The sequence below is a fragment of the Rosa chinensis genome, chromosome 5 (genome assembly GCF_002994745.2).
Source record: "Rosa chinensis cultivar Old Blush chromosome 5, RchiOBHm-V2, whole genome shotgun sequence".
Lineage (NCBI taxonomy): Eukaryota > Viridiplantae > Streptophyta > Magnoliopsida > Rosales > Rosaceae > Rosa > Rosa chinensis.
This window is the reverse complement of record NC_037092.1, coordinates 27,713,714-27,774,661: the sequence shown is the minus strand read 5'-3', so window position 1 is coordinate 27,774,661 and position 60,948 is coordinate 27,713,714. Positions and strand designations below refer to the sequence as shown.

Below are 60,948 nucleotides of genomic sequence, written 5' to 3'. Positions count from 1 at the left end.
CGCATTATTGTACTTAGCTCAATGCACAAGACTAGACATCTCATTTGCAGTAAACTTATTAGCTAGACATAGCTCTGCGCCAACACGCCGCCATTGGATTAGTGTAAAGACAATCTTTCGATACTTAAAAGGTACGATTGATATGAGCTTGTTTTATCCCTATAGAGAGAAGATGATTAACAGAAGAATGAGATCGGACCTCATTAACCAAAATGGCGCCGTCCAAAGTATATGGCCACCGGCACTGCTGCCATCCATGGTGGCCGACGTCCTCCTCCTCCCCTCCATCAAAATGACTGTGATGTTTTGATCAGTTTTGCTGAGGCAGGGTACCTCTCTGACCCTCATAAAGGTCGCTTCCAAGCTGGTTATGTCTTTACCATGTGAAGCACCACGATAGCTTGGAGGTCCACAAAACAGACCCTTGTTGCTATTTCCTCGAATCATGCAGAAATTATTGCTCTACATGAAGCTATGCGTGAATGCATATGGCTAAGGTCTGTAATTAGACATATTTGAGGAACTTGTGGTTAGAAGTCTACCACAGATGAACCTACATGCATTATGAGGATAATGCAACTTGTATTGAACAAATGAAGTTAGGTTTCATCAAGGGCGACAACACCAAGCATATATCGCCTAAGTTCTTTTATAATCAGCAACAACAATCACTCCTAAAGATTGAAGTGAATCAAATCCGATTAAAGGATAATGTAGCGGACTTATTTACTAAATCGTTACCTAAATCCACATTCGAGAAACATGTAAAGAGCATCGGATTGAGAAAGTTATCCGAACTCCCATGATTGTAGTAATCAGGGGGAGATGTTGACATCAGGGGGGAGGTATGATGTCTACATGTTTTTTCTTGAAGAGTGAAGGACGTGTTGTACTTTTTTTCTCCTCCTCGAGGTTGTTTTTGTCCCACAAGGTTTTTATTACTCGAGCAAGGTTTTTAACGAGGCAACGATCAAAGCATCATCACTAAGTTTGAGCGGCACAAGGAGGAGTGTTGAAGAATGTTGACTTTAGTATGCCTTGTCAAATTAGGATTAGTTATGTAGTTGTAATAGGAGAGATTTCCTACTCCAAGTTAGAATAATAATCCTTGTACTCCAAGATTATGTACTTTATAATCCCTATATATAGGGCTCTTATTATCAATGAATACATACAACTATTCTCTCAATTCTCCCTACAATCTCTCTGCATTCCAATTTCCTTTTAGAGTTTCTGACATGTTGAGTATCATATCATAAGAAAATGGATGTGGATATATGTTGGTCTTGCCTCTAGCAAACTTCTTTCTCGGGCACAACTTTTTGACATTGTCCATTTTAGTGTACTCATATTTCTGGCCTGGAATAAGAACTCTATTATTGCCAGGAATTCCAAACGCCAGTGGTCCTACTTCTATGTAAGGCCCGTGAATCCGTGATGTCCAACTGTCCGCTCAAAGTGACTTTAATTTTGATGCCAATAATTTTCTACACAAATTTAATTTAATGTGTAATTGGTCAGAAAACAAAATATGACCAATTAGAAAGATAAATTAAATTGATGCTCGTTTAGACATAAGCACAATATCATCCTAAAAATCGATAGTTATATAATAATAAAGTTTAATATAAATTTCTCAGTCTAATTCAGCATGCATTTTTCATTTCGTATTTCTTTGTTGTACTGAACTACTCATTGAGTTTTGTGGATATATTATGATCAGGAGTTTTTGACACTAGGTTAACACTAGGATATATGTGCAAAGATATAAAACTTTAAACTTGATTAAGGGCTGATCTTCCTGAGAAACGTAGTACTAAGAAGGGGACAATAAGACCAATACCATTATGGCATGGATATGGTTATAACTTATTGCATACGGCATCGAATTCGGTATAGTATTTTGGTGACATTTCGTAAGTACATATAGAGGGCCCTGAAATAATTAAAGGCACCGGAGACTCAAAAATAAGGAAACTTCTCAGAACAAGATACTGGGATTGATCAAAGAAAAATATCAACCTCTCTTGCTCTGCTTGTCAAAGTGGACTACACTCGGTCAAAGTCTTGTAATTTTGTTTTCTTTCTTGGTTCCTATTCTCTTGTTCAGAATTGCTATTGGAACTCTACTTCTGAATCTATGCACCCTGTTTAGTGCTGAAAAACAAGAAATTAATTTGCAATTAATTAAAACTTTTGTTTTTCTGTATGCTAAGAATAATAAATAGAAAAACTGATGACAAGAAGTTCTGATAATGAACAAATTAGAATATCAATGAGGACAGTTGATCAGTACTATGCAATTTTCGAAAGCTGATTGACCATATATGAAATGTAAACTATTTGATCCTGGCAAGAAATAGGACACTTGAGAGCCAATTAAGTTTCAGCAAAGTAAATAAACTGGACCTAAAACCTATATTAATAATTGAGGTTGACTAAAATTACGTCTTTGCCACCCCCCAACCCCTAAGTTGGTCCAAATGAAAAGCTAATAGCGACGTCGAGAAGAAACTGGCACATGGAGATTTTTCCAAGTCAATGAAGACTTGTGATCAGAACAGACAAAAAGTAAATTAATAAACTTTAGTATATGATACCTTAACAACTAAGGGCCGTGACCACTTACTCAATTTTAGTTCAAAAATTACCCACTTACTACACCAAAAGTTTTTTAACCCCATTTACCCAATCTAACTGTGTTTGACAGTATTGCCCTAATTTTAATTAACAAATTACACTCATATCTCTCTCTCCTCCCCCTCATCGATCTCTCTCTCTCTCTCTCTCTCTCTCTAAGCCACCACGCCCACCACGCCCACCGTAGATGTCGGCCTCCACCGCCGCCGCTCTGTCCCACCAGAGGATGACGCCATCCAACTCCACGATCCCAACCCCTCTGGGCTTCGCCAGTTTTGTTAGTCAGATGTCCGGGAAACTCTCCACGTCGGAATCTAGTCTGGGCTTCGCCGGTTTTGTTTGTCAGATGTTCGGGAATCTCCGAAGCTCCATGCTGGAATCGGGTCTGGGCTTCGCTTTCAGGTCTTGGACGATGTCAAAACTGTGGTCTATTGGGGGGCAATAGACATATTGTTGCCCCCAATAATTTCTTAACTGTGGTTAATTAATCACTGAAATTAGAGTTTTGATAAGTCTTATGTTGTTTTGAGTTTATTAAAGTACAATAATCTGTCAATGACAGAAACTGGTGATTTTTGGGGTGGTCTATTGGGAGGTAATAGATAGATTATTGCCCTGCAATAATGTCTTAACTGTGGTTCATTTATTACAGGTCATTTCAACAAAATGCTGCTAGATTCATTAACCAACATAATTAGGTTTATTGGGGGGTCATAAAAAGTTTATTGCCCCCCAATAATTTTTTTATAGATGGTTAGAAGTAACTCAGTTTGGTTTTGAATTAGTTTACAAAAGTACAGGTATTCAAATTCAATACTTGGTGAATTTAAGTCCACAACGAATTGACTTTTTTTTACACTCTCCACTTCACTTGAACTGCTTCACCCTAGGCCTCTCGGGTGGCCTCTTAGCAAGAATAAATGCACCTAACAACAAAAGGATCACTCATATTCATGCAAAAAATAACAAAACAAATATATTATTGCCCCGCAATAAACAGATTATTGCCGCCCAATAATATATCAGAAATAACAAAACACATTAGAAGCAGTCTTTAAAACAAAGGAAAACATCACTGAACACAATTATAGAGACTTTATAACAATTAAGACACATTATTGCCCCCCAATAGGAAGATTATTGGCCCCCAATAATCTCGACTCCGGTTGACGATTTTGCCCACAATTCCAGTCGTTTTGCAACAATTCTGGTTGACCGTTTGCCTTCACACTGATTTGACTCCGATTGCAGCCCGGGACCGGAAATACAATCAAGTTGCGATTTCTGTGATGATCAGTCGCCGGCGAGAGAGACAGAAGCAAATCGAAGACGTACCCGATTCTACTGGCGGTTGTCGATTCCTTCAGAAGTTCCAACCCGACCTCGCCGAGCTTCTTAGCGACGAGGACCGTTAGCTTGGCGTCGAGCCTGGCCGCGGAGATCACGACGACGAGTTTCAGCGCAGCGATGGCGAGAGCCAGCGTCGTGGGCGACCTGCTGGAGGGATGGAGAGAGAGAGAGAGAGAGAGAGAGAGAGAGAGAGAGAGAGAGAGAGAGAGAGAGAGAGAGAGAGAGTTCTCTCTCTAAGTGAGAAAGAAGGAGAGGGCAAAAAAGTCCCAAAAAATAAATAAAAAGAATAACAAAAGAATTAATTGGGTATTAGGAAATAATCCCTTAGAGTGTTTTGGGTAAATGAGGTTAAAAAACTGTTAGTGAAGCAAGTGGGCAATTTGGTGTCTAAAATTGGGTAAATGATCATTTCCCCAACTAACACAAGGGTCAAGATAACAAGAAAATATTACAAATATATGCGTTCACCCTTTCTATGCATAATTTTTAATTCTTCCTGTCATTTTTGAGTGTTATCTTCACTAATCATACTTATTTTGTTAAGTAATGACAGTCGCGGTTACGCCCTAACCAAACCGTTGAAAGGTCAATCAGTCAATGTGTTCAGTAGGAAGGATAAGAGCCTCTAATTTGTTTAACGACGATCGACAAATGGATAATTGCGGTTTTGGTAAAAACTTGTGATACAGTTAAACACTGATCAGATTGGTTTTTCAACTAAACTATCAAATTCTTTCTGGATAGGGGTAGACTAGGTACTAGTGGGTGATGGTTGACTAGGCACTTGAGACTATGTTTAGTCCATAAGAGCATCACGACATTTCAAAATTGCATTGCTTTTTGATCTTGCACATCTTCTCCCCTTCACAAGAAATTATGACTATCTTCAGAAAGCCAAAGCTGGTCATATTCTTCTTCTGTGTTTTCACCACCTTTTCTTTGAACTCAATCTCATCCTTTGCTCTACCTAAGAAAATCGCTTATGCTGATAATTGTGCTTCAGTTGTTCCCGAGTCAACCCTGAAAGCGGACAGCAGAGATCATCGCCATGAGTATCTCCATACAGGTTACTACTACACTGGTGGTGACACTGGCAATGGTGATCTTAGTGATCCATATGGTTATTATTATCAGCTCCAAAACTCAGTTGAATTCCACGTCTGGAGTTTCGAAGAAACTGCTGTACAAGGCTTGTTCAAGCTCCGAGCAAATCTTCAATTTCCAAAGACCAGAACATATTACTACGTGGGAAACTCCACAAGTAGTAGTAGCTCCAGGTCTCGATCAATTCATGCACATCCAAGGTGGTCACTCAACTTTAGACTCCACGGGTTCTGGTCAGAATCTTCTGGGAAGCTTTGTATGGTTGGATATGGTAGTTACTCGAAGAAAGGTACTTCACTCAGTTACCCTGCTATCCTTAAGCTCTATAATCTCATCAATTCCAGTAGTATTACAAGTTTGATTACTGGAACCATAGAGTCTTTGATCCCGAGTTCTGATATTGTCAAGGATCCAAGATATTTTGATCCAACCTCTATTTTGATGCTTCCTCGGATGAACTACCAGTACACTTTGGTTTCAACTAACTCTATTGAAGACACCTCTTTTGGTGACACTGATGATCATGATCCCTCGAGTTCTTTGAAATTAGAGAACTTTTGTTCACAACTCTCAACAGTAGTACTAAAGAATGAGTTTGATCTCAAATATTCAAGCAAATGTGTTTCTGCAAGGAATTGTACTCCACTTGCTGGGGTAGATCCTTTGCCTCGACTCGTGTCGTTTAAGGATATTGATTGTAGGGAGAGAAATAGAAGATTGAGAGTTCTGGTGGAGTTCGCAGACAGCAGCAACATGTGGTTTCAAAGGCCTTTCAATCCCAACACAACTCTGGTTGCGGAAGGCTCATGGGATGCAAAGAAAAATCAACTGGAATTTGTTGCTTGTCATTTCTTAGAGGCAGCAACAGATTCTTTCAATAATTCTCATGTGGGTGACTGTTCAACAAGATTGAGCTTGAGATTTCCTGCAACATGGACAATCGGAAACACTAGTACCGTTGTGGGGCATATTTGGAGCAACAAATCCAAGACGGAGTCTGGTTACTTCGAAAAGATCAGATTCGAAACTTGTCAGCGTGAGGCCGGAAGGGTTGTAGTTCCAGGCACCAAATATGAGTATACAAAACTTGACCAAGTAAACAAGTTGTGCTCAAGAAAGAAGACTGCTGCTAATGGTCACAAAACCAATGTGTACCCAAGTCCAATTTCTTATGAGATGAGATTCCGTATGTCAGCTAGAAGATCTAAGGGATATTTAGATGCATGGGGAAGTTCTGAACCTGTCTCTGTCGGCGATAAGATCTACGAGGAGCTTCCTTCTTCAACGCAATATAGTGGTTCAGCTGCAATCGATGAAGATGAAAATTACTCTCTAGGGATAATTTCCAGCTACAACAACAGCAACCCGTCCAATATTAGCTACAGAATCAGCATTCAATTGCTGGGGCGATCTGCTGGAAAGTTGGGCAACACAACGCATATGACGGAAATGCACATCTCTGCTGAAGGGATATATGATACAGAAGGAAGCCTGTGCATGGTAGGCTGCCGAAATGTTGGCTTAAACAGTGATCACCAGACCACAGAAGATTCTGTAGATTGTGAGATCCTTGTCAATTTCCAGTTCCCTCCAGACAATCAACACAGTGAAAATAAAGGTTATATCAAGGTGAGGATTGAAAGCACACGAAAAGAGTCTGATCCTCTTCATTTCGAGCGATTGGATTTGTCATCAGTTGCTGGTTACATGAGTGAAGCAGAACGATCCATCTGGAGGATGGACATGGAGATCATCTTGGTTCTTGTATCTACCACACTCGCATGTGTATTTGTGGCATTACAACAGTTTCATGTGAAAAAACATCCTGATGTGCTTCCCTCGATTTCCATCCTGATGCTACTGATTCTAACCGTTGGCTACATGATACCTCTTATGCTAAACTTTGATGCTATGTTCACTGACAAGACCAACCGCCAATATGTGCCACTGGGAAGTGGTGGATGGCTTGCAGTTCATGAGGTAATTGTAAGGGTTATAACAATGGTAGCTTTCTTGTTGCAATTCCGTCTTCTGCAGCAGACATGGTCGGCAAGATCAGCAAATGGGAAGCAAAAGGAGCTTTGGGATGTGGAGAAGAAGGTTTTACCGCTGTATCCAATTGGGTATTTAGTTGCTTGGGCAGTGATTCCCATTTCTATGGACTTGAAATCTTATGCTGGTTTGGTCTTGGACGGTTATCTGTTGCCTCAAATTCTACTCAACGTGGTCTGCAAATCAAAGGAAAGGGCTCTGTCTGTTTCATTCTATATTGGAACAACTTTGGTTCGAGTGCTGCCACATGCTTATGACCTTTACAGGACTCACAGCTCTGTTCATCAACAACTTGATGAGTCATACATTTATGCCAGTCCTGCTGGAGATTTCTACTCTACTTCGTGGGATGTAATTATTCCTATTGGAGGTCTACTGTTTTCTCTGATCATTTTCTTGCAGCAGAAATTTGGAGGTCGTTGCTTTCTTCCTCAGAAGTTGAGAGAGCTGGGTTCATATGAGAAAGTCCCTTCCGTTATTGAAGCCGAATTGCCAACCTAATCTAGTGCAGCAGCACTCCATTTCTGGTATCATGGATTCATGGTCAGTGGAAGCTCAATCATAGTCCATGTAGACCATAGAGTATAGATAGAATTGGACAACTTTCATATCTTCTGCCCTTTGTTTCCTTTCCTACTTTAAACGCTTAGGCTTTTGGTATTGAATACAAAAAAATGTAAGTTTTATGCTTTTTAGTTTATGTATGCACTTGCACTTTTCTCTTGCATGAGACACTTTAGTTTTGAAAGTTTACATGCAATATCAAACTATTGTCATGCATCAAAGTCGGTCGAAACTATTACGAGGCAATGCACGACTAATCGGGAAGGCACTTATTTGATTGATCGATCAAGTTTTATTCTAAGCTTGATGCACTTGGCTATAAAGCCAATCACTGTATATAAAGTGAAGAACAAAAATCCAAATTCCAGTTAATGTAAACTCACAAAGAGTCGATCAAACAAGAAAACGAACCTGGAAATTTGATTTGACAGTTCGACAGATTTGGAAGGGCAGATCAGAGCTCAACAATGCCCATGTCACCACTAGTGTAGTATAACCTGTCTGCCAATGGACAAAGTGGTTCGGGAACCAATGAAATGCAATGGTGAGCATGAGGGACTTGAATAGCTGCAGCATAGAATGAAACAGAATCATTCAAACACAGGGTGGTTGAAACAAACAAGAATATTAGATGCCTTTGCTTCCTGCAGATTATCATTAACTTCTCTGTGCATGGGTAATGGAAGACTTAAAGATGCACAACAACTAGAAGAACAAAAAACAATGTACTTAGACAGTGTCTGCGAGTGCACCTACTTCCTATGCAAGACCTGTGATCTCCACTCAAGTTAACTTTAATTTTAATGCCTAACAATTTACTACACAATTCTAACTTCTAAGCATTGTGTTTTGTTGAGTCCTTGAAAATTAACAATTCAATATGTAATGGTCAGAAACAGCAACAATTTAGAAATATAATTAACTTGAATTTTACAAAAAAGGATGTCGTTTAGACATAGCCACATTATCATCCCAAAAATATAGTTATATTACCAAGGAACTCATACGATAATGAAACTGGATATAAATCCATCAGTTCATCTTATTCGGCCTGCTTTTTTCATTTCGTATATATTAGGATATGGAGTTTGATACTAGGACACAAGAAACACTAAAATATGAGCAATGATATGACAACTTTAAACTTGACTAAGGGATCTGCTTCCTGAGAAAGATAGTATTAAGATGGAGATCGACAGGAAGACCAATACCATTATGGACATGGGTTATGGCATCAGCTTTGGTGACTTCTTGCATTTACATTTAGAGGCAGCGAAAGCGAAATAATTAAAGGCACCGGAGTTGCCAATGTTATAGACTTTGATATGGACCCAAAAACAAGGAAACTTCTCAGAACAAGTTTATGGGATTGATCGACAAGGAAAATATCAACAACATCTGTTGCTCTGCTCATCCAATTGGACTAGAATGAGTCAAAGTCTTGTCATTTTGTTTTTGTTTCTTACTTTTATCCTCTTGTTTAGAAATCAGAAGTGCCATTGGACTCTACCTTTTAATATATGCACTCTGTTTACTGCTCAGAAACAAGAAAATTTGCAAGGAAAACAACTTTTTTCTATATGCCAAGACAAAATAAAAGGATGATAAGAAGTTATGCTAATGAACATGTTTCAGAGTTTGAACAAATGATAACCACTGCAAGTGGTTTAGTGGTTCTTGCCTAGTTGGGTGTTCTCCCTAACCTAGCTTCGAACCCCGAAGCTGTCAAAGTGGCCAGATACTGTGCTGCAATGCATAGTTGGAGCATTTCACATGCGCCAAAGGGGTTTATCTTGGGCCTAGGAAGCCTTTGAGTTCCCCTTGACAAAGTAAAAAAAAAAAAAAAGAGTTTGAACAAATGATATGATGTGATCGTCACCAGTCTCTTATCAGAATTTCAATTTAGTCCAATAACTAGACCGAAGTATATGTCTGAATGTGTAATTTTAAGTGACGGTACATAATATGTTCAACTATTTGACAGTCGGCAAACATTCTATCTCACCAAAGGAAAACTTGGTTCTCAAATCTCAGCAAAGTAAACAAAATAGTAAAATTGCATCATATGAATTGGGACTTGGGGGAATGCACAAGAATTTTATTTTTGGGGTTGCTAGTGTTGGTTAACATTGACTAACCCCTAAGTCGGTCCAAATGAAAGCTAATAGCGACGTATTGTCATGCCAACATTTTCCAAGTCGATGATGACTTGGGATAAGACCATAAATGTTCAAACCAACAAAAGGGCCAAAATATGAGAAAGTATCATAATATTATTTTAGGGAATCGATATTTGAGAGAGAATTTGTTGTGCTTTCATTGATAATAGGGGTCTCTTTCTATAGAGGATTACAAGCATAGAGGTAGAGTTGTACATGGAAACATAATCGTACAATGATTGGATATCTACTAATATCTCTAAGAATATCTCTAACATATCTACTAATTCTGGATTTACTTGAACACTCCCCCTTGTGTCGCCCAAACGTAGTGCTCCTCTCGTTGTCTCATTAAAAACCTTGCCAAGTAACAAAAACTCAGTGGGACAAAAATAACCTCGGTCGAAGGGGAAGAAAAGCACAACACACCCTTCACGTTTCGAGATCAACATGTAGACATCTCTCTCTGATGTCTGTGTCTCCCCCTGATGACTACGATCATGGAAGTTTGGATAACTTTCTCAAACCAATGCTTGCAACATGTTTCTCGAACGTGGATTTAGGTAGTGACTTGGTAAACAAGTCTGCCACATTGTCCTCAGATCGAACCTGATTTACTTTGATCTTAAGGAACTTCTATTGTTGCTTATTGTAGAAGAATTGAGGCGATATGTTCTTGGTGTTGTCACCTTTGATGTAGGCTTGCTTCACTTGTTCAATGCAAGTAGCATTATCCTCATAAATGTTGGTAGGCTCATCTGTGGTAGACTTCAAACCACAATTGCTTCGAACATGCGTAACTATGGATCTAAGCCATATACATTCAGGAACTGCTTCATGAAGAGCAATAATATGTGCATGGTTCGAAGAAGTAGCGACTAGGGTCTGTTAGTAGACCTCTAAGATATCGCAGTCTTATCTATGGTGAACACATAACCAGTTTGGGAACGACCTTTATGTGGGCCAGAGAAATACCCAGCATCAGCAAAACCTTCCAAAACACTAATGTAGTTTTGGAATAGGGAGAGGGAACGCAGACCACCATTGGTGGCGTCCCTAACATATGATGGGTTAGAATCCATTGTCTCTCTGTAGGGATAGAACAAGCCTATATCAATCGTACCACTTAAGTATCGAAAGATATCTTTAACACTAGTCCAATGGCGTTGTGTTGGCACAAAGCTATGTCTAGCTAACAGTTCACGAAAAATGAGATGTCCGGTCTTGTGCATTGGGCTAAGTACAATAATGCGCCTATTGCACTTAGGTAAGACACTTCTGCCTCTAGCACATCCTCATCGACACCTTTTGGACGGAATGGATCCTTCTTTGGATCAAGACTACGGACGACCATTGGGGTGCTTGAAGGCTTAACTTTGTCAGTATTGAAATGCCTGAGCATCTTTTGGGTATAAGCTAATTGATGAATCAAGATACCATTTTCAAGTTGCTCAAGTTCCAAACCAAGGAAAAACAGTGTTCTCCCAAGATCTTTAATTACCCATATTTTCAAGAAAAAGCACATCCATCCTCACTCCGGTAGTCTGGTAGCCATACAATAGATAAGGTATCATGCCTCAAAATTATTTATGGGAACCGTGGAGTGACCCCTATACCCCTTTCTGATTTTCTGCAAGAAAGAAGAATAACACAAAAAGAAATATCATCATCATCACTGAGGTTGTGATTGCTTTTGTCACTATGCTTCTCGATGGCATACGCATTTTCTCAAGAGTCAAGCAGCTAAGGGTAAAATGTGACTGTAAGTTGGATTGTCTCTGGTGTTTGGAGAATGTACGAATTTGTCTAGTATGGTGTTTTCAAACGATTTTTTTTTCCATCTAAGTTGTACGTACCTTTTAAGATGATATTTCTGAAGAAATTAGCCTCGTGGAATCGTTACAATATGACTTTGAAGCTATAAGATCGGCAACGGATGACTTTTCTGATGAAAATAAGCTTGGACAAGGTAGATTTGGAGTTGTTTACAAGGTAATAAAAACAGAGCTTTACTTTTTCAATTGCAATTGTATATGCTTTTGCTAATTTGTTAACCTTTGAAGTGGTAACAACTATTTTTTGTTGTGGTACTGTATATGATAACCCAAATAATTGTTTTCTTTAATTTTTTTTTTTTTGGTAATTTAATAAACTTACTTTCATGGTAGACTACATAACGGACGATATATAGCTGTGAAAAGACTCTCTAAGAGTTCTGAACAGGGTGATCGTGAATTTAAAAATGAAGTCACGTTAGTTGCTCAACTTCAACACCGGAACTTAGTGAGGCTCTTAGGCTTTTGCTTGAAAGGAGAAGAAAGGCTCCTCATTTACGAATATATACCTAATAAAAGTCTTAATCACTTCATTTTTGGTATGTTATCCTCTACATCCTTAGTATATGTATTTCATAGTTATAATTTCATCTAAACTTTATATATGGTAGATAAAAGTAAGGTACACAACAATTAACACATATACACATTACATATGTTCTAACCAAATTGTTTTCAGACCCAACCAATCATGGACATTTGGATTGGGAAACACGTTACAAAATCATAGGAAGAATTGTTTGTGGTCTTCTTTACCTCCATGAAGATTCTCGACTTCGAATTATTCACCGTGATCTCAAAGCTAGCAACATTTTGTTGGATGAAGATATGAACCCTAAAATTGCAGATTTTGGTATGGCGAGGTTGTTTGTGATGGATCAAACTCAAGGAGATACAAGAAGCATTGTTGGGACCTAGTAAGTGAATGTGGCACTCTAACTTACAGTTTATTTATTTATTTTAAGAGCCAAAATAATTGCATTTCTAATTTGGATGTAATTATACAGTGGATACGTAGCACCTGAATATGCAAGTCATGGGCGCTTTTCTGTGCAAGTCAGATGTCTTTAGTTTTGGTGTGTTAGTTCTTGAAATAACTACTGGCAAGAAGAGTAGTAGTTTCCGGGATGGTGAAAATATGGACGACCTATTAAGCTATGTGAGTAGGAATATATAATAAACTTGTTACATTACTTCTCTATTTATCCCCATAGCTTGCAACTAAGTATATTTTTTTCTGAAATATTTTCGTAATTTTTACAGGCCTGGAGAAATTGGATGGATGATACAATTCTAAATATCATGGATCCAATGTTAACAGCAGCAAGATCTAAAATAATCAGATGCATCCACATTGGTTTATTATGTGTCCAAGAAAATATGAATGATAGACCAACCATGGCTGCAATTGTTTCCATGCTTAACAGTCATTCTCTCACAATCTCAATACCTTCACGAGCTCCATATTATTGGCATTATAACACTGATTCAGACACATCAGGGTCGGGATTCAGACTTATTGAGACATCTGCTAAATTTGAAAGCTCTGTGTATGTGTCTGCGGTTTCAGATATTACTGAACTTCATCCACGCTAGGGGACCAACTATTTTAATTTACTACCATTAATGGAGACCCCTAGCCTTATATGTTTAAGTGAACGTCTGAGCATGATGGTTCCATCAAAATCAATAGTGTTGCAGAAAGTTTATGTATATATCTATCAGTTGAGGTTGAGGTCAAATGGTTAAAGTTGATGTCCTTCTTATCTTATATGGTTTTCTTTGTTATTGATTTAAATGATCGATTTGAATTTTCTAGTTGCTGGTTCTTTGGTAACTAGGTTGTTTTGTTTGCTGCTCTGCTCTCTAGTTCCATCCTTGTAGGTTGTCTCTGTTTTATTGCTTTGTTGTTTTGCTTCCCTTGTTTTCTCTAGCTCTTGTGAATCCATTGACTAGAATCGGTAAAAGGCACAATACCGAAAAATCAAGAACCATTAAGAGCAGAAAAAGTCAAGAGTCATCGAAAAAAAAAGAAATAACAAGTCAAGAATTGACTAGAAAGAAATAACAAGTCAAGAAATTGACTAGAACTTTGGGACGTAGATCAAATATATGAGCAAGCCACCAAAGTGGAGGGAGCTGCAGAAGAATAATCCAAGGAAGAAAGATGAGAGGAGAGGGCTTGAATGTACAAAATCACAATTTGCAGGTGATTAAGTGAGGAAATAAAAAAAGAAAAACAACCCAATTTTTGAAGAAGAAGAATTGAAGCACTAGATTTGTACCTTTTTATCTAATGGGAATTAAAATTAATAAATTCAGAAAGTTGAGGAACCATTACATTCAAATTTAGCATAATTTTCTTAGTCAGTTACTGATCAGGTGAATACCATTTTGTTCTAATATTGTCATTTCTGGTGTTTCTAGCACGTGGTGACAACTATCTTCTCTGAGGAAGTTAAGACTAGAACTGAGGTGGAGAAAGAGTTGTAACTAAAGCTTTCTGCTTGGTAAGTATGCAAGTGAAGAAGTCTATCTATTAGTTAAATTAAATTTTTTGTTCTTTACATCTTGTATGCAAGGATGGACTTGGAACTCATAATGTTGGTGGAGGGCTGGTAGCTCGATCAATCCAAAGTATCTTTCAGTGGAGGAGATATACTTTTTGTATAGTTTATGTAATTTCAAATTTTGACTGTCCCTTTTCGTTAAAGTTTTTTTTTTTTTGAGAAATAGATAACTTCATTACTTATCCATGGCCAGAAGGCACGTACATCATAAGTTGTCTCATACCAAGAGATTTTGAATGGCACAAGCCGCCAAACATATGATAGGTGACCCTCATTGTAAACAAAATACGCACAATTATTATAGTGCCTAGCCAAATGAAACAAAACTCCAAAACTATCTAAGTTCTTGCCATAGCAACCCTAGTCGCCTAGAGATCTCAATTGGTGTACAACTAGATAAGCCAACCTACATAGCACCAGACTCTACCTCAAATGCTAGTCACAAAAGCAGGAAACTAGAGTTTCCTTTTGCCCTTTCTTTAGGGCAAGCATCTTGAAAATTGAGCAGAAATTCAACCACAATGTCTCTTGGATCCCAAATCCAACCCATAGGAGAAGTTAAACCGTCGATCGTCGCCGAATGCAGTTGTCATCTGTACACAGTACAATCACCATACCAACTACCTCCAAACAGCCAAACTAGCAACTCCGAGCAGCCAAAAGAGCGACTCCGAACAGCCAAGCCAGCGCGACCAGCAAATCAATCCAGAATGCAAGCAACTCCGGCGCTACATGCATCCAGACCACCATCGTTGACCACACCAGCGGCTTCAGCATCAAATGCCTTATAGCTATCCACCGAAGTAGGACTCTGCCACCGCTCTGCAGCATCGCCACCAGCAGCCTTGTCCCGCCATCAAAGACCTGACAAACCCTAAAGGAATGATGCCCCGATCCATACTAGATCCCAGATCTCCTCCTCAGACTATGATCACCAAGTCGTTTACGTCTCAGCCGGAGAATGAAGAGGATCGCTGCTACACAAACCACAACCCACCATTCCTTGCACCGAGAATGGAGCCGAACCGCCGCAAGGCATAATCGTTGAGAGGAACCCCAGAACTGGAGGTGCCGAAGACCTCCCTGGAAGCAGCCTACAGGAGGCGGCGCTAGGGTTTTGAGAGGGCACGCTCTCGCTCTCGACTCTCATCTATGATAGCTATTGACTTTACATATAACTGTGATTTTGCAAATCCAACTGTGATTTTGCAAAAATTCACATTATTTTTTCCTTCGTCTATATTTTACCATTAAGTAAGCTACATCAATATAATATCTGGGGAATAAAATGCTCTAAACTAGCTTCTGCACTAATGCACTCATCCGTCTGGTACATATGAATGTTTATTGAGACTTGGTAAATAGTATACAGGCAATATGGTAAATAGTTATATTGGCACTGCAATATGGTGTGTTCACCCTTTTCATCACTAACCATGTCGACACCACCAGTGTTTGTTTCTTCTCACAAACAATTTGAGCGGTCACTCTTTTTGACAGCCCCTGATTGACTATTTGAGCGGTCACTCGTTTTTGACAGCCCCTGATGGCTAGTTAGGCCTTCTCCAACCCCTTGGGCTAAAGGGCTTTATTTTAGCCTTTTTGGTCTCCAACCCAAACAAGTGAGGGCTAAAATGCTAAAATTTAGGGCCAAAAGGCCAAACAAAGGGGCAAATATGGCCTTGAAGATAGCCCTTTAGCCCTTAGGGCCAAATGGATCAGAAATGGGAGGCCCACCCGTGTAGTGCTGCGTGACATGTGCATGACGTCAGCAACGGCTAGTTGCTGATGTCAGCTAGCCGTTGGGGTTTTTATTTATTTATTTATTATTATTATTATTTTTTGTAGCCGTTGGCTTTAATTTTTTTTTTTTTTGACCTTTGGCTATGTAGCCGTTGGTTTGAAATAAATTAAATTTTTTTTTTCTTTTGTAGCTGTTGGCTTTAAATTTAAAAAAAAAAAAAAAAAAAACTTTTACACTATAAATACATTTGACTTCAACATTCTTTTTCACTTCTTCCTTCTACTTCCTCATATATATATCTCTCTATTCTAAATCTTTTATTTTCTCCCTATTCTTAATCTCTCATTTATTTTACTTTTATCGAAAATGGCTAGTTCGTCGAAAAGAAGTGTGAATTGGTCACCGTTGGAAGATGAAGCACTCACCGTTGCTTTCGTGAAAGTATCCCAAAATTCCGTCAATGGTACAAGTCAATCGGAAGATGGTCTTTGGGTCCAAGTCCAACAAAAATTCATGGAGATCCAAAATACTATTTTGGTACAAAGGATGTGGGAGAGTTGCAAATCTCGGTGGCAAAAACACATTTTTCCTCAAATGAACAAATGGCACTCTTGCATCAAACGTGCCGAGAGGACGAACCAAAGTGGAGGCAATCTTGAAGATCAAGTGAGTATTTTTTCAAAGAAAAAATTTATTTTAAAATACAATGTGATTTTTTAAATTTTGTATCATATTGTTATGTAGATTATATTTAATTATGCTCATAATTAACAACATACATTTTATAGAAACGCCAAGCTGAAGAGTATTTTCGGGACGACAATAGAGGAAAAAATTTTAATTTTCTCAATTGTTACAAATTGGCCAAAGAATGTAATTGGGCGACTTTTCAAGATACACCACAAGTTATTTACAACACACCAACATCACAACAAAATTCTTCATTCCAATTAGATGATGATGTTGAACCTATCATCACAAGTTCCACCCATTCTCCACCAACAACTTCTCCAACTGAAAATCCTAGGCCAATTGGGCGAAATGCAGCAAGAAGAAGACTTGCCAAGAGAAAAGAAGCCGAAAGTAACGTTGGAGAAGAAATGGTGGCACAATCAACTAAGAGAAGATCTCCAGAAATCAAAGGAGGAAAGAGCAAGAAGAGATCGACTCAAGGAAGAGAGAAGAGAACGTGATAGGGAAGAAGCTATTTTAGCAATGCAAACCATCAATTTTACTCCTTTGAGTAAAGAGTATTATGACGGAAAGAAAAGGGAGATAATGGAGAAAATTCGGCGCCGTGAGTTGTTTCCGTCATCCGGTTCGACATCAAATGAGTACCGCCCGTAAATGCCATTCAATAACTCGGATGACTAATTAATGTTGCCCAAATAAATTGTTATAATCTATTAAAATTTCCTTGTAACTTTTGTTTATTATGAATAAATTTTGCTTGTAACTTTTATCTTTTATTAATAAATTTTCCTTGTCAAGTCTTGTAATGCATCCAAGTCTAATATCAAGAAAATTTTGAAATGGAATAAAGTGGTTTTGTACGTGAAGGCAAAGAATGACATAAAGCTGAATAAAGTGGTTTTTAATTATCTTTAAAAAAAAATATAACCGAAAAAATATTTTTTATCATATAATTTATTTCAATTACTATAAGTCAATTGACTTTAAAAAATAAGCACACACACAGATATATATATATATATATATATATATATATATAACCAATCCAAAATGTTAAAATATATTTTAGGGCTATAATTTAGCATTGACGGGTTGGAGACGGTTGATGTCAGATCAATGAATAGTACAGAATTTAGGGCTAAAATTTAGCCCCAGGGCCATTTTTAGCCCTTTGGGTTGGAGATGGCCTTAGCCTGATGTCCCTGGTTCCATGTTTCTTTGAAGCTCTAATAACCTTCACTGTGCATAATAAATTTATTAGGTTATAATAGGATTAGTCAATATTGTACTACGAACCACCTAAACCACATGTGATAGGACTAGACTATAAACAGTTCAGAAAATAGCGACATGGCACTAAAATATTTTAGTCCCGCCGGGTTGAGAGGGTTGAGATAGAGACAACATAGAATTTTTGTTTCTATAGAATGGACAGTGGGTTGATTATGCTAGCTAACTAGTCTTAATTTAAAGCTCAATACATCTAAAGAATGTTAATATGTGAACTAGTTTTGAGTTTAAAAGAGAAATGGGATCCTCAATATGGCTGCTTCTTTTCTCCGTCGTTCATATAACCTTACACCACCTTGTTGCTCCCACCATAACCCAAACTGATGTCTTGTGCACTTCGGAAGCTGAATATTGCTGGAGATGTGCCGATTTCGGCAACTACACTAATGGCAGCATCTTCCAACAAAACCTCATCAGCCTTCTCTCCTCCTTTTCCAACACTTCCCAAAACCAAGCCAACTACGGCTTTCACAACTCTTCTCTCGGACAAGGCTCCAACAAAGTGAATGCCATTGCATTGTGCAGAGGAGACCTCGGACTCGAAGGCTGTCGTAGCTGTCTCAGCGATTCCACTCAGAGTCTCATCCGAAACTGTTCCTATAAAACGGAAGCAATCTTATGGGCAGAGCCTAGCATGGTACGGTACTCTCAAGACTTAATATTTGGTATTAAGGAAGAGGATCCTGTTAGGTATCTGCCCAGCCCGAATTACGCGTCAAATGAGCAAGCATTCAGGCTGGTGCTGAACCCCTTGCTGGAAATTTTAAGTGACAAAGCTGCTTCGGGGGATTCTCGTCAAAAATATGCAGCAGGACATGCAACTGTTCCGGGATACGAAACGATATATGCACATGCGCAGTGCACTCCGGACATAGAAAAAGTCAATTGCAGTAATTGACTTAAGAATTGCATCTCTGCTCTTCCAGCATGTTGCAGTGGAAAGTCAGGAGCAAGAGTTCTTAAACCAAGTTGTAATATACGGTTTGAGAACAATCTTTTCTATATGTCTACAGCCGATTCACAAGTAAATATTCCAGCTCCAGCTCCAGCTACTCCAACGACTCCAGAAACTCCATCTCCACCTGAGCGAGGTGTAAATAAAGATTATAGATATGTATATTGTACTCAATCCAAGAACATGTTTATTCATTACAGTTAAGATAAATGTTTATTGTACTTGGTACTAACCTGCAACATACATGGTTGATCATGGTACTTCTCCTCTGAGCAATTCTTTAGGCAATCTCTCAATGGGGCAGAGTGTTAATAAAGTGCTTCTCATTGCTAGAGCAGGGACCAAGATCTCTTTATATAGGCATTACAGAACTAGGTACCTCCCATAAAGGATTCCTAGTCCTATTCCATATAGGCCTAATGAACACATACATGTACAAATATGATTACTTATGATACAGGTAATGGCCATAAATATACGTATCCATAATGAATCAGGAAATGAATCAGAATATTACCAACATTGTCCAATTACTTATTCTGTAAGGGATGTAGCTAAGTAGTTGCATTCCATATTGAGTATTGATAAGTCCACATTAATCTTACACGAGGTACACACACACACACACATAATATTATGTTCTTATAAGGGTTATTATCACAAATGATACCTGAACTTCAATTTTGATCATAACCAGTACCTAAACTTTTCGACTTCATTTCAAGTGGTACCTATCACTAACTTCCATTAATCTTCCGTTAAAAACTAACATGTACAAAACACATAACCTATATTCAAGAGTAGTTTGACTAAAATATGCAATAAAATAATTTTGTTTACTAGATATTTTGATCAATTAATATGTTTATAAAAATATAAGTTCAATTAAAAATAAAATTAAAAATGTATCTCTACCCTCTTATAGTCTTATGAAAATAAAATTTAAAAACAAGATCTCAACAAAAATTAATTGTTTTATAGATACAGACAAAACATTTCAAATAAAATTACAAAACTTTTTTTTTTGACAAACTATAAAATATTTAAAACCAAAAGCTTATCAAAACTTTAGTAATTTTTTTTCCTGTCAGTCATATATATTTTTAATTGAAGTTGAAAGTTTTTCCTTTTGATAGTCTCATTTTTTATAGCCATATTGCCACAATATAAGTGAAAATAAGTGATATTAAAAAAAAAAAGGGTAACTTTACAAATTTATCCTTCAAAAATGAGTCACATGTTTGGCACATGTCAGTTTTTAACGGAACATTAACGGAAATTAGTGATAGGTACCATTTGAAATAAAATCGAAAAGTTCAGGTACTGGTTGTGATCAAAATTGAAGTTCAGGTACCATCGATAAGGTAGATGATAAGTTTAGGTACCATTTGTGATAATTACCCTTCTTATAATTATATTATGTATATGTCAGAAGGCCATCTTATCTTAGAAAAAGTACATTCATCCTCACTCCAGTAACCATACAGTACACAAGGTGCCCTCAAAATTATGTCATGAAGTGACCCCTATCCCCCTACTGATTTTATGCAGGAAAGAAGAATAACACAAAAATAAATATCATCATCATAATTGTGGTTGTGATTGCTTTTGTCACTATGCTTCTCAGTGGCATATGCATTTTCTTAAGAGTCAAGCAGCCAAGGGTAAAACTTGACGGTAAGTTGAACTGTCTAGAAATGTATTTGTCTTAGTTTGGTGCTTTTAGATGATGTTTATTATTATTTAAGTTGTACCTTTCTCAGATGATACTTTGGAAGAAATTAGTCTCATGGAATCGTTACAATATGACTTTGAAGATATTAGATCAGCAACAGATGACTTTTCTGATGAAAATAAGCTTGGACAAGGTGGATTTGGAGTTGTTTACAAGGTAAACAAACTTTGCTTTACTTTTTCAATTGCAATTGTGCTTTGCTAATTTGTTAACCTTTGAAGTGGTAAAAACTATTTTTGTTGTGGACACTATGTGATAAGAAAGACTATTTTCTCAAATATTTGTTTTTTTTAATCATTTTTTTTCCATTCATTTTATAAACTTACTTTCAAGGTAAGCTATATATATAACGGACGATATATAACTGTGAAAAGACTCTCCAAGAGTTCTGAACAGGGTGATCGTGAATTTAAAAATGAAGTCACGTTAGTTGCTCAACTTCAACACCGAAACTTAGTAAGACTCTTAGGCTTTTGCTTGAAAGGAGAGGAAAAGCTCCTCATTTACGAATATATACCTAATACAACTCTTGATCATTTCATTTTTGGTATGGTAACCTCTACCTCCTTAATTAATATTTTTGATAGTTATAATTTCTTCTAGATTTTATATGTGGTAGATAAGAGTAAGTTACACAACAATTAACACAAGCACACGTAACATATGTTCTAACAAAATTGTTTTCAGACCCAACCAATCATGGAATTTTGGATTGGGAAACACGTTACAAAATCATAGGAGGAATTGTTCTTAGTCTTCTTTACCTCCATGAAGATTCTCGACTTCGAATTATTCACCGTGATCTAAAAGCCAGCAACATTTTGTTAGATGAAGATATGAACCCTAAAATTGCAGACTTTGGCATGGCAAGATTGTTTGTGATGGATGAAACTCAAGGAGATACAAAGACCATCATTGGGACCTAGTAAGTAAACTTGGCACTCTAACTTACAATTTACGCTTCTGCCTTACAATTTACGCTTCTGCCAACCAAAATACTTGCATTTCTAATTTGGATGTAATTATACAGTGGATACATGGCACCTGAATATGCAAGTCATGGACGCTTTTCTGTTAAGTCAGATGTCTTCAGTTTTGGTGTGTTAGTTCTTGAAATAATTAGTGGCAAGAAGAGTGGTAGTTTTCAGAATGGTGAAAATGAAGACGATTTGTTAAGCTATGTGAGTAAGAATATATAATCAACTTGTTACATTACTTCTCTAATTCTCCCTATAGCCTGCAACTAACTTGCATAATTTTTTCTTAAATATTTTGTAATTTTTTATAGGTCTGGAGAAATTGGAGGGATGATACAATTCCAAATATCATAGATCCCCTGTTAACAAGCTCAAGATATGACATAATCAGATGTATCCACATTGGTTTATTATGTGTCCAAGAAAATGTGAATGACAGACCAACCATGACTTCAGTTGTTTCCATGCTTAACAGTCATTCTCTCACACTCTCAACACCTTCATGACCTCCATATTATTGGCATTATAACACTGATTCAGAAACATCAGGGTCGAGATTTAGACTTACAGAGACATCTTATAAATCTGGAAGCTCTGTGCCAAGAAGTGTGGTTTCAGATATTACTGAAGTATATCCACGCTAGGGGCCCAAGTATTTTAATTTACTACCATTAATGGAGATCCTTTATTTGTTTAAGTGAACGTTTGATCTTGATGGTTCCATCAAAATCAATAGTGTTGCAGAAAGTCTGTGTATGTACGTAACAGTTGAGGTTGAGGTCAAATGGTTAATTTGATACCGTTTATCTTATGTGGTTTTCTCTATTATTGAAATAAATGAGCAATTTGAATTTCTAGTTACTAGTTGTTTGGTAACTAGGCCATTTTGTTTGTTGTACTGCTTTCTATTTCCGTCTCTGTAGCTTGTCTCTATTTTATTGCTTTGTTGTTTTGCTTCCTATATTCTCTCTAGCTCTTCTGAATCCATTGACTAGAACAAGTGAAAAGCACACTACGAACTCAATGGGGTTGGTCTAGTAGAAGCATGCTAGGTTGCAAGTGGGGTGGACGCTGCAGGGTTTCTCTTGGTAATAGGAGGTCTCTAGTTCGAAGCCCAACTTGTGAAAAACATCTCTTGGGGAGAGGCCATATCCAAGTTGCTCTCAGCCTCGGAGTGGTAGCTCACTCAGCCACCATTTTTGTAATAAAAAAAGAAGAGAAAAAGCACACTACCGAAAAATCAAAAACCATTAAGAGCAGACAAAACAAGCTAGTCAAGAAATTGACTAGAACTTGGGGACGTAGATCAAATGAGCAAGCCACCAAACTTGGAGGGGAACTGCAGAAGAATAACACGAGGAAGAAAGATGAGAGGGGAGGGCTTGGATTTACAAAATCACAATTTGCAGGTGATTAACCGAGGAAAATAAAAAAGAAAAACAACCCAATCTTTGAAGAAGAAGAACTGAAGCACTAATGTTAACCTTTTTATCAGACGGAAATTAAGAATACTGAATGTGAGATTCTATTCATATCTCTAAAATTGATATTTAGACCTCCTTACTTAATAGACCTCCAACTTACTTTTACAAATAACCAATATGTTATCTACACGTCCCTACACTACTAGAAATTTCCCCATTCCACACTAATGGGAATTAGTCCCCTTTGTCCTAATACACACTGATAACAGTGCATTAGCCACTATGCAGCCACTAATGAATAATCAGTCCCCTCTATTGCAGGTGCTATTGGGATATTAGACACCAATAATTTAACAGTGGGATACCTTTAACCAAAGCAAAGTTGCATCTGAATCAGTGCCAAATCAACCATTATCAGTGTGTAATGGTGGTTTTGGAATGCCACTAATATCAGTGGCACATTTATGAAGCTGGATTAAAAAAATAAGGTGCCAACTGGCACCTCTACATTAATGTATTGTATACTGTATTTTAAAAAATATCAAACTACACAAACTAAAAAATTACAGATAAACCCATCACAATTTAAACATCAAGACTCTTTAATTCCTCCCCAAGGCTGCAACCATTCCTTTGACACTGCACCCTTTCCTTACGGATAACCTGCAAGATATAATTTGTATTTAGTTTTTATTCTAACAATTATATAGAAAAGTGATATACATTAATGCTCATAATATTCATTATGGTAGCCAAGAAGACAAGCATAAACCAGATGCAGTATAGATGCATACCAAATGATGAAAGTACCTCTGTTGTTCAAGTACCTCAAGTAGGAGGCTCATGGCAGTACATAAATCTTATAGCATAGAAGTCGTCTCTTGTCAGTAGCAGCTGCAACTGCATTATAATGCAAATATGAAATGGTCAGAAACAAACAAGTAGGTAATTGGCCTTAAAGTCGCTAAGAAAATCAGTACGAACATATTACTGATAATAGAGTAAAAACTAACGTCCATATGTTTTTTAAATCCATCAGCTAGAAACCTCTTCAAAAACAGCAGCTGTTATAATAGAGTATCAGATATTGATCAGAAAACTTCAAGATCTGCAAAGTCGTATCAAGTAATCATACAGAAATATGGAACATGAAGCTTACCTGAATTATTGGATACCATGATGACAACCTTAGTACTTTCCCCTTGACCACTAAAGATTCTGCCAGGACATGAGAACTCCGATAAAGAAAAACAGTCCATAAATTTAACGTCTACAAACGACAAAATCCGCAAGTAATTCTATAATAATGTACTCTTAAGTAAAAGATTGATTGTTACCTCAAAATATCTTACAACATTGCGGATTTTGTCTGCATTAGTACTCCAAGTTCGTAGATTTTTGTAAGCACAGTTAACTTTCTTCAAAAGATGGGCTCTAAGTGATTGTTGCATTTGTGAGTAACTGGGGCTTAAACCACTTTCTTCATTCCAGAACTTTTCAAGAGAGCCAGTTTCAAAAATTAAAGCTAATGCTTCACTAGCTGCTCCACATACTAATTTGTTGTCGTGATCTAGTAAATTTGTGAAGTATGAAATGGCCCTCTATCAATAGGTACAATTGTTATATAGGAATATATATATATACAGGGCCCTTCTAGTGAAGGATCCCTTTTTTTGGTCTTTTATAGGGATAGGCATTATACCAACTTTTCGATCATATTTTCACATTTTAACCGTTCAGTTTTTAGGTCCTAATGTATAGATCACTTCTGCAAATTTTCAGCCAATTTGATGATCGTTAAGGCATCCAAAACTGCAATTTACCATTATAAACACGAACGGTTCCGGTTCGACAGATTCGGTCCGTTCGTGTAAATTGCAGTTTTGAATACCTTAACGATCACCAATTTGGCTGAAAATTTGCAGCAGTGATCTATACATTAGGACCTAAAAACTGAACGGTTAAGATGTGAAAATATGATCTAAAAGTTGGTCTAATGCCTATCCCTATAAAAGACCAAAAAAGGGATCCCTTAGTGGAAGCCCTCTATATATATATATATATATATATATATATATATATATTTATTTATTTATTTATTTATTTATTTGTATATATCCCTTCAAGTATGAAAGATTGTTTATTAAACATAAGCTTGCAATTCACAACCATTCTACATAATTTGGAGATGCACTTTACCCTTTTCCAGTAGGTGTTGCTGAGTCTAAATCCCTCCATGCTTGAAAGAAGAAACAACTAAGCATATACTGTGGCAACTGTTAGAACCAATCAGTATCTACGAATAGTAGCAGTGTATATAATCTAATATAGAACACAAATTGAATATATAATAGCAAGTAATTAATAGAAATCAAATAGCGTTAATTCGAAATTGAATTTACTAACTTGATCAGATAGAGGCTTACAGTGCAGTGACCTAAGACAGAAATTCGCCCCTACTTGTGCTGTAGATTCGGACGTCTATCTAGAGGATACAACTATCTGGTACAAGTTCTTGCACAAGAACTTGACCCTGACGAATTCTACTTTATGTTTCTCAGAATAACTTTTTTGGAGGAGGAAGAAGAAGATTGATTGATCAATGACGACCGAAGGTCGTCCTCATATAGAACCCAAGACGAGGAGTTACGTCGGTTGCGTCGGCAGTTGTTTGACGTTGTTCAATTCAATCCGCTGCAACTGTTCGATTATATCCGAAATTCAAAACAGTAAAGCAAAAAGAATATCATATTTAGTCAAACCGAGCCCAAGAGCCCCAAGGCCCAAGGCCCATCTTTGACTTAATATATATATATATATATATATATATATCTCCATATTCCTATGGAAGCCCAATAGGAAAGCCCACCGAATCCCACTCTTTGACTTGTTGCCCATTTAATTCTATACATGGGTGTGTCCTTAAAAAGGTCATGATCTTTCAAACTTTCTTCCATGTGGGACTAGAGTCCCACAAGTTCCAACAGCAACTAGTAACTCTGCTGAATTATTTTTTGTGTTGACCTAATAGTTAAAACAAAAACTACTTTAGAAACAAATTATAAGGTACAAAGGTAGTAACAACAGGAGCCACAAGTATAAGGTACTATGAATACTTGAGAAACTTAATAATGACCAGTTAACTGGAGAAGTTTACAAGTTTGTTGTAACTACTGCTGAATTTGGTAAAATTTGCACCAAAGATGAAACACAAGCATAGCCAAAGTAACACATACATCATAGCCGGACTCGGGATTGAGGTACTCCCATATAACATGCATGGCATTCTTTGTTTCATCTGGACTGGTTGCACCAAAGAAAGCAACAATAGCCAACACAAGCAGTGGAATGAAAAGGTACCATTACAATTGTGTATACCTTCTCATTATAATTTCTGTGACCTTACTTTTGATAAGGACTTCCGTTGTAGTAAACTCTGAGGAGCATTTACGTTTTATCTTGTTGTTGACAATTTAATTTGTAAGCTTATGTAATATATGACTCTCTGGAGCGGGTCAATATTGATAGTGGGTTCAGGGCATCAATATGTACTTGGGTTAAAAGGAAAAAGTTTCTAGGTATTTTGTATTGATGGCTGAACGTTCACGCATATATAATTATGGGATTGTATATCGATTTTTAATTGTGTTAAAAAATCAAGGGCGTGACAGTTTGGTATCAGAGCATAAGGTGCATATTTGGTGACAATGAAGACTCTTGGTCTTTTAAAGCTTCTGCTTTGTACTGTGCAACACAAGCAGTGGAATGAAAAGGTTAGAAAAGCAGCAGAGATAAATTAGAATAAATTTAATAGATTTAAGCAAGAAGCAAATCTTACATGTCTCCTATAGTCAATCTAGTCTAATCCCTTACAATATTTCTGCAACCTAGCAACGCAAACCCTAGCGTTGAGAACAGAGAGCAGCGACGTCTTCCGTTGGCTCTAGCAGTGGTGTCGTCGCGTCGCTAGCCTGTCGGTGTGCGCCAGTGGTCGACGCCGACAAGGTATTGACTTCAGCAAGGCTTTTGCTTGGTCGCTCAGAGAGGTAGGCACAGAGTTCTGCAAATGGGTCGTGGCGTAGATTTGTGCTTTCTGGATTTGGATCTGGCAAACCTTGGCTTGCCGGAGTGCGCTTAAGGTTGGCGGGTAACAATATCGAGGCTGGTCGAGGCAACTTCGGTGAAGAGATTTTGTCGACTTGGCCGCGGATTGTTTCGTAGGTTTCAGGTGGACAGACTTTCGATCGGGTTCAGCAGTCTCTGTTCGGATTCTCTGCCGGAATTGATGTTAAGGTGGACCGGTCGGCCACCAGAGGGGCGGCATCGGAGGATGGTGGCAGAAGAAATTGGGCCAGTGCGGGTTAAGGCTGCTGCCCTCCTTGCTTGGGGTTGGGACTGGGTCTTTGGGCCTGGGCTCAATCTTGGGCTGATAAGGCAAGGGAGCTGGCCTACTGAGCAAGAATTGATTTAGGCTCGGGCCTACGGGCTTGGGCTCAGGTCAAGGCAATCTGGGCCCTAATTTTTATTAGGGTATTGAGCCTGTGTGAGGTTGGATTAACTTCTATGACGTTTCTAGTATCTTGCTTGTACCACAATTGCGTGATTGGCAAGTGGGGACTAGTTGAATGATTTCTTTTCCGTAAGAGGCGAGGTTTTTTCATTCTTGTATAGGCTCGCTTAAATGTGAGCGTCCTAGAGATTTTAATGATTTGCTCTAGCTTAGATAGTTTAGTTCAGATTTTCTTGCCGAGTTTTGCTTATGTAAGTTATGGTAGACTCTAGCCTATTGGTTGTTGATCTAATGAATTCAACTTCTATTTCAAAAAAAAAAAAAAATCTTACATGTCTCCATCACAGAACAGCCCTAAAAATTAAAGTAGAGATGCATCAATTATAGATCTAGACAATAATAAACTATATATTTTTGTTGTTGTTGTTAGACAATGATGAATAACAAAGAATAATTAATAAATAAAGAATATAAACTCCTAACAAATCCTAGGAATAACTCTCATGAGCAGCTCATCCTTTAACTCAAAAATCTTTGTACTACACAATTATAGGATTCGGCACAAGGGATATTGCATGTCTATTACCCTCCAGAAAGCCATTGATTATTCCATACTATAAAGCTAAACATGTTTGGATATTGCAAACTAAATCCCAAGACCACGGAATAGTAATCTGAAGCATATAGCTTAACCTAAAAGTTCCTACCCCAGAAATTTCAATCAAACTGAGGCAAATCAATGTCATCAGAGTCAACCAAATTCAATGAATAGACATACAAAACACAAAACAACATAGTATTATCCTCGATAAAGTTTCAAAATTGAGATTGTCACCTGGGCTGAGAGAAGATATATAGTCCGAAGCCAAATGCGTGTCTCGCCGACTTCAAACAAGTAACAAGTCACCCAGAAGAGAAAATACTAGAAAGGAGAGAGGTTATGAATCGAACTAAAATGAGAGAAGAAAAAACTAGATCTTGTTCAGGTTTGAACTCCGAGGGAATATATATATATATATATACACACACACACACACATATCCTATCCAGAGCGGAGCTTCGCTTTGAAATTAACGTGTGAAGTTCGAGTTTTGGGTCACTTTTCGGTCGCATATCCACATCTCGACCGTTCAGTTTTTAGATACTAGTGTATAGATTATCTCTGCAAATTTTCAGCCAAAATGATGATCGTTAAGGCATTGATAACAGCCTTAAAGCTAGTACGGTTCAGGTTGACAGATTCAATCTGTCCATTGGTTTAAGAGAATTAGATACCTTAACGATCATCAATTTGGCTGAAAATTTGCAGAGATGATCTATGCACTAGTACCTAAAAACTGAATGATCGAGATGTGGATATGCAACCGAAAAGTGACCAAAAACTCGAACTTCACACGTTAATTTCAAAGCGGAGCTCCGCTCTGGATAAAATATATATATATATATATATATATATACACACACACACACACACAGAGGAGGGTAAGAAAAAACTAGATCAGGTTTTAGGTCTAAACTCGAGTCTCGATAGAGATTAAAAGGAAAGGTGCCTTCTGTTAATTGAGCGTTCGATCAGCTGTTAACAGATCTGACGGCTAGAATAGATCACGATAGCTGATAAAAGGATTAAAAGCATGTGTGTCAGTTCCTCTAGATGCATATTTTACAATTTTGACCACATTAACAGTGTCAGACGGATTAAACAAATAATACCTTGCATCCACTGTATACTATACACATTGATGCTCAGTGAGAGGAAAAAAGAATCCACCAATGTTTTGTATCAGTGTGATACTATTCATTTTTGGCACTAATGTTTTTAGTGGCTAAAAAAGGGGCGCTAGTGAGGAAATTTCTAGTAGTGCTAATTTTCCCATAATACCCATCATCCAATAATATCAATAAAAGCCTTTCTTTTTTAGAGTGTTCTATTCATATACCTCCAAAATCGGTAGTTGAACCTCTATCAATTTTTGAACATTTCACAATATTATCTTACTCTTGATGCAATTAAGCTGGAAAAAAAAAAAAAAAAACTTTCAATTGATAGTTGTCTCCATATTGTTTTTGTATGTGTGTGTGTGTGTGTGAAGTTTTATATACCGACCCCTTATCATCAAACTTCCATATCTACCTCTCCTCATTAATAAATAAATATAAAAAATAAAGAAGATTCTACAAAAATAAAATAAGAATTAAATGCTTTATATATCAAATAATTAATTTAATATTGTTATAGTTAAATTTTCTCTTCGTCTTCAAGATACAATCGGCCTCTCTTCAATATCATACTCGAACGTCAATGACAGATGAAATAATTGTAGTCCATATGAAGAATTAACAAGCAATCAAATTGGTAGAAGGGAGCTTCTATTCATACCTTCTAAATTGGTATTTGGACCTCCCATTCTAAAATTTATACAAAACTTCCAATCTTGCCCTTTTTTGTATCCACATAATTTTTTCCAATACAAATCTACTAGTAATATCTTTTTTTCATCACTTAAAACTCAGTTCATAGCCAAGACTTAACACCATTCACCTTGTAAGCTTGGATACTCTTATGAACCTCCTTTTATTTCTTAATAAATCATGCAATTTAGAATACCACAAGAGAACTATTATCAAAATCAATTTCCCTAAACCCAAATCAGGCTAGCAACATAGTCTACTCTAGCAAAAAAAAAAAAAAAAAAACTATAAAAAGAGACCAAGATAACAATTAACGATCAACTCCATGAAGTGAAGCAATTAAGCCAAACTAGAAAGAAACAAAAAGAATAGGAAATAGAAATTGCTTTTTGATCATTATTTTCTCAATTGTTCTTCTCTATATTTTTTGTCCTTTATTCCATTTTGCAATCTTTAACATTCTACCTTAATCAAAATTTCCCAATAATCCTCATGTATGGCTGTAAGAGAATGAGGGAGGGAGAAGGGGGGAGAAGAGAATGTGCATATTTTATTTAATTTTTTTTTTATCTTTCATTTTGTTCATTTTTTAGAAGGGCAAAATTGGATTTAAAAACTTCCAAAAATTGTTGGAGGTCTAAATACCATTTTAGGAGGTATGAATAGAACTTCCCTTGGTTGAAACATATCGAAATAAATTATAAAACCATCAAATATATCTTGGATACATGAATATATCATCATCAATCACTTCACGCGTTTGCAAAACTACAACTATGGCTCATTCTTTACCGATTTTAATATTGGCTATGACTATATGGATCATGAAGATATTGACATATATTAAATCTTTTAAAATCTTAGAGGCATTAAGGTGGCGTTCGGTAACGTTTTCAAGTCATCTTTTTCATTTTATAAAATGAAAATGGCTTGAAAATGCGTTCGTTTGTCTGTTTTCAAAAATGCAGAAAATAATTTTTGAAAATATTTTTTTATTTTACTCGTAAAACAGGAAAATGACAAATAGACGTTTTCACATTTTCATTCTCATATTTTAGAAAACACGGAGATATATTTTCCAAAACAAAGAAAAAAAAGAACGTGCTCTCTTCTTCCATATTCTCACGTCGCTATCTTCTTCTCAGGTCTCTCTCTCATCTCTAGTTGCCATCTTCTCTCGTTTTTGAAATTGTTTTCGGAATAAGCGACCGGACACATTTTCGGATCTCAAAAATCCAATCTTATTTTCTCGTTTTTATTTTCAAAATCGATTTTTGAAAAATCATTTTTAAAAACGTTACCGGACAAGCCCTAAGTTTTTCAACTTGAAGAACAACAAACGTAAGAAAGTTAAGTTATTCAATCTTCTAGCGATATATATACCAAATTTTTGATGTAAAAAAGAAGAAAAGTAATTAGTAATTACCATATTGATATGTTCCTGAGTTAATTAGCAATTAATTCCATAATAAATCAATTATAGTAAAAGAATGTATTAAATAAAAATTTATGATACATAGCCGACCTAATTTTTTTATAAAGTTTTTCTCGTTTATTTATTTAATGAGGAGGGGCATAGATGAAATTTTGATGAAAAAAATGAGACAAAAAATATAAGGGATGTGCATTGAGTAATTGAGGGTATGTATTTAAAAATTTTCTCTATATATATAAAGGGTCTTTCCACGAAGGGATCCATTTTTTTGGTCTTTCTAGGAACATGGTATTAGACCAAGTTTTCGATCACATTTTAGCATCTCAACCATTCAATTATTAAGTCCTAATGTATTGATCATTTCTGCAAATTTTTAGCCAAATCGGTGATCGTTAAGGTATCAAACTATTTTAAATCGATGGACGAACCAAATCTGTCAAACCTGAACCGTTCATACTTATAATTTTAAATCGCCATTTTGAATGTCTTAACGATGATTAATTTGGCTGAAAATTTGCATAAGTGATCTACACATTAGGACCTAAAATCTGAACGGTTGAGATGCCAAAATATGATTAGAAAGTTGGTCTAATGCTAAAAGACTAAAAAAAGGAATCTCCCACATTTTTTGCCAATTTGAGGGACACACTCACAACCATTGGATCTGTTTTAATGAGCTTGGACGGCTGAGATTAAGTCAAGTGATTCACCCTTTTCTAAGCCTCCAACTCGTCAACTCAGGTCCGTTCAGTTTCCAAATTCCCAATTTCTTGTCTTCCTATTTGGCGCTCGCAAAAGAAAAGAGCGCGAAACAAGAGTGAGAGAAAACCCAAGAGCCCGGTTACAGATATTTTCTTCCCTAAACTATTTTTCATACAGAGTAATTTGCTTCCTCGTTTAAGTGGATTTCTTCTTCAGTTGTGAAATATGCCCATTAACTGTTCGATGAAAGTACCCAATGAAACTTTATAGCTCAGATGCTGAGTAAAGCTTCTCCTTGGCTTATATTTGGTTAGATAGCTCGAAGAAACAATCACCTTTGATTTCCCTATTTTTTTTATTTCTAAGACAAATAAGGTATGATTCTTCTTCTCTCAAGATATTTGTTTCCAATTTCATGTATCAGAGTCCCCTTGTTTTCTGAAGCTTTTGATTGTTCAATTTTGAATTATTGATTTCTGGATTGTTGAAGCACGTGTGAAGAATGGTCATTAATTTGACTAAATTGAAAAAGAATAACAGTCATCATAGCTATGGATTATATCCTTGTCTGACAATTGAATAAAGCAAACGATTGAGATAGCAGTTTACTTTTATTACCCTTTTATGTCATCATCGTATTGCAATAACATCATAGCACGACTCTTAGCTTCACTAAATTTTGGTCATTATTGACATGTACAATGAACCAATTAATTTGATTTTGTTAAACTATTGATGGTATTCCTACTCTGCTTCAAGGGTCGTAGAAACTCACTTGACATGAATTAGAGCCAGTTCAAGGTCACTAAGTCACATCAAGAGGCCTAGAGATTGAGCAATTAGACAACTATGTGACCCGTCCGCACAATCACGCAACGGGTGTAAATCACCATGCTTATAACCCCTAGAATACGAAATTGAGGGTTTCTAGCTTAGGAATTATAGGGGGTCAAGCCTCTAACTCCATCCTAAATATGCTCAAAACACACACCCTAGAGTTGACTAATCTCCTAGACATGCATTTAATATATATATATATATATATATATATATATATTTCACGTAAATACACACACACACATACACATGTAGTCATCCACTCAGAGATGCTACTAATACCAACTATAGTTCACAACTACAAAACCAGTGAAAAATCATTTTACAATAAAACTTCACTTTACTTACCTATGAACCGTAGACGATCAAGTTCATATAATTTAAAACAAATATTTATTTTCTAAAATGATTTCACAATTTAACAAATAATTTCAATAATAAAGTAACTCTGTTCATAAATGAACCTCGTGAGATTTACTCACCTCTAAATCCAGCTGCGTCTTCACATGCCACACGAGATAAAGCTCAACTCATTAAACTCCGCTCATACAATCCTGTCAAATACCTAATCACATCAATATCACACTCAATATAACATAAGGTACACAAGCATTTAAAGTTCGAATCACGTGAACTATAACCCAAAGGATACTTTAATCAAGACAAAACCTTATCGGAAACTACCTAAGGCCTCCAAAACACTTCTAGGATCAAACTACCCAAACAAGAGGACAATCCAACTGTCGGATCCTCACGGATAGAAAACCGAAAGAACCGAAACCGAAAATACCCCAACTCAACCAAAAAGACGAGCAAACACAAAAGTAACATACCCACATGTTCGTATCGACGAATGAAGGCTAACGGAGCAAAGAACTGCTCCAAAGAAAGCCGCCACGCGCCTCCACAAGCGGCTGCTAGTGATCCTCATGTGCCACTGGATCAAAGTTAGAACAAGGAAGATCAGCTCCACCCATCCTGTAGATTTCAGCACGACGAACAACTTTCATAATTGGCACCAAGGTCGATTAGGACTAGATCGAGCTAGAACAAGCTAGAAAAATCTCCACCATTGAACTTCAAATCATGATTCCGGCCACCACACTTTGAATCGAGTTTCAAGGCTTGTATGGCTATGATCAGGAGGAGGAGAGCTTCAAAATCTTACCGGTTTCAAGCCGTGAAGTTACGGGAAAACAAAGGTGAGTTCGAGTCCGCCGCCGCAGCCTTGATTTCTGCTGTTCGATCCGCCACTTCCGGTACACCTCGGAGCAAACTAGTGGCTAGGGGAAGAAGAGGAAGAAAATCTGAGCCAGTTGGCGCTGGTCTAGTCTCCAGAGGACACCGGAAACAGAATGTGGAAGCGGGTTGGGTCGCCGGTTCGCGAGTCGAGTCGTCTAGGTGAGAGAGAATGGTTTCTGAAATTTTCCGGAAACTTTCCAATTTCTGAAAGTGAAATTAATTTTCTCAAAAATCCTATTTATAGCCAAATTTTCAAAAATGAAAATAACTTACGTCGCTCATAACTTTTTCATACAATCTCCTATTTTCGCGTACCACATATCTACAAACTCGTATCGGCGTGCTCTATGAATTTCGTAAGAAAGTTTTGGGAGAAACTCAACGAATAAAAAGTAAACCCATTGACCCCTCGAAATAAAACGTTTTCGAGTAATTATTCGTCCGAAACACTTTCACTTCACCACAAAACTAAAGATCGCACTAATTAACCACTTATTAATTTCCAAAAATTCCAAGAAATTAATAACAAATTTCCGGGGTATTACAGTTGGCTTATGAGTAAAATTTCGTGTTCTTTTCATTATGACTCCATTTTAAATTCTGAGCATATTACTCAGTGGATACAATAGCTGGGTCATCAGGTTTATTTTAAGGACATGAAATGGCCAATTTCTCTTGCCTAATGGCATCTTGATTACTGTTGCAGAAACTCTCTAAGCTCCTATGGGCCAACGAATTCCATGCGAATATAGAGAACGGAAAAGAGTTTCTTTGCATTACCTCTAATGATTGCTAACAAAGGCACATCTTAGAGAAACTTATGTGTCTCTCTAGTGGATTTTATGTTACCACTATTTGAGCTATTAAATTCAATAAAGTTATGAGAGAAGATCTCTTGGATTTAGACACATATTGGCTTTGTCACGATAGGATAGGTCATCCTAGTCATGATATGATAATCTGTTTACTAAAGACTTTACACAAACATCCATTCTTTCGAGCGAAATGAAGCAAGAATCAAAGGTTGATTCCTGGACTAAGTGTGACGTCCGCTGCCATCCACCGCCAGCCTAGGGCTGGCGCAATCCATATCCATGATGCCATAGATGACATGCATCATAGTGATGGCTCCTCAGGTGATGCTGTAATCACTAACTTTGCTTCCACTAGCGTTTCAGATACTTAGACCCAACCAAAATCCTCATTGGTTGGTTTTAAGCCTCCTGCTCATTCTGCAAAGCCTATTCCTTAGGAAGATTAGGACTAAGATTGTCCTACGAAAATGATACGAAAATACTCATTCTGTTCTTACACAGAATCCAAGGGGATTATGTAGACCAATTCAACCAACTTGCGGACGTTTAAATATTTCAGGTTGTTGGTTGACATGCAAACATGCGCTGGTCATGTGTTGTGCCATTGTCCAATTGTAATGTTGCATGCTTATACTACACTCCTAGCACAGATCATATGGTGACGGGCTCACTCCCCGCATCATCCCATTCAGTTAATTCGACCTGGCCATTCTAGAGAGTTTACATAGAAGACTTTCGATGATTATTTCATTGGGACTGATGTTGGACATCATATTCCCATGTACACACCCAAATGGTCTAGCGAAAACGACTACAATGGTAGCCCGAACATTGGTAGTGCGCACCAATCTCCTTATATCCGCTTGGGGTTATGCAATATTGCATGCAACTATGCTAATTTGTCTATGACCTACTGCCACTTAATCTATCTCTGCATTACAGCTAGTGACTGGGTACCAGTATGTCATACTTATGCATATTTGAGTGCACCATTTATGTTCCTATTGCGCTGCCACACAGAAGGGTCCTCACAGAAGAATGGGTAAATACGTTGGATTTGAGACTCCGACAATAGTCTGCCACTTAATACCCCTGCTAGGCGATCTCTTTACCACTAGATTTGCGGCTTGTCAGTTTGATGAGACAGTCTTCCCGTCGTTAGGAGGAGATAAGAACACGGATGTTCAACAGGAACAATAGAAATTATCGTGGTATGTCCCCACTATGTCTCATCTCAATCCTCGCTAAAGTGACGAGATCACATATATCTATTGTAAACGTGCCTGCAAGGATGGACGAGATGGACGTCCCTACGAGAGGACATAGCGACACCCTACACGGAGGTAGGCATAACACCAACGCCATAGAGAGTGGCAATCTGGCGTCACAGGCCATGGCCTTAGCTAGGATGGTGGGAGGCCCGTGGGTTCGAAGGATACTTTGGCACAACTTAATCCTTTCATCATCGACACTCAAAATCCATCTCATGAGAATGTTCCGGATTAAGGTTATCATTGGGGGATGGCTTAATGTCAAAACCTACGTACTACTGATAATTATACTAGTGTACATGAGTCGTGGGATAGAAAATCCATCATGATTGATGATACATTTGAGCATTTCATTGCGCATGAGTTTGTTGAGTCCTGTGATATCGAACCACTCTCTGTTGATGAATGATGAATGCCAACGTAGAGAAAATTGGCCTAAATGGAAAGATGAGATCTAGGTTGAGTTGGATTCTCTAACGAAGAGGAAGATTTTTCAAGCCAGTGATGCCGACACCTCCTAACATAAAATTTGTTGTCTAATGTGTCTTTGTTAGAAAGCGTGATGAGAAAAAGAGAATGTAATCTCTCCTTATGGTGCTAGACTTCTCACAAAACGCCCTGAAATCGACTACGAGGAGACATATTCTCTCGTAATGGATATCACTACACTTCACTACCTTGTTAGTTTGGTGGTTTTTGAATAACTGAACATGCAACTTACGAATGTGGTCACTATGTATCTTTATGGCGATATAGATACGGAATATATGTGAAGGTTCCTGGTGGACTTCATTTACTCAAGTTAAGTGGCTCTAGACCACATAGCGCGTTTGCAAAGAGGTCGAAATGCTTACAAAGTGACTACTTGATTGGAAAGAGATATGTCAATGCCCGCGCTTTCCTATGACAAGTTTCGAATTCTATTGCGGTTCATGTTGGTGATATTATCTTCATTGGAAGCCCTTAAAGAGTGAAGGGAAACCACTGAACACTTGAAATCTGAGTTTGAGATGAAATATCTTGGGAGAACACAGTTTTGCTTCAGTTTGGAACTTGAGCACCGTATTGATGGATGCTTAGGCATTTTGACAATGTCAAGCCTTCAAGCACGTCCATGATCGACTGTAGTCTTGATCCTAAAAGGATCCTCTTCGTCCAAAGGATGATGACGAAGATGTGCTAGAGGCAGAAGTGCCCTCCTAAGAACAATAAGCGCATTATTGTACTTAGCTCAATACACAAGACTGGACATCTCATCTGCGGTGAACTTATTAGGTAGACCTAGCTCTACGCCAATGCGATGCCATTGGACTGGTGTTAAAGATATATTTCGATACTTGAGATGTACGATTGAAATGGGCTTATTCTATCCCTACAGAGAGATGATGGATTCGGACCCATCACACACCAGGAATGCCGCTAACGCTGGCCTGCGTCTCTTATCCCCATCCCAAAATGACATTAGCGTTTTGGAAGGTTTTGCTGATGCTGGGTACCTCTCTGACCCACACAAATGTCGTTCCCAAACTGGTTATGTATTCACCATAGGTAAGACCGCGATATCTTGGAGGTCTACAAAACAGATCCTAGTCGCTATATCTTTAAACCATGCAAAGATTATTGTTCTTCACAAAGCGGTTCGTGAATGTATATGGATTAGATCCATAATTACGTATGTCCGAAGCAATTGTGATTTGAAGTCTACCACAGATGAGCCTACAAGCCTTTATGAGGATAATGCTGCTCGCATTGAACAAATAAAGTAAAGCTACATCAAAGGCTATAACACCAAGCATAATCAGCAACAACAGAATCTCCTCAAGATCAAAGTGAACCAGGTTTGATCTAAAGACAATATGGCAGACTTGTTTACTAAGTCACTGCCTAAATCCACTTTTGAGAAACATGTTGCAAGCATCGATGTACAAAAGTTGTCCGAACTCCCATGATCGTTGTCATCAGGAGGAGATGCAAACATCAAGGGGAGATGTCTACATGTTTGGTCTTGAAACGTGAAGGGTGTATTGTACTTTTTTTTCTCCTTTTACTGAGATTATTTTTGTCCCATTGGATTTTTGTTACTTGGCAAGGTTTTTGACAAGGCAACGAGAGGAGCACCACGTTTGGGTGACACAAGGGGGTGTGTTTAAGGACATCTATTTTATGTGTCTGACCCCAATTCTAGTGACTTGTCCAAGTTGTAATAGGGTTAGTCTTACAGATATCTTTGGAGATATCCTAATTATTGTATGATTCAGTTTCCTTATAAGACTTATATTCTCTGCTTGTAATCCTCTATATAAAGATGCCTCTATTATCAATGAAAGCACAGATCATTCTCTCCTAATTTCTGATTTCTTAAAACAGTTTTAAATTTTTACTTTCGGTGTTCATAAAAATTAAAAAGTATTGGAAAGATTTTGATGAAGCAATTAAACATTAATGGTTTTGCGAACTGAATAACAAATTAATGATGAGGAGGGAACAAAAAGACAAAGAAAAGTAATTAATGATGAAGATGAAGATGAAGATGAAGATTAATGTTATCCAATGAAAAATTTAGTCTTTGTATTTAAATAATTGGTTATGTATTTCATTTTTCCCCAAAATTTTGGTATATTTGAATCTTAGTTACTTATTTACCTTTTTTTTTTTTTTTTTTAATAAAGGGCTGGTGCGGCTGCGGCTGCCCTCAAGGTTTGATTAATGAAACTGTCAAATACAAGGGAGGGACATAGAGCCTAAACCTCTTATTACAATAAATATCTAGAGAACAACCCGAAATGATATTAGGAGTCTCTACAAAATACATGTATTCTAACAAGCACCAAGTAGGAAAGAGTGCATCATTGCCTACTCCATTTGTTTTGACATAGCGGTGACATAACGGAAAGATAATTCGATTACAACGAAGCATAATTACCAATATCACAGCTTTCTTACTATGTTACCGCCGGAAAATAAATCTGACGACACTTAGTTTCATCCTGCCACTAGGAGGTGCGACCATTTAACAATGAATCGTTGTCTCGCCAGGCCAGACAAGACACTTAGAGTGCATACACAAGCATTTAGCCTGACTAACCCTACAAAATACATGCAGGGATTTATTTCATGCCAAAGGCGAGACATAACTAAATAACAAATAAAAATAAAGCTAGGAACAAAAACAAAGCAGAAAGCCCAGGCTGAGCCCGAGAGGGCCCAAGCCTCTACCCAAGAAGCGAGGAGACCACGGGTCACCCTCCAAGCTTGGTATCCCCCCACCATAGCCACCGCTGCTAGGCCACTCGCCACGCTGCCCTGCTACTGTCATCGGACCACTGCTATCGACCTACCGCCATCCCCGTCATGCCATGGATAAGTGCCGCTCCACCCAGACAAACCCATTCTCAGGTCGACCCAAATTGGATTAGTCAGATCAGTTCTAGGTTGAGCCGCCACAAACACGCCACTGATAGGCAACCTCCGATCAGCTTCTGGTCGTGACACCAAACCAGTCCGCTGACTAAGCCATCGAGGAGTGAACCAAAGCCAGAAAACTGTCGCGATCTCCCCATCCCTCACCTTGCACACCTCCATCTTGATCTCCCCGATCCGAAAGTCAATTGAGGAAATCAGCCACACACATGACCCATAAGGAATCAAAAATGGCCTGTCCGACGACAGCACAGGGGCCCGCCGCCGGACAACGAGGGAAACTCTCTGTTTGTTGAAGTGCGTGCAAGTGCGTTCTCTTCTTCTCTAAGATTTTTTTTAACCCTTAAATTTTAGTTACTTATTTACCTTAGTAATATTAAAAATGGGCTTACTCTAAGTATTAGATACCCTCTCCTCCCCCCCCCCCCCCAAAAAAATCAATTATATTAAGAAACATAGTTATTACTAAGAAATGTAATTGATTTATTTTATTTGGTAAATAGTAAGTAATTAATCTACTACAAAAACGTAAAGCAATAAATGAATAAGTTATTACTTTCTACTGAATGGTCTAGTCTTATGTACCAGGTGGTACTTCCACAACTTCTTGTCTATATTTGAATAGTAGCGGAGAGGTATGTAATGGCCGTTCTAGCTTGAGTATTTTAATGACAATCATTGATGAATTGATTCAAAAAAAAAAAAAAACTTACTTTCTGGTTGAAGTAATTTTAATTCCATGTCATTTGTTGAAGTTAATTTAATTCCATGTCATTGCCACATCATGTGAGGATTAATCAAGAGGTCAAGACCATTGAACTTAGATCTAATGATTATAAGGAAGCGTTAAAACTTATGTAAAATAATGATCCAGACCCATATATTTGTATCGCCAAACTACATATTCCAATTCTACAGATTTTATTCCCAAAGAACAGTCGCATAATACAAAATACCCAAGCACGAGAAACTAGAGCATATGAGAAACTCTCTATATTCAGCACCATAAATCCCCACATAGCCGATTGATGTACAACTTGGAGTAATGGTTACGAATTTATGATAAACAAGAGGTTTCTGAAACTAACTCATGCTCTAACATGGTCACTTTAAGCAATCCCGTCCATAATGGCATTGAAGAAAACATATGTACGCACAGGGAACTGAAAGTGCTATAAAAATTCTAATGCCTCTTGAAGCACCATAAACTACTTATATTGTTGTCAGTTCAGAAACCTACCAAGGGAACTTCAAAATCTGAAATTAACCTGTCCGTCCTATTTTGGATAGGAAACCTGTCCGTCCTATGGTCCTAACCACTAATGCTAAGAAGGTTCAAAGGAGAGGATGCCAAAGAGTCAAAAATATATAAGAAAGGAATCGAAGTCCGCATCTCTCAGATAGATGAGATGTTCAATCAGTTGTCAAATCATTTTTTTTTTTTTCAACATGAAACCATTGATGTTGCAGCCTGCGGCATACTACCAATCTGCTCGTTCCCATTTACAGCTGCTGATACATATTTCTCGCAATCCTTGACACCTATATGTGTAAACTCTTTGACAAGCATCGGCATGTGCCCTGCTAAAGAATCCTTAAACCGCTGAGAACAACTCTTGTCACCCTCATCAACATCCTGAACCCCACCTTTGACCAGACATCCCACTTGAGCACCATCCATGTATGCTTTACATGCCACCAGGATGTCATGAGCACGATCCCGGAAATGCCCCACAACAAAATCCTCAAAATGCTGCATCCAAATATAAGTTATATTAGGGCTCAACTTTTAAGAATGATATCCACCATATTATGTAGCCAGCTGAACCAACACAGCATGTTTGGACTGCCATAATGTGTCATAATGATCAACAAATACAACTGCGAATAAACCCTATATAAACTGGCCAAAAAAGAGAGGAAAAGCCATATATTGTATGTTCAGAGTCTTTGCATATATAGTTAACAACATTAACCACTTAAATCATTTTGTTAAACAATAAACTGCTTATTTCATTTGTGTAAACAATAAACTATAGGGGCTAGACACACACACACACCCCTGTGTGTGTAGATAAAAACAACTTTCTTATGAAAAACCATCAGAACTGATTGGCTGTGCATCATGAATTCGTAATTCATCCTGCACACTTACGATAAGGTGATGAGGATCTTCATTCAGAATAGATGAGTCTAAAATTTGTGTCTCTCTCTGTTTAGCACATTAACTCCAAAAAAAAAAAAAATTGATTCCCTTGCAAATCACCAGAAAGAGTAATATGATGAATTTGGAATGAACTAGAAACTTCAGTGTAAAATTGATTCCTTCACAAACAATATTAGCATTTAGAGAAACTAAAGACGAAAAGTGTCCGTTTAATACTTCAGGAAACTAGGCACACAATCAAATGTTTGATTATATATATTGATACACTTGGACCATGATAACAAATCTTACCTTTGGAGGCCTCCTCATCATGTATACCATCGTTGTTAAAGATAGGAGGAAGGTATCCTCATTATACTGCTGGGACCTTGTTTCACCAGCTGCTGAACCATTCATAGATGCATATCCAGGCTCATTAAAGTAGGGCTTTGTATTCAAGATCAGCCCTTGTATGGACACTAAGACTTGTAGAATGGTGGACACACCCGGGATCCACATCTCTTTTGAGTTCCCAGACCAGGTGTTGAGAAGGCTGAGGCATACTTTTCCACAACCATACAAATTTGGATTTAGTCGAAGGCCACCCGAGTGGTAGTGGACATGCTAGCATTACCAAGGCCCAAGTCAGACCCATGATGTATGTATATATAATTTCATGCCAGAAAAATAACAATTACATACCGGTGGCACATTGGGGTAACCACTGGGGAAGGAAACATCAAAGAAAAAGAGACCATCATGGTAAGGAGTACCCTCAGCTCCAACAATTACAGCTCTCAAAAGATCCATCCTTGTCTCATAGACTCTAACAAATACTGTGTCTGTAAATTTGAAAAACAAGGAGGAGGTTCAGGGTTCAAATATAATTCACTTCATACACTTACTTAGCAGAAGGTTCCGCAACATAGTTTCTATTGTTTGTCCAACATCTATACTCCAGATGTTATAATTTCCCAATAGTCCGTATTTTCAAAAGTAATTTTTAAAAAGTGTACACATAAAAGCACATAGGCAGTGAATGGAAAATCTTATTACCACTACCATGACATGAAAATATGCACAAGGGCTCACCAGGCAAATCTTTCTCCAGGCTCTTCCACTCTTCCTGAATTCTCTTTGCCCAGTTCTTTGGTGGCTTCAGGAAGAATAATAGCAAAATAGCGTCAGATTTAAAATTGAAAATGTACCAAAAGAAAAACTAAGACATGCAAGAATTGTCTTAACTCACCTGAGTCATTGAATTACCATTGAGTGTACCAGAGAGTATATAGTGATGGTCTGAATGATCTTCAACTGTATCAAATTGTTTAAAACCCTTGTACTTCTGCATAATTTCATCTATTTCCTTGCTAGACAATTGTCTAGCAGGGGTTGTTGAAAGGCTTGCAGCAGTGACATTGTGTTGAGTTTGGGAAACACCCTTAACCCAAGGGATACCTACTAACTCTCCAGGAGGGTATATGGAACCAATTGGACCGTAGAAACTTGAATGATTTGGTTTAGCACTAATTGCTGACAAAGAATCTGACAACCAGGGTGACTGTAATCCATGAGGATAAATTGGACTGTAGGGTAAATTATGTCCAAAAAAAGATGTCTCGGCTCCAGTATCGAACTTCATTGCATCATAATTAGTCGAACTACTTGAAGAAAATAGCTTCTTTTTACGCTGCAAAGCTCCTAAGAGCCTTTGAGATTTTGATGGTTCTGCTCCAACTGGGAGACTAGGAGCACTAACTTGGGGATGTGAAGCAGATTGTTTCTTTCTGCTTCTAGCAGCTTTTGGAAGTTTCCAAGATGACTGGTACTGTCCATTTGGGTGACCGATACTGTCTGTTTGGGTCTTCAAGCTTGAACTACCCACAACGGTTGGCTTAAAGTTGAAACTAGGAGGATCTGTCCAGGGAAACAGCTCATTTCCATGGAGGCCAACATAATCTGATTTCATTTGATACCTTGTATCAACAGAACTACTTCCAGAAACTGAACTTACATTACTTTTAGGAGGATCTGACAACCAAGGAATATGAGGGACAGGCGCCTCTACTCCAGGAGGAATACCCACATTATCGAAATGGGATTGCAAGAAGGCATAATCAAACTCTTCAAAACAAGTATCAGTACAGTCATCAACATCGTCAGCAGATGCATCAGAATTGGGACCATCCAAGTCAATAAAGTGATTTGATGCTGGGGCGACATCCTTAGCAATTTCAATTCCACTGACTGAGCCAAGGGTTTCCATACCAGAAGAACCAACAGAAGTATGGAGGACAGCTTCCTGAAAGTAATAGTAATTATATAAAGTAAATACACTTGAGAATGATATAGCTGCACAAAATATCTATCGCATAGCAAAAAGTTAGCAGTCAACAGCAAGAATCCCATTTCCAACTAAGCATAAACCTTTGATTGATGAATATGGTAACCATCTGAAGAATTTTCCACTGCCTTTCCTTTGATACTTCTGTCAATTTTCTCATAAATAAACATTGCAGCAGCAGAATCATCTTTGTCCAATTCAATCACATCCTGCAAATTCACCTGAGAAAAGAAATAAACCAATATACACTGTTCAGTTGATTAGGAAAAATTACCAAAAGAGCAATAAAAAAAGAAAGAAATAAAACATATCAACAAATGGAGGCAGCCATGAAATATCATGTCCAGGAGTATAAACCAAGGGCAAGGTCAATGAGTTAGTAAAACAAGAGACCAAGAGAACAACATATAAATAGGACATGTAGGTATTTAGGAGGGAATCAACCTCCTCACTATCTAACGATAATCCCACTTATCTGAAACAAAAGCAAAAACAATAAATGCTTGTCAAGCTTGAAAAAGAAAAAATACATATGACAGATGTTAGTCATTCTCTAAATCCAAATATAATGACGGTTTTATATGCTACAAGATAGTAAAGTTTGTTATACTAAATAACAAAAGAGACCCAACAGTCTCATGTCAAAAGCTGATAAAACACAAAAAACACCAACTATTGTAAAGATGCCAAGCATTAGGGATAGGTCAACTATTGTATGGTATCACACTGCAGGGTGTACATGACCTTACAGAATCTCACATTGAGAATTGTAAGCCATGAATACAATAAATGAGATTTTGGGTCTCTCCACACACTATCAGCTGGTTTTGGATTGGATACCCTAAATCTAACATATATAACCAAGAAAATTTACATTCACCTTAAAAACAGGAAAGCGCTAGTACATGTCAAGCACCATCCAAAGAAAAGTTAAAACAATTAAGTATCAACAGATTGATAGACAGTTTAGAAAAGATGTCATTATGCATACAGGACAGTCCAGACTCATTTAAATATCAAAGCAACTCACAGTAATAGAAACTTACTTTGTTGTATAACAGACAGATTGGCAACACGCATGGAGGTTCAATGCTTCTAAGAGGGGAAAACTAACCATATCGGGAAATTGTCTGACAATATAAACAGCACTGGGTGTAGGAAATGTGTTGTAGACATTGTTCTACCAATAGCCAAAACAGTCACAAAAATGGGAAGATATCGCATTCACAGTATTGGAATGATGACTTTAGAGAAAAGAGGGCAACCATGTTTCAGCCCTCCTCTCAAAACCTCCCTTTGCAGTCGACACATTCTAACTAACTCGCCATTTTACCTATTTTCTTTCTCTACAAAAAGACAAGAACTGCCAAATTCATTGACAAAACCGTGCTCCCAATTCAAAGCACAGTTGCAGTTTCCCAAGAAATCACTATCTGGGTCGCTTAATGAACCATCTGTTCTAACGATACAATCACCTCATGATTGATTGATACTCCAATTTCAACAACACTTCATCTATACACAAGCAGACTCCTCACTGCCATAGACAACCACACCACTCATCTCATAACATTGCACAACATACTCCACTATGTATACCAAGCACACAAAACCAAAGCCCAATTCTTTTTGCTCAAATCCCCAAACCAAGTTTGATCAGAACCAAAACAAAACCCATCACCATTACCCAATTCAATACCAATCAAAAACAGCAACTCGATCATTCAAAAAAGACCATCAGAACACTGATTTCACTACAGCCACATGATCGGGTCCGATCAAAATTCCAAATTCAAACAAAAAGACTGAAACTTTGATTTTGCCATTCAAAAAAGAAAAGAAAAAAAAGAAAAAGAGAAACAGCGTACGACCGAACCTCCTTGTTCTTTCGCAATTTCCGAGAGCAAGAAACCGGAGCGGCGACCTCGACAACGTCGTCGGTATCCATGCCGGAATGAGCTCGCTTGTTACTGTTTTGGACCGCAAGAAAGTGAAAGTGAAAGGAAAGTCAGGGAACGCAAGAACAAGAAGAAAGAGAGACAGTCTTGTAGTTTTCGAAACTTCGATTTAAATAAGAAAATGAGAGAGAGAGAGAGAGAGAGAGAGAGCAAAAAAAGAGACTTAGAATTCTCGGGTGCGTAGTTTAGCCGCGGCTCCATTATTGAACCGGCTTCGTCTTCTTGTTTGGTTTTCAGAGAGAGAAGGGGGGGGGGGGGGCAGCTGAGCCGATCAGTGATGGAATCGGCTGAGCAAAGAACCGGGGTTTTTTTTTTTTTTTTTTTTTTTGGGTTGGTGGAAATGTGGATTTTTATAGGATGCTCGTCATAGATGTCATTATAAATGACGACAGCAAAGGGAGTGTTACTTTTCTTAAATACAACGCTGTAAAAAACCCACCGCCCATTAAAGTCCAGAGAAAAGTCCAAAAGTGCACAGTCTGATCATATCTCCTGTAAACTGGTGCGTACTAAGTTGGGGGATTGGGATAAGGTTTTTGCTTGTTTTGGCAATTTTAATGATATTGATGGATTTTCTTAATGGTACTTTGTGGGTCATTAAGGAAGGGCAGAGATTGAGTTCTAAAGTTTTTTCTTTTTTTGGATGAAATTGAGTTCTAAATTTAGGTACATACAAATGCAAAGAATTTTTTTTTTTTTTTATCAGGTAAATAACATGTCGTGAGTCGAACTCACAATCTCTCACTTATAAAAGGGAGACTATGTCACTAGACTAAATGGTACTAAGCAATGCAAAGAAAAATTTTGAATTTCAATTTTTTTTTTTTTTTTTTTTTTGCATTTAGAATTTAAAATCTCCCATATGGTATTACCAATAATTTATGATTTTAAAATAAATAGAAAATAAAGGGAAAGTGAGAATTAGGTTAATGGTCCAATTTTGTTCTGGTAAATGAATTGAAATAGTACACACTCACACACGAAATTAAAAAGGCATAGTCGATTGAGAATAAAATGTAAAGGATAAAGTTTTTGAGGCATCGACGATGGATTTTTTTAATTATTCTTTCAATGAATAAGGGATAAAGTTTTTGCTTGTTTTGACGATATTGTTGATTTCGATGGATTTCCGTAATAATTGTTGTGAGTATAAAGTTCGGATTCTAAATTTTGAATTTGAAAGTTTTTTTTTTTTTCCACTGCTCCTTTTCGCCATCACCTCCGACCTAAAACCAGATGGAAGCTACCCTCCAGAAGGCTAGAATGATGATTTCCTCTACCACTACTGGATGTGCTCCAGAATCAACCTCTAACACCTATCAAAACTAAACAAACAAACAAAAACTAAAAACTGTAAACCCTCCACTACCGACTGCCATCAAACCATCAAGGTTCAAAGCTTAGATAGATCGAAGAAAACAACAGCGGAAGCTGAAAAACTTCGAGGATGAAGGCCACCTCCCTATCTCTGCCACAAGACAATAACAAAGTGTTAACGTTAGAGTTCGCAGGGGTCTCTAGTTAGATTTAGAGAGAGAGAGAGAGAGAGAGAGAGAGAGGCACACACGAGAAGTATAGTGGTTAGTCTCCCACCTTAGCGGGAGACTACGTCCACTTGAATATTGTACTAGGTGTGATTGGGCCTTGCGGCCCAAAGGGGATTACAAAGTGTGTAATGTGATGTTGAGTAAGTGGGAGGAGAGTTCCTTTTATAGGTGAAAGAAGTCATCTCCTTTACATTTTCTTAGATGTGGGATGTAGAAATCACTATTCTAGTCTAGAAAGCATGTTTGTGAAGGCAACTTGGCAAGGCCGGGAAGGTGACTTCCCGGCGACGTATTTGCCGCTTCCGGATACCGTAGCGTAACTTGAATATAGGGCTACAAGATACAAGTAGTGGTTGGATCTCATGAGGGTGTTGTTTATGCTTGGTGAGGTAGCAAACTATCCTTGTATAGTGAGAGGTATCTACAAGTCCCCGAGTAAGAGGAGCTTCTTGGTTGGGGAGTTATATGAAGTCATCAAGCATAAACAATGTCCGAGAGGCGCCTAACCCCTACAAGTCCTCTAACTCTTTAAGCAAGAAGGGACTCGTTTAACCTACACAATGAGACAAAAAACGTGCATATGTAGAATGCTTTGTTGTATTGGTTACCGCTCGTATTAATGGAATGCGAAAAGAATTTGATTTATTGCAAGTGACAAATGGTAGAAGAATTCAATATTCCATTAATGTGTATGAACATGTAAAATATTGGTATTTGTATATGTGAATCTTATGGCCATATAACACGCATAATAGATAGTGGACGTGTAATGGGTGTCCATATAAAATTGTGGGAGTAGTCCCAGTGACATAGTATGAAGCGTTTGTGAACTTGGGGCTTAAGTAAATCATGTTGGATATGATCGAGCAAGTTGGGTGTAGTTGAGCAAGTTGGGTGTAGTTGAATGTGTAGGCGCTGTGTGAGCATGCGGGGCATGGCCCAAGTGCAAGTCGTGGCCATACTCGATACCCAAGCGAGTCGCAACCCGAGCAAGTCATTTATCCGAGCATGTTTAATTAAGTCGTAAGTGTCACAAGATTCTAGATGAATGTCACATGTTTATTTAATTGAATTGCAATTAAAATAGAAGCATGGCATATGTGTATAGCATGTACTTGTAGTAAAGTTGCTAATAACATTTTGTAGGCATGCTTAAGAGTCATGGAGGCATGTATAGTCACGCAAAGGCTCTAATTGCAAGAGCGTAAGAGATAAGATATAGTTACTTATCTTATGCCAATTTGGAGCGAGTTGGAGTTGGAATTGATGTAAGTACCCAAATCATGTTGGAGTTGTCTAAGCATAACGCTCCATGTGATCGGCGAATGACCGCAAATAGTTTGTTTTGGTCCTAAATGCCATGGGCAAGGCACGGGATTGCAACTGATGTTGGGATCCTCATACTCCACTGGGATTGCAATTGATGTTGCGATCCTCGTACTCCGCCAAGGGGATTGGTGCTCTGTTGGGATTGCACTCCGCTGGGATTGCAACCGATGCTCGGATCCTCCTACTCCGCTAGGATTGAAGCTCCGCTGGGATTGAACTCTGCTGGGATTGAACTACGCTAGATCCTCATTCCGCTGGGATTACAGCTCCGCTAGGATTGAACTCCGCTGGGATTGCAACTGATGCTCGGATCCTCCTACTCCGCTAAGATTGAAGCTCCTCTGCTGGGATTGACCTCCGCTGGGATTGAACTCCACTGGGATTGCAGCTCCGTTGGGATCCTCATTCCGCTGGGATTGCAACTCCTAGCATGATGTTGTCGTGAGAGGTCAGTGTGCCGCTTGACTTCGGCGGAGCTCGGAAGGTTGGACACCCAGGTTGCTAAAGTTTTTTTTTTTTTTTTTTTTGAGTGGTGCAGCGTTGACCAACCTTGATTGGTGTTGACTGAGCTCAAGTTTTGAGCGGGTGTTACGTTGACTTCGCTTTGACTTGAAACCTTGCAACTTTGCAAGCACTGGGAACAAATTTATGTTTAAATTTTTTTTGTTACCGCCAAGGATGGTTAGCGACGGATGTAAGGCTTGATTGAGAATACAAGGCAAGGAAGGCCGAGTGCTTCTAGCGCCAATGTTAACGTTAGAATCCGCGGGAGTCTCTAGTTAGCTTTAGAGAAAGAGAGAGAGAAAGAGGGGAGAGAGAGAGAGAGAGAGAGAGGCACACACGAGAAGTATAGTGGTTCGTCTCCCGCCTTAGCGGGAGACTACGTCCACTTGAATATTGTACTAGGTGTGATTGGGCCGCAAATTACAAAGTGTGTAATGGGATGTTGAGTAAGTGGGAGGAGAGTTCCTTTTATCGGTGAAGGAAGGCATCTCTTTTACATTTTCTTAAATGTGGGATGTAGAAATCACTATTCTAGTCTAGAAAGCATGTTTGTGAAGGCAACTTGGCAAGGTCGGGAAGGTGGCTTCCCGGCGACGTATTTGCCTCTTCCGGATACCGTAGCGTAGCTTGAACATAGGGCTACAAGATGCAAGTAGTGGTTGGATCCCATGAGGGTGTTGTTTATGCTTGGTGAGATAGCAAACTATCCATGTATAGTGAGAGGTATCTACACAAAGCGATGACAAAATTTCCCTCCCGAGACGGAGCGTGATGGCGAGGGCGCAGAGAGCATCCGCCTGGGAGAAGAATGCTCTCTTTGGGGTTTTTCCAACATTTTTCTCTGTCAATATTGAATTTAGGGATACCGTTGTATTTTTTGAGAACTTATCAATATGTAAATTATCTCCATTAGGGTATTCCTGACAATGTACACAATAAATTAGATTTGGAAAAAAAAATATATAAAGGCGGTTTGTTAGTGGTGTAGCTTTGATCCAATAAATGAATTGAAATAGAGCACACTCACAAACATGGTAAAAAAGGCATAGTCAATTAGGAATAAAAAGTAAGCAAAAAATCACAAATGATCATTGAGTTTTGACATGTTCAACACTTAATTCACTGACTTTTCAAAAATATCACTTGACTCACTCATATTTACCATTATCTCACACTTAACTCACTTCCGTTAAATCTCACGTTAGAAGTCATTAAAGTTGACTCACTTAACACTAAAATATACATTTCTAACTTGGGTCCTTGACCAAAAGCCCCAAAATGAGCCAAAGTTACACTTACCCCAGCAAGAGATTTTTATTCCCACTTACCCAATTTGAAGTAAAATGACAATTTTGCCCTTAATCAAATTAATAAACCCCTTGATCTCTCTCCTCTCTCATGTCCCTCTCCGATTTCTTTCATATCGCTCTCTTTCTCTCTCCGCCCTGTAAAGCGCCATAGCTAACTCCACGACTGGCTCGCCTAGGCCGCTGTGGGCTGAAACCCCGACGCACAAGGGCCGGCTGTCGTTGTCGTCTACTACATCTCTCTCTCTCTCTCTCTCTCTCTCTCTCTCTCTCTCTCTCTCTCTCTCTCTCTCTCTCTCTCTCTCTCTCTCTCTCCCCCCCCCTCTCTCTCTCCCTTCTCGCCGCTGTCGACTGCAGCTCTCTCCCCCCCTCTCGCCGACGTCATTATGTGGTCTTAGTTTCAGCAACAGCATCCTCGGGTTTTCCAGAAACAGTTATGGATCTTCTTCTGCCTTCTGCTTGTTCTTCGTGCTCGCTGCTTCTACCTAGCTCCCTGGTGTCGCTTTACAGAGAGAGAGCTTCGAATTACAGTTAGCCATGGGAAATTGGGGCGTCCATTGATGCCCTGATCTGGTCAAAATTGCAGGTTTGATTATTTTAGTTTTGATGCCCAGATCTGGTCAAAATTGCAGGTTTACAATGCCAAAGTGGAGCGTGAATTCCAAAAGAAACTTGCAGCGAGCAGTGGAAAATTTGGGGCTAATGTGAAGCGCCTTGGAGTGGAAATTGAGGAAAAGATCAATTATCTCTCGATAGAGGGTTCAAGATATAGGTGGTGATGTCTAGATGCTTTTGAAGCATGTGACGATAGTGAGAAATTAATTCCATAGATGGTATAGTTGTAATTTTAGAACTCCCTCAAGTATTGTATTCTTTTGCTTGCACTGGTCCTTAGACTTGTGGAGTTAATATCCATCCTCCCATCCTCTTATTCACTATTTGATATATGGTGGCGTATTTTGTTGAGCAATTGCTTTAATTATGTATTCTGTCAAAAAAGAATAATGTTGCAGAGATTGTTCCATTTCGGTTGAACTTTGTACCACTTTCATCATTTTTTTTTCCCAATGACAGAGATAAAATGAAGGTAGAAAGAAGAAAAAAGAAAAAGAAAAAAGGGTCTATTGGAGGGCAATAGACATCTATTGGGAGGCAATACATGGCTGATAGACGTCTATTACGCCTCTATTGGGGGGCAATCGATGTTTATTGGGGTAATAAACATTTCCGATGAGGTTTTCTAAAAGGTCCGGTGGACGGCTGCTGGTGACCGAAATCTGGCGACGGGATTCCGGTGAAGTCTCATATGGTTTCTCTCTCTCTCTCTCTCTAAGTAAAAAAGGATAAGGGTAAAATGGTATTAAAAAAAAATTAAAACAAAAAAAAAAATCTTAATGGGTTATTAGGGAAGACCTCCTTAGAGTGTTTTGGGTAAGAGAGAATTAAAAAAAACTTAATGGGGTAAGTGGGAAAAAAAATCTCTAAAAATGGGGTAAATGGACAAAAACCATTCTAACTTGCTAAACATTTCTTTCTAAATAAAAATATGACAATTTTTTTTAAAAATTAAAATTCAATTTTTGTTAGAAATTATCAAAAAACTATGGAAATTTGAAAAGGAAATTTAATAAGTTTATTCAAAAAATTCATTTTTAAAATTATTTTAAAATTTCTTTAAATATTTGACTTCCTTCTAAACCATTTGATCAGATTCTAGGGTACTTATAGGCCCATATCAACGCCCAAGATGAAGCGGTGATGAAACAACGGTCCAGATCGCACCGTAATTATTATTTTTTATTTAAAATGAATTTGTTAATTCTCCGAACTTCTGAAATTCATAATAAATAGGATCGACTTCCTAAAAATTTCACTAAAATTTCCACGAACTCGTCGTGACGTGTATTTTATACCCGAGTCATTAAATTGAAGATCCACTTCAATAAAAGTTTTCGAAAAATTCCAAGTGTCGTTACGACTTATTGAGAAATCAAATTAATTTCAATTAATCTCGGCTTAATTTCTTAAATTTTCTTGGGGCTCACAAATATTCATAAGTAACACCATTTTTAACTTTGTGTTGTTTTTGGTTATTGACTCACAGTACTTTTATACCAAAGGTCACCAAACACTTAAACACCGCTTTTATACTCACATCACTTTTAAAAGTACAATTTAGGACTAGTTTGGGATTACTATAACGTTTTTTTATTAAAAAAATTGATGCTACTGTGTTATGAGAGAAATCAACTATGAATTAAAACAGTTTTGTATTTAGTAAACAATACTTTTAAAATTGCTGCCATTACATAAAATAACTTCAGATCGTGTTTTGATCCATAGCAGGTTCTAAAAGTAACATTTAGGTCGCTTCTAAAATCTGCTGCCAGTGACCTATAATTTTCAATTAAAGCTGCTTCTATTTATTATGGGTTAATTACATATAAGTGCATTTTAAAATGTTTTTTTAGCCATAGGGCCACAAACTACTTTTTTCTCTCTTAAGGCCACTAGACTAAGGGCTAGTTTGGGATTGTTTTGACTTTTAAAAAAAACTTTTGCTGTTGTGTTGTGAGAATAATCAGTTGCGAATTAAAACAGTTTTGTATTTGGTGAATAATATTTTTAAAAGTGTTGTCAGTACATAAAACAACTGCAGAGTGTGTTTTGATCCACAACAACTTCTAAAAGCAACCTCTAGGCTGCTTCTAAAATCTACTGCCAATGACCTATAACTTTCAATTAAAGCTGCTTTTTATTTATTTACCAAACACAATAAAATCTAAAATTTTGAACAAAAGCTGATTTTTCTTTTTAAAAGCGAAGCAATCCTAAACGGAGCCTAAATATTGTATTAAATTTTAGATATAAAATCAATATATTTATATAAATGCCACTAGAGTAAAAAATCAACAATCACTCTATCTCTCATCTCTCCGGCCGGCCTCCGGCACTAGATTAAATATTGTATTAAATTTTAGATATAAAAATCAACAATCTCTCTCTCTCATCTCTCTGGCCGACCTCCGGCAAATTCCGACTAACTCCGGCCAACTTCGAGGAGGTCTCTGGTGACTTACAGCGAAGTCTCCGGCGACCACAAAAACTACTGTCACTATTACGAAAAGCTATTGTCACTAGCAACGTACAAAAACTACTCATGTGAGATTTTCGACAACCTCCGGTGAGGTCACAAAAACTACTGTCACTAACAAAAGCTACGCTCCCCAAAATCAAAAGCTACCATCCCTACCAACAAAAACTACTGTCACTAATACCAAAATCTACTCTCATCATCAACAAATGCTACTATCACCAATACCAGAAAGCTACTCTCACCAGCAACAAAAGTTACTCTCACCATAACAAAAAATTACTCTCATCAATGCCAAAAGTAATAACCAAGTAGAACAAAAAGTACTACCAAATAGAACAAAAGCTACTCCTAGAGACAGAAAAAGCTATTCTTAGAGACTAACAAAGCTATGGAAATATAAATGATACAACTAAAATAAAAATGCTACTACAATCGAAAGAAAAAAACACATTCAATGATACAAAATGTATGCAGAGTCCAACAATGATGTAACTATGTAAACGGTTACTTCCATAGTTGTAGAAAACAACTATCATAGTTGTGAAAATCTATTACAATAGTTGTATAAAGCTATTGTCATTTTTGCAATGGTGACGCTCTAAACCCATAGGCATAATTTTTGCCACCTTCAACACGAGACTTCATTTCAACATTTCTTAGTTGGTCGAATGATCTCTAATAAATGGAGGCTTCAATATCCAAATTCACATGATTTTCGAAATCTACTACTACAAATGCAATTGAGAAGAATTCTGCAAGAACAAAGATACAACAAAATATTAGTACTTGAAATGACAACATTTCTTAGCTGACATGGGTACAGAAAGCTACTATAACACATGACAAAGCTACTAGACCAGTAATAAAAAGCTACTAACATATATATTGATTACACAAAACCAGCTGATAATACATGTTGATAGTGCTACAAAAATTCCAAACAAGAAATGCTTGAGATGTGAAATCACAACAAGAAGAAAATTGAATTTCATGCAAGATCATGCTTTTCTAATTTAACAAGCTATTGATAAAAAAACCACTTGAAATCAATCAAAATAAAAACAAAAAAGTAACTGACATCAGGTTGAAAAGATACTAATATAAAGGTAGAAAGCTATTGTCGCTGTGTTAAAAAACCACTACAATAGATAGAGAGCTACTGACTTGAAATTAATCAAAACGAAAACAGAAAATCTACTGACATCAGCTTGAAAAGATACTAACATAGGCATAAAAAACTACTATCACTATATTTAAGTCCCATATAGTTCATATTTACCAACAACTAAATACAAAATTCAAATGGTTGTTAAAAGAGATTTTAACAAATATGTTTGAGTATCAGCTACTCTAATGGCAATTACATGTGTCACCACAATTGGAGGCAATTGGTATAGAAAACAGAATGGTTAGTCTTGTTTAGTCCATGCGAAGGGCTAAAAAACTAGGGGTCATGACCTTCCAGCTATGCGACTAATAAGACCACCACGAAATGTACGTAGGAGGCCTCTACCAATTATCAATTATCATCTAGCACAAGCTACATTATACACTGGTAACCATTTATTGATTTTTTTTCCTAGGGGTCTGGAAGACAACTGAACTATCTATGAAATCCAACACAATGTATACCACATCAAACTAATAAATAAGGTGTAATTAATGAAATTACCTTTCTAGAGCAATAGCAAATAGCATATCAAGCTCAGTAGGTCGTACATCTCCATCCTAGTGTTTGTCACTAACCAATACAAATTCTTAATAACACAACTCATTAACAATCTTTCAAAAGAAAGATAAACGCTTGAAAATATAAAAAGAATTCATCTTGATGATTCAAATATCACAAAGCCCTACAATTTAGCAAGAAGTAGAAGCAGGAAAATCAAAGTAATAACATATGGATGGATCTGTTCGTAACAAAAAAGTGATCAACTTCCAAGAAGCAGATCTGAACATGAACCAAACACAAGAATCAATGTGAAGATTAACAGGAGGGTGTACCTTGAAGTTAAACAGATTACGTGTTGATCCAGACTCTCTCCTCTGAAACAAAGAAAGAGCCTTTTCTCCAACCCAATTGTTTAATATTCAACGGAAAACAAAGGCCATTTCATGATTGGTGTCATCACCTGCTCAATGACAGAGAGAGCCTTTTGACTATACTATGCCAAAAAAGCTATCAGACAACAGAGTTCAGATGACAGAATAGTCATTTTCTGTCGTCTGAGTGTTTCAGACTAAACTCAGACGACACATAAATTAAATGTGTTGTTTGATTACAATGAGAAACCATGCTTGTTTCATTTTGAAGATATGGTCAGACTCAAACGACAGTTAAATGTCGTCTGAAAAGATGAAAATTTTTTTAGCAAAAAGTTTAGATTTCCCTCCAACAAGATTAATTCTTTTCCCTCCTAATTGTCCAAACCCTATCGGTGACCAGTGAATGTAAAACTATTCAGACAACAGAGCTAAGAAATTCTGTTGTTTGAATAAGGAGTGTTTGACTTTTTTTATTTGAAGTCGATCTGTTTTGACATAACACAAAACCTAGCAGCTTCGTGTTTTTCATTCCCACAAACATCTTTGTCTAAAACTCTCTTGCGCCAACCAGAAACTCTATACCTCTCAAAAATCGGCCCTCTCTCAAATCAAATCTAATTTCTGAAACCCAGTCCTCTCTCACCCAGATTTCTCTCCTAATCTCCTTGACGAATCGATGATCGACGACAGTTGCATGACGGGCAGCGACACATCTCTTTTCGGGTTGCCACAGAAAGTCTAGAAACCCGTAGAACAGAGAATCGTAACCCACCCGTGTACTTTCTTTGTTTTTAGCCTCCACTGACCCTTCCAGAAGTTCCATGACTTCTAGATGTTTACCGTGCCAAATCTATAGATAAGAGAAAAGCATCGGAGGAGAAGAGGTTTTTCATCGGAGGTGATGTTTTATTGATGCTTGTAGTTTTGTGGTTTTGAATCAGTGGATTTTGTTGTGGTTGGGTTTCAATTGATCTTGGTTTTTATGTTTTGTTGAGGTAATGATTTTGGTTTCTATGTGTTTGGGTATGGTTTTGTGGTTTTCAGTGGGTGGTTTTTGTTGAGGTTTGGATTGTCAGTTTTTATAGATGTTTGGGTGTTTTGTTGTTTGAATGGTGATGATTATTTTGTTCTTATTGTGTAGGTTTTATGCAAAGGAGTATTTGGGTTGTTCTTTTGGTGTTGTTAGTTGGTTTTACTTGGTTGTGCTACTGTGAATCAGGTATTTAAGTTTTGTTTTCTGATTATTGATGAATCTTTTGTTCTTTAAATCGGAGGAAAACAGAAAGCAAATAAGCTCGATGAGAGTTTCTTCTATTGAGTTGGAATGACTTGGAAACAAGGAGATTGAGCGATGAGCTCGCTATGTCAAATTAATGTTTGACAGGAATTGAAGTACTATAGAAATGTAGGAAATAGATTCTATATATATATATATAAATAAAGCACATATACTAAACCTCTTTCTTTGGTTAACATAAATGGATTCTATTTGCTTTGAAACAATAAGATCTATATGTCAGGAATCATGATGCAAACTAATCTCTTGCTACCTTTTCATTATCTTTGCCTATTCATTGATGCTTTTGTTATTTCATTATGTATTCATCATCCAATGATATCTCTAAGGTCCTTATGCTTTGACTCTTCAAACTTCACCAACCTTTTCTACCATTTTTCACAACCCTGGCTCAACTTTGTAACAAAATGCATTACAACTTACTATATGCTACCACAAGTAATGAACCAAAATCCTATTACTTGAATAAGAAAACGGCTAATCCATCATCTTGGGGAAGCCTCTGTCAACATATAGTGATCTATTATCCAGCCTCTATCAACATATAGTGATCTAATACCATATCGGAATTAGATGGTATGCCAGATGGTCGATTCATAATCCTTTATGTGGATGAGATGCTAGAGGTTTAATTTTTTTTTCATCTACTCTTCCGCAGATGCCAAGCCCAAACCTCAAGGTCAAAAATCCTCTCAGCAATGCCTCCACCGTCGTCTCTCTCCAAACCCCCAACCTCGCCGCTATCCCTAGACGCCTCCGACCCCCTCCGCGATGCCATTGAGGAGCTCCAACTTTAAGCAGACAGTCCTACTCTTCCCTGCTCGATCTTAAGGTATAGAGTGGCCTTTTTTTAATTTATATTTGCATTTCGTGGATGATTGGTTTTATTAATGGTAGTGAATTTTTTTCTTTTGTTCATTAGTGCAATCTGCAAGACGGGATGGAGGGAAATCCTGTTGCTAAAATCATCCAACCCATCGATATGATAAAGGTGAGTGTTGAAATGCATCAAGGTAGTAATTTCTGTGAGATTTGGATTGGACCCATGATTCCAACTCGGGTCTTTGAGCTTAAAGTTGGTTTCTTTTGATGGGTTTCAGATCTATGATTGGTGGGTCTATTTCGGATTTTGATTTGGTTTAGTGGTGTAATGTGGTTTAGTGGGATCGATGGTTTAATTGGTTTTTGTTGTATTGGTTTTGGTGTAGTTGAGAATTCAATTGGGTCTGGGATCAGCTGGACAAGTTTCCAGGACCATGATCAAGGAGGAGGGTTTTGGTTCATTGTATAAGGTTAGCTTATTTGGTGTGAATACAGTTTGACTTTTTGATTCATGATTTACTTGATTTAGTGCTGGATGTGTTGGATGAGGAATTTATGTCTGTTTGAGGTCTCGAATTTTAGATTCTTCATGCCAATTAGATATGTATTCCTTTCCATTAAAATGGGGACTGTTAGATTGGTAAAGGTTAATATATATATATCAGGCTGAGACACTAATATATAGATCGGTAAAAGTTAATATATTTTTTTTCCAGACAAGTATCTTGATCTTAACTGTTTATGGTTGCAATTTTTTTTTCCCTTCGACTCATATTATTCTCTGCAAAGGACCTGAGTAACCAACCTAGGTTATTGCAAACCCAACGTTCCGAAATAAAGAAGAGATTAAGGTGAATGCTAGAAAATTGGGGTTTGAGTTGTGTTTTCTGGTTTCATTCACTTATGTTGCTGTAGAGCCCTTGGTTAATAATCCCATACTAATGTTATGCAAATCTTGAATTCTGCAGCTGTTGGACGAACCCTGATATGATCAACAATGTAGATCAGTTGGGGCAAATGGAAGATTCAATTCGAGAATCGCGTAACCAGATTCGAACACATAAGGTATCATCCTGCTTCAGTTGTGGATCTCATTATAAGAAATTATGTGTATGCCCTGCTGATGTTAGGATTGTGTTGTTTGAATAATGTCACATGATTAATCTTTTGCATTTAATGTTATGTGGATCTATTTGGTCGTCCGTTTGATTCCAGTAGTTTTGTAGGAATAAGTTGAAGATTCTGTTAGTTTTATAAGTTAGGTGATCAGTCTGCAGAAACTGTCTACAGTTTGATCTGTGCTTCTTGTTTTCAAAAAAAAAAAAAAAAAGGTGTATTTAGCTGATCTTGTTTTGGTTATAAGTTCCATTGGAAAACCTGTCATGAAAGACCAAATTATTTTCAGAAGGGCATTGAAATTGAGGTAAAAGAATAAAAGCATACTCAAATCTTAAAGGAAGCAGTTAGTTGGATGTACAAGGCCTCCTAAAGTACTTCCAGAACTATAATTGAAACTGTGAAATACTGAAATGCTTCGAAGACTTTAAAAAGTATGCTTAAAGTAGCTTTTGGGCAAGTTCTTCTCTATAAGTTAGAGCCAAATCAGCATATCCAACTGGTTAACATTATACACATCCTCATCTTGGAATTAAGCTTCTGCTGGTGTCATTGCTCCTTCTGACTTTGTGAATCATTCACTGAAAGAATCTTTTCCATACTTGGTTTTCAGCTAAGAAGTGTGCCCAGCTTTTTTGTCGATTATACTAGATGTTTCACAAACTAATAGAACTAATGAACAAAAGTTTTGATCATGTGGGAACTGCATTTGTAATTTGGGCTGTTTTGTGTCAAAGGTTCTTAATCACATGTCAAGAACCTTGTTTCTAGTTATTGTATCGCCACTGTACTAATTATGCAGATCTTTGGCTCAATCTCATGCTTTAGGTGAAATGTTTACTCGCATTCCTTGTATGGAATGAAAATTATTTTCTCAAACTGTAATCATGCATTCCTCATATGAACTGCCATAACTGTGCCCCAGCATTGTCTGATAGTTGTTGACTTGTTCTCGTCTTTCAGATCAGTTGAGCAGCACCGTTTCGCCACCAAAAAACAACACCGTTTGATTCTGTTGTTCCCCATTCTTTCAAATTCATCATTCTCCAATGTTATCTCAATACTGTTACTCTACTTGGTTCTCTATGCTTAGTAATAAATGTGAGTTGATGTGGTAGTATTAGTGACTTGGTTTTCAAGTGGGAAATCATCTGCATGTAAAATGTGTATGTTGCTGTCAATACCTGTTTTGTGCGAGTTGGTTTACTGTTGTGCTACAGATGTGGCCAGATCATTGGCCTGTAATTTGGTTGCAACCCTCTTCATTCTTCAAATCAATATTTTTTTTTGGAATAAACATTAATTATTATGCATTTCTCACTTAAGGAAAGTATTCTTTTTCTTTTTACTATACTTCTCTTTATTATTTACATGTACACTATAACTTAAATTGTTCCTGAGTTCACTATGTATTGCTGCAGTATTTGGACGAGAACAAGTCATTGATTCTGAAGATTGTTGAGAGCCAGAATTCAGGGAAATTGAGTGAATGTGCATAGTGAGCATTTATTTCTTTTATTCTCCTACTTTGCAATTTAATAGCACCACGCAGTAAGTTGGACCCTCTAAAGCCTAGGATATTGGAAACTGCTTTGTGGGGTTTAACCTATTAGTTTCTAGTAAAATCAGAATTCTTGTTTTGAAAGTTAGCCCTATTTGGCTTGAAGGTAAAACGTGTACTTTCATAATTTACTGCTAA

At 37.5% G+C, this 60,948-nt stretch overlaps 2 protein-coding genes, 1 long non-coding RNA gene and 1 pseudogene across 4 annotated transcripts; 2 read left to right on the top strand and 2 right to left on the bottom strand.

The window, feature by feature from the left end:
* The first annotated feature begins 4,866 nt into the window (after nucleotides 1–4,866).
* On the top strand, nucleotides 4,867–7,647 carry LOC112203564. Its single transcript, XM_024344511.1, has one exon. It carries the CDS (start codon nucleotides 4,867–4,869, stop codon nucleotides 7,645–7,647), a length of 2,781 nt encoding a protein of 926 aa, XP_024200279.1.
* Nucleotides 7,648–11,292: 3,645 nt separating this feature from the next.
* Nucleotides 11,293–22,312, top strand: LOC112203563 (annotated as a pseudogene).
* A 1,403-nt stretch (nucleotides 22,313–23,715) lies between these two features.
* On the bottom strand, nucleotides 23,716–24,238 carry LOC112202175. Its single transcript, XR_005799247.1, has 3 exons — nucleotides 24,106–24,238; nucleotides 23,920–23,992; nucleotides 23,716–23,755 (listed from the first exon to the last, which is right to left on the bottom strand). It is a non-coding gene; the product is annotated as an uncharacterized LOC112202175 (long non-coding RNA).
* Nucleotides 24,239–40,765: 16,527 nt separating this feature from the next.
* On the bottom strand, nucleotides 40,766–46,269 carry LOC112165635 (probable ubiquitin-conjugating enzyme E2 26). Of its 2 annotated transcripts, XM_024302224.2 has the most exons (8): nucleotides 46,103–46,239; nucleotides 45,273–45,763; nucleotides 44,310–44,447; nucleotides 43,132–44,184; nucleotides 42,975–43,038; nucleotides 42,585–42,724; nucleotides 42,195–42,506; nucleotides 40,766–41,489 (listed from the first exon to the last, which is right to left on the bottom strand). In XM_024302224.2, the coding sequence occupies exons 3-8, from the start codon at nucleotides 44,394–44,396 to the stop codon at nucleotides 41,181–41,183; spliced, it is 1,965 nt and encodes a 654-aa protein (XP_024157992.1). In that variant the 5' UTR covers nucleotides 44,397–44,447; nucleotides 45,273–45,763; nucleotides 46,103–46,239; the 3' UTR covers nucleotides 40,766–41,180. The 2 variants fall into 2 exon arrangements, with proteins under 2 accessions (XP_024157992.1, XP_024157991.2); XM_024302223.2 differs by lacking the exon at nucleotides 45,273–45,763 and having other exon boundaries at nucleotides 46,103–46,269.
* Between the last annotated feature and the right edge of the window lie 14,679 nt (nucleotides 46,270–60,948).

Excerpts from the sequence above, each read along its gene's own strand:
- LOC112203564 (XM_024344511.1), top strand. The coding sequence starts at position 4,867 with ATGACTATCTTCAGAAAGCCAAAGCTGGTCATATTCTTCTTCTGTGTT.
- LOC112165635 (XM_024302223.2), bottom strand. The coding sequence starts at position 46,174 with ATGGATACCGACGACGTTGTCGAGGTCGCCGCTCCGGTTTCTTGCTCT. Across the intron at positions 43,039-43,131 it reads ATGGTAATTCAATGACTCAG|CCACCAAAGAACTGGGCAAA; the intron begins GTGAGTTAAGAC and ends TTCTTCCTGAAG. Across the intron at positions 42,507-42,584 it reads GTTACCCCAATGTGCCACCG|CATGTCCACTACCACTCGGG; the intron begins GTATGTAATTGT and ends TGGTAATGCTAG.